At 46.1% G+C, this 72,089-nt stretch overlaps 1 protein-coding gene and 1 pseudogene across 1 annotated transcript; both read left to right on the top strand.

Annotated features, from left to right (window-relative positions):
* Positions 1-19,172: 19,172 nt before the first annotated feature.
* On the top strand, positions 19,173-19,240 carry LOC141568421 (U4 spliceosomal RNA; annotated as a pseudogene).
* A 25,725-nt stretch (positions 19,241-44,965) lies between these two features.
* ADRA1D (adrenoceptor alpha 1D) lies at positions 44,966-69,069 on the top strand. The gene is made up of 2 exons (XM_019733837.2): positions 44,966-47,177; positions 67,233-69,069. The coding sequence occupies exons 1-2, from the start codon at positions 46,061-46,063 to the stop codon at positions 67,832-67,834; spliced, it is 1,719 nt and encodes a 572-aa protein (XP_019589396.2). The 5' UTR covers positions 44,966-46,060; the 3' UTR covers positions 67,835-69,069.
* Positions 69,070-72,089: the final 3,020 nt, after the last annotated feature.

Genomic DNA, 72,089 nt, shown 5'->3' with positions numbered 1-72,089 from the left:
CCCCAGCCGTGATAGACATGTAGCATAGCAATAAATAAGCTTTTGTTGTTGGATTTTTTTGTTATTGAAGCATAAAGTATCTCATGTTAATTGAGGCACACCCTAACCCAAGACAATAGATTCCTACTTGCCACATATTTACCCCAATAACACAGCCACTCTTTTACTCTTTCTCAGACCAAAAAGGTAACTGTCTGTCCCATCCTGTCAATCTAATGAACAAGTAGCTTCCTCTCTGGATAAAAACCTGTGCTCAGTATTGAACCACGTAAGCTCTCAGTAATTAATTCTAGATATTCTAAATATTTTGAAGTTTTCCATTAAAAATCCTTGGATTCTTGTTTCACTCTACATTAGAATCACAACACAAGCAAAACAAACAAACAAAAAATGTACTAACTCACGTAACCAAAAGTACAGAGGTAGGGTAGCTCTTGTTCCATCTCTTGGAGACTCCACCAGCTTTGTCCTCCTCTGCGAGGGCTTTGTTCTCTGGCTCGCTTCTCAAGGTGGCAAAATGGCACCCTGCAGCAACAGGAAGAGTAGGCTTCTTTGTTCAAAATCTGGAGAACACAAAGAACCTTCCGTTTGACCATAAAAATCCTTCTCTTCAGCCTCATCAGAACGAGCTAGGGCATGTGTCCACTCCTGAACCAGTAACGATTGCCAGTAACAAGTGCTGGGTGCTTCACCCATCAACACTTATTGAGCATATCTCGAATGGGGGGCGTTATAAACCTGTGATTGCAGGAGCTTAAATCAGGCTTCTGCAAACATACAGCGGGTGCCAACAAAATGTATACACATTTTAAGAAAGGAAAACTGTATTAAAATTGTAATACTCAATATATACCGATGACAAAAGATGAATACAAGTCATGTTTGTGTTCTGCAATTACAAGAGGTGCTCAAAGTGGTTACCATCAGCGTCCGGACACTCTGATTGTGGCGAACTACTGCTTGAGCAACGTTGACCAAAGTGTCCACTTGTATACATTTTTTTGGCACTCCCAGTATATTGAAAGAGGTGGAATGGGCTTTCTCTAAGTGGTTAAGGCTACTCAGAATCACCCCACCCCCTTCCCATCTCCATATAAGGCTGGGGTGTGCTTTCTTTATTTCCCTGGATTGATTAGAGGTGGAGATACGATGTTGGTGTGCTGCCAGAAACTGGAAAGTGGAGTGGATATTGGGCAAACACCCAACAGTGCCTATTCTACTCCTTTTTCTAAAGAGATTTATTAAGAAGCACATTTTTTTTCCTCAAATTTGCTAACCAGCTCTTTTAGGTTAAAGCCAAACTCTCCTCCTTAATAGGGTGGTCACCCTTCACCGTCTACCACCCCCACTCCCACCAGCCAAGCCCTCCTTCCTTCCTTTCTGCCTTGTCCCTAAACAAGCTCCTCAGATCTCTACTTCCTTCAAGGGCTGGCCATGGTACCACCCTCAAGATCCAGAGCCCTTGCATTCTATTTCCAAAGCCAGTTCCTAATCTTAATAATTACTTCAAATGCAAAACTAATGCCCACTCATTATAAAAAATGTGAAATGACAGAACAGTTGAATGAATAAAAATAATTATCCACAGCCAATCAATATTTTTGGCCTATATCCTTCTAGTCTTACTTCTATGAATTTTTACGTAGTTGAGATCATGGGGCATATATAATTTTATGCCTTGATTTTTACTCTTAATATAATATTTATACAATATAGCATTTCACATTTTTTGCAAAATATTTACAAATATTTTATAGCTTAATGATAATCTATCTTCAAAGAGTCTATAGTTTATTTAACTTTTCCCTATCTGTTGATCATTTAAGTTGTTTCCAGTTTGTTGCTATTATGATACTGATAAACATTTTTATGCAAGAGTCTTTTTCATTACCGAATTGTCTCCTTGAAATAGATTACCAGATACAGGATCACTAAATCATTAGATATAAAAATTTCATAGCTTTTTCTACATATTATAAAAATGTTGCAAAAGAGGTTGCTCTGTTGACATTCCTGTTTGCAATTTATGACAAAGTTTGTTTTACTGCATGTATTAGTTTCCTAACGCTGCTGTAACAAATTACCACAAACTTGGGGACTTAAAACAACACTAATTTATTCTGTCATGGATCTGGAAGCAGGAAGTCCAAATCAGTTTCAGTGGGATAAAGTCAAGGTGTAACAGGGCTGGTTCCTTCTCGAAGCTCTAGGAGAAAATCCATCCATGTCTTTGCCTTTTCTAGCTTTTGGGGGCCACTTACATTCCTTGACTTGTGACCCCTTCCTCAAACCACTCCAATCTCTTGCGTCCATCATCACATCTCCAACTACTTTTCTGCAGACAAGTCTCTCTCTGCCTCCCTCTTATAAAGACATTTGTAATTACATTTAAAGCCCACCTGCATAATCCAGAATAATCTCAAAATTCTTAACTTAATCACATCTGCAACATCCCTTCTGCCCTGGAAGGTAACATTCAAAAGTTTCAGGGATTGGACAAGGATATCTTTAGAGGTTATTGTTCAGATTACTACACTACACTATTGCCAACATCAGGTGGTCCCGTTTGTCCTTTATTTTAGACTAATTTGATGGGTGGGACATGAAAATACCTACGACAAGTGAATTTTCACTTTATTATTTTGGCCATTTAAATTTCCTCTTTTATGACCTCTCTGCTCATTCAAGTGTCTATTGAAATATTAATATTATGCTTATCAAATTTAAAATGCTTTTTATATAGTAAGAACATCAACCCTTAGTTTATGGTGTGCAAATATTTTTCTCCCAGTGGATTTACTGGTATTTTAATGTCTGTGTGTTTTCAGAAGTTATTTTTTTTCTTTTATTTCTCTTCTGCAATTTATTTTTTAATGTACATAGAGTAAGATTTGCTCTGTTGGGGGTACAGGTCTATGAGTTTCAACAAATGCATAAAGTTAATAAAACTGTCCTGTCTCTTGATTGTGGTGATGTTTACACTCTTTCACAACTATTTTGATTTTTGTTTAATTATGATGGGATGGGAGCAGGAAGGACTACAGACAGAAATTGTAAATGTTTTCTAATAAAATTTGTAACTTTTATGATTTCTTCCAACTTTTTTAGCCTTATTTAAGTATTCCCCATCTAGAGATTATTTCATGCTTTTATAGTCTTTTTTATATTATATTTGGTTTTTTAATCCATTAAACTTTATTTTGGTGTACAGTAAGATGAGACTCTAAATTGATTTTTTGTTCCAAGTTGCTAAGCCATTGTCCCCGCACCGTTTACTGAATAATCCATTTCTTCCCTACTGTCCTGTAAATCCACCCCAGAGAAACATTTAGAAGTACAATTTCAGGAAGCCAGATAAACTCTTGCAGTTCTTGAAAAAAACTGAATTTTCTTGACCTAAAATACAAAAGAAATCTTTGCTAAGTTAAAGTATCTTTACTGTTAATTTTTAACATATCCTGGATTTCCATGCCAAAAATAAATTAGAAGTATTTGGTTTTTGAAGTCATCATTTTTTTTCCCCACACTATCATAGAGCTAAGTAAAAAGTGACAAGTTTAGCTAACCAACTAGTGGTTATCCATGGAATCTCAACTTCTTTATAAAAATTTTAAATTGATGATGGATGGATGGTATGTGTGTGCCTGTGTGCACATGTCTGTGCCTGTGTGCACGTGTGTGTATGTGTGTGTGTGTATGTATGTGTGTGTGTTGTTTGCTTAAGCCTTTGCTCCTCAGCATGTGGTCCCCCAACCACCAGCATCAGCCTCCACTGGAAGCTTTTAGAAAGTCAGGATCTCAGTTCCCACGCCAATTTACTGAATGGAAATGTGCATTTTAACAAGACACACATTAAAGTCTGAGAAGCACTGGCTTCATCATGGCTTTACAGCTTGACTTGGCTAAAACTCCCATTTTGATAAATTCTCTCTGCAAAGCAAGGTCTTTGCATCACAGCAGAGGAACAGAGACCCATCCAAGTGACTGTATTTGAGGGGACTGAGGGACATCAAGGCAGCTCTAGGGACGGAGGCGTTTGGTGCTCCTCTCAACGTGAGGAGTTGCCTGGACATCACTCTTGTTCTCCACCATTAATGCAACTCAGCCAGTTATTTAGTCTCTGCTTCTTTTTATCTTCTTATTTTTCCCTCTAATACATATTGGTTGGTTTGTTCCATAATTTCCTGGTAAAATTTCATAAAGAGATTGTCTGGTTGCCCTAATTATTTATCTCACTCTATTAAGAAGAACTTCATGCACAGGCGTTCTCATGGACAGCCTGTGTATTGTCTATCCTGGGGTCTGCTGTGGGCCCACCACCTGGATCACCACCTTTATCAGCAAGGGTGATACAATCTCACTTAGAAGGGCCCATGGGTGTGGAAGGGCTAAGTATTGTCACACATCTCTTGTCATACTTAGAAGATAGCACTGTGGTCCATCACAGCATGAGATCTAATTTCTGTCCTCAAGGATGGAACAGAATTTGTTTAAACCTCTCTTAAAAAGCACTTTCGTGTGTGATTGGTAGAGACTTGCCTGCACCTATGAGTAAGGAGTCATGGAGTACTCAGAAAACAGTGAATGTACCAGGTCAGACAATTAAGTTCACAAACTCATCCTAGAAAAAGTGCTATATACCTCATTGCTGAATATCACTATGGTCACCTTTGAAGTATTCCCCTTGGGAAGCTGTGCACCGACGCCAGCACATAGTCCACCCTTCAAAGCAATTTTGGAACTCTTTTTCTGGAATGGCCATCAGAGCTGTCGTCGTATTACCCTTGATGTCCTGAATGTCATCAAAATGTCTTCCTTTCAATATTTCCTTAACCTTCGGGTAAAGAAAGAAGTCATTGGAGGCCAGATCAGGTGAGTAGAGAGGGTGTTCCAATACAGTCATTTGTTTACTGGTAAAAACTCCCTCACAGACAGAGCCCAAGTCCCTGAGCTCTCCTGTCTTTGTCCCACAGGTTGATGTCTCAGCCACTCCAAGCTGCTTCCATGGCAAGGACACAAGAGGGAGCTTTCCAGATGGCTTGGGAGGGCAGAGCTGCTCCCACAGTCCAGTTTCCAAGGACTCATCTCGGGCCTGTCCTCTGTTCTCTCTATGCCGGCATTCAGGAGACATTTTGGGCCAAATAGGACAAAAGGATTAGTGGCAGTTTACTGAATATCTGTCAAGCTGAGGGAGAGATGGGAAGAGATCTAGTCGCCACCCTTGGAGAGCTCACCACCTGCTAAAAAGATCAAACCAACCCACAGTAAAGAGAAAAGCAATTATAGACAATCAGGGGCTTTTACTAAAGGGTAGTAAGAGAGGAGAGACCGTGCAGTCTGGCTGGAGTGTTTATCTTAACATTGCAATGCTCACAAGTAAACTGGCAAAGTCCAATCCACCAGCTGGTTCATTTGTTTTGTATATTCATTCATTCATTCATCATTTGACAAACATGTATTGAGCACTCAGTGTCATTTAATCTTCATGATAATGAGAGGCAAATACTATTGTTCCCATTTTACAGATAGGGAAAGTGAAACCCTGAGAGGAAAAATGACTTGCTCAAGGCCACACAGCTCACAAGTGATAGGGCTGAGATTCAGACTCAGGGTTGCTGGCTGATCCCCGAGCTCCCATTCTTCAGCCATTGACTCCTTATCCAGCAAGAAAGGAGAGTTCTCCTGGAAGGGAGTTGGGTAAGAAAGCTTGCTGTTGGAAAAAAAGAGGAGATACTTTCTCCATATAGGAATAAGAGCTAAAAGGGAGATTTAATTGTCTCCTGTGTAAGAATCTGGAAGGTGAAGTGCATTGGGATACTTATGAACGTCTTGAAGGCGAAGTAAAAATGGTGAGAACTTGCTTCTGAGCTCACCAGCGTGGGGAGGGTGCACATAAGCTCCTGCAGGCCTCCTTGTCAGCGTGGGAGGTGGGCAGAGGAAGCAGGCAGTCCAGCCTGCACAGGTGAGCATTGGCAAGGGTAAGAGTGAGAGGCTGCCCCCATACTATGCTGAGTTCAGCCCCTGAGCCATCCTGTAACACAACTCAGCCCAAGTGCCAGCAGGGTAAATGACAACCAGAACAAGACAAGGGCAGAAGAGTCAGAGGGCCACGGAAAGACCCATCTTAATACTGGGAATCCTCATCTTTCCCAGTATTATAAAGGCACCTCAGCCTGTTGCCCATATAGCCCAATACGTCTACGGAAGAAGGGAGAAGGGAGTTTGGAGCAGAAGCAATTTTATCCTGCGATTCCGGGTATTAGTTAAAGGTTAAAATATTACATTATGGTAAGTTCTAAAATGGGGTGGAAAAACAGCTCCCTTCCACCATTACTGAGTGGAGGGGGTTCACATAAGGAAAGAGCAGAGCGATTACGAACAAACCACATTTTCTCTGATAAACAAGTTGTGGCAGTATTTCGTAAATCTGCCACACATGCATGAGCACACACACATCTTGGAATCACATCTAATTCAGAGGTTGGGCTCTAAATTAAGGTGAAATCACATCCCATGTTTTCAAATATCCTTAAAAATCCCTTCAAAAGTCACCACCCTGGGGACCAGCCTAGTCAAACTCTGGAATAGAAAGCTGCTTCTAAAATTGAGCACCAGGATGAGAAGCGCACATCGTTAAAATTTGCACTCACCCTCAAGTGAGTGGACCCCAGGAGACACATGAGGACCTGAAAATCACTGAGGACCAGCAGAGCAACTGCTTCCATTTTGACAGTGAACACTCTCATGGAAGAAGAAAGAATTGACATCTCGGTCACGGGCTTCACGTCCTCCTACAAGATGAGCCCAGAGCTCCTGGGGCTTACACAGCAGCCCACAGGCTGAGAAGGAAGCACCCATTCAAGGAAGTTTCTGGAGTTTCTGCTCCTACAGACATTTATAAATAAGTTCAACAGCCATCTACCTGCTGTTGACCAATCTGCTGTCTGACCAAGAAGGTGTGACACAAGAGGTTCAGCGTACGTTCCTCTCAGCTCGCACAGAGCAGCTCACTTCCACCTCCCACGGGCCGATGCACCTATCGCCCTGCAGCATGGATCCGAGCTGTAGCCATTGCCTGCTCTTCCTCCTCTGGAACTAAGGTGCTGGAGCCCCATATTTGATATTTGGAAAGAAAGCTGAAATATGACTACTGTCTTCCACCAACATAAGAGGCATAACCTTCTCCCTTCATCTGTGTTTCATTCTCACACTGAAAAATCTTGCTATAGGAAGAGCCAATTGTTGAGGGCATCAAGGAACAGAAATCTGCTACTGATTAATCAGATTCTTCAATTCTCTCTGTAGGGATTCTGGAAGCAGGACAGGCTTCACTGGACTGAGTAAATCCCTGGGGCTCCGGCATAATTCAACCCAAAGAGAGATGTTGGATTATCATTAGTCTGGTAGGTCAGGGCTAAGGATTAATTTACATACTAAAGAGACATGTCCTCACTTGTGCCCCCAGGTCAAGCAATGGGTCTTAACATCATCACCATTATAATACTATTGTGTTGTTTTTGCAGATTAAGGTTTAGAAGGGGCCCTGGAAGCCCCACACTTCATCAAGGTTGAAATTCACTTATACATGCATTCATTCATTCATTCATTCATTCAACAAATACTCCACGTGTTGATCTCAAGAAGTTTATATGCTGCTAAGGAGAAACAAACAATAAACCAATTCTTTAAAAATTTATATGTATATGTATATACATATATATAATATTTGATTAATTTAAATTTATATGTAAATTCATATGTAAATTATATGTATTAACTTAATTAATTTAAATTTATATATGCATATATTATATCAAATGGATGAATAAAACAGAGCAAGGCACTAGAGAGTGCCAGTGGGGAGTGCTATTTTACATGAAGGGTCAAAGAAGGTCTCTCTGAGTAAGGGTCCCAAAAAAGTGAGGGGTGAGTCATGCTGAAATCTGAGGAAAAGCACTTCAGGTAGAGGGAATAGCAAGAGCAAAGGCCTTGAGGTGTGAGCTTCCTTGGCAGGTTCAAAAACAACAAGAGGGAGTGTGGCTGGATCAGAGTGAGCAAGGGGAAGAATTTCAGAAGCTAAGTTCAAAGTGGTGATGAAGGTCCACCATGGTCTTGCCTGTGAGGGGAAGGCTCTATATTTTACTCTGAATGCGATGAGGCACCTGTGGCAGGTTTTGAGCAAAGATGAGTTTATATACTGATATGACCTACAATTTTAGAAAGACAAATCTGCCTCCTGTGTGAAAAACAAGGTTGGCAATTGTGAGACCTGTTGGAAGACTATTTCACTAATCAAGATAAGAGACGACAGTGGCTTGAGCCAGGATGGTCACAGTGGAGAAAGTGAGAGATGCTGAGATTTGGGGTGTAATATGAGAGTTGAGGCACTAAGTTTTGCCACCATATTGGATTTGAAGGATGAGAGAAAGAGAGGGGTCAAAGAGAACTTCAAGGCGAAGCTAGACTTCAGTTTTTAAGGAGAAATTTTTATTTATTCAAATTTCCAAAGAGCCCTGGAGAAGGTTGGCCAGCCTGGCAGGCATTCCACCAGGAAGGAAGCAATCAGGACCAATCTTGAGCCAATGGCTTGGGGGCAGCACACAATATGAAGGGCCTATGGGAGGAAGTGGAGGTCAAGAAGGGGTGGCTTCAGCAATATGGGAGATAGTTGTGAGGTGAGTGATGTGATTACTTCCATAATTTTCCAAACCTTCCCTAAAACTGCCAAACTTTCGAAATGCTCTGTGTGATCAAATTTCTGTGGATATAGACTTTGAGCCCAATCTGTTGTTGGGAATTTAAAGAGATTGGTATGAAGTCTCTGGACTCTCAGAAGCCATAAAATTGGGGATTCCAGCCACATTCAGACAGATACCCCCAGAGCAGGCCCCTGCCTGCCAATTTAGTGTTCTAAGATATATTTATCCAAATGTTTTATCTGGGAATCTTATGTCCTCACCAAACTGGTAGGTCTCTTGAAGACAGAGGTGGCTTTACACTCTTTTAGACTCTCGGGGTCTTACACATGCTTTACACAGAGCTCTCAAATTGAACCTGGTTGGATTAGATTAATTTAGATTCCATATGTTCATGGAAATTTTAGCTCATAGTCCAATGCCTCCATTATTTTAGTTTGGAGTCTCCCAAAAGCAGAAGCTGAGACAAAATTTGACATGTAGGTGGTTTATTTGAAGTGTGATCTCAGGAAGCACCTGAGGGGGGAGGAAAAGTGAGACAGGGCAGGAAAGGCAGCCAACACAGAGAGTATTAGCGCACAGATTACCACAGTAAACAAGATGGACGTCGGGTCTGCTGAAGAACTCTTAGGGACTGTGTAGAACACACCTCAGAGTTGTCCTATATGAGGGAGAGGCACCTATCATTAGTTCAGAGGTAGTCCCAGGACTCCTAGTCCCTGGCATTCATGCTTGTAGCAGAATGCCTTAGGTGGGTAAGGGAACAGTGAGTGCCAAGGGGATGATAAGGGCGGGGCATCAAGAGCAACTGCTAAACTAATTTTTTTTCCTTTAGTTTTTTAAGTGATGAAGAAAAGGCTGGCTCACAAAATAATTGTGAGAAATAACTACATCATTTCTCTCTCTCTCTCTCTCTCTCTCTCTCTCTCTCTCTCTCTCTCTCTCTCTCTCTCCCCCTCACCCCCAGCCCCCTGCTCTCTCCTTAATGTTAGCTTCACTCTGAGCAGATCTTCATGCTTTCATGGGTCAGTGGCAACAAGGCCACTGGTGCAACTTTAGCCTTACATCATCTTACATCATCCTCACACCCAGAAATCCCAGAAGAAAAAGCTTTGCCTTCCCAAAAGCTTCAACAAAGGTCTCAGACAAACCTGAGTTATTTGTCCATGCCTGATAGGGGCCATGGAGATAAAAATAAGCTGGTTTGAAAGTCCAGAATTGTGTGCCCACCCCAGAGTCTTGGGAGTTGGAGTTAACTTCACAATAACAACATAGACAAGGTGAGAAATCAGAGGTCTATAAAAGGATAGAGATTTGCTCAAATTCACACAGCCCTTGTGTGCAGTCAATCAGAGAACAACAAACAACCCAACAGAAAAATAAGAAAATGTTTTCAACAAGGACGCCCTTAAATAAGAGACAATCTAATGGTGAAACACGTGAAAAGGTACCCAATCTTATTACTCATAAGGGAAATGAAAATTAAAATCCCCAATGGGGGGGGTGGAAAAGTGGAAGAGGATTAAGAATTACGAACTTTCAGTTTTAAAATAAGTCACAGGGATGTGATTACAGCATAAAGCATAGAATCAATAATATCATAACTTTGTACAGTGACAGATGGTTACTAGACTTATTGTGGGGACCATTTTATAAGGTATATAAATGTTGAATCCCTATGTTGTACACTTAAACTAATATAATGTTGTATGTCAACTATAACTAAAAATAAATTTAAAGAAATATATCACTACACAACCACCGGGATGGATAAGATGAAAAAGACAAAAAGTGCCAAGTATTAGCAAGACTGTGGAGCAATTAGAAATTTCATACATTGCTGGTAAGAGTGATGTTGATGAAAACATTTTGGGAAACTATTTTGTAGTATTTACAAATACTATAAAGATGCCTATCCTGTGGCCCAGCAAGCACACGCCTTGGTATATGAGCAATAAAAATATATCCATCAAGATATGCACAAGCATGTCATAGAAGTTTTATCCATAATAGCCAAAGACTGGAAAAAATTCACATTGTCCATCAAAAGAAGAATGAATAAATAAACTATGGTATGGTCATAAATGGAATACTATGCAGCCATGAAAAAGAATGACCTATTACTACATACAACATAGATAGATCTTACACATAATGTTGAGGCAAAACTGTCTGACATGAAAGAATATGCACTGAATGATTTCATTACATGAATTTTAAGGACGAAATTAATCTGTGCTATTAGAAGTCAGGACAGTGGTTACCCTTGAGAAGGTAGTGGCTGAGAAGAGAGTGCAGGGTAGCAGACTTTTGAAGAGCTAATCATATTTTGTTTCTCTAACCAGGTTCTGGTTACACGGGTGAGTTCATTTTATGAAAATTCTTCAAGAAGTACACTTTTGCCCATTTTTCTTTTTGGAATGTATGATATATTAATAATGAGATTTTTTAATTTAATGAAAGACAAAAATTATTCATCCCACTAATTGAAGAACTGAAATTAATGAAACTAAGGCCTTTATCTCCCAATCAGAAGGTTTACCACCAAACAAATTGCTCGGCACACCTTAAAAGAGTCCGCTTTAACCAGCCTCAACCAAAGCTAATGCTCCAGTGTTGTAGTCTATTGAAGAATGGAATCCCCACCTCACCAGGATGCGAAGGCAGCTTCCCAGTCTGGCCTGGATCATTCCTGTAAGCCCATTCTGCCCTCCCTGCTCTGGGTGGGAGGTGGCTGCCAGGATTCCAAGCCTCCCTTTTCACCAGCTCTTTCTCTTCTGGAATTTCCTTGAGCCAAATGTTCTTTGAGTCTTTGGCTGGTCTTGCTGAGCTCTTTCCAACTCCTGTTTAATTCCTTCAGTGGGTAAAAGTGTTTCAGATTCAGGATGAACAGATGGATGCACAAAAAATGAAATTCAGATAGTCATTAAGGCCCTTGTCCTCAGTGCCAAGGTTAGATTATAGAATCCCCTAGCTATAGGAAACTCCCTGCCCCATAGGAGACATGGGAGTCATATGCCCTCAGGGCTCCAGCCATGGGAGGGCTGCATTCAGGTACCCATTTTCTCTTTGCTGGTCTCCTAGAGGTGGTAGCACTTGTTTCTGGAATAATACTTGAACTTACAGGTTAGTCTAAAGAGGTGGGAAAATAAATCTGTGGCCAGAATGAGGTGTCCTCTGAAGCCAGGACTGGAAATCAGTCTGACACGGGGTCAGAGGTCTACCCATGAAAACCAACAAGTTTCCCTTGGTGGGAAGCAGATCAAATACACTGCGTCAGGACGAAGGTATGCAAATGCCATGACAAAATATACCCGAGTCGCCACTCTGACTCAGAACGAAAAAAGAAGATGTGGGTTTTGGCTGGTGGAAGTGGCACTTTCTCCCAATATCCAAACCACTTTATAATAATCTTTCAAATCGAGGCACGTCTTTCAGAAATACTCAGTGCCTAACAAGCTTCAGGGTCACTCCACGTTCATTGCAATCTCTCTCGTTTTTAGTCAAAGAGCTTACACTGGGAAACCCTCCTCCCCAGGCCCACCTGACCCTCCCCTTGTCTTCAGACCTACTACCAAGTCCAGCCCCTCAGGTCCACATGGCCCTTAACACTCACTGCCTCCTAGCCTGAGAGCACAATGAGCCCCAACAAACTCAGGATCCTCTAACATTCAGGGACCCAAAACTGGTTTATGTCAAGGTCGCCCACTTGGCTTGTGTTACCCCAGATGCATATTCATAGGAGAGTTGGGAATTGAAAAGGGAAGAGAAGGCAGCCAAAAACAGGGTACATTATCAAGCAAGCTACCAGTCTGAGCTATCGGTTAGTCCTGGTAAGAAATGCTGGGAGACCAGGTAGGACACCCTTCAGCATTATCTCAGATGAGAAGCTCTCAACTGTCCAGGGCTCTTTCCTTCTCAGTAGCTCTTGGGCACTTCTTGATTCCTCTGCACACAGGTCATACACACTCCCCAGCCAAAAAGGAAGCCCTCAGGCAGACAGGGTGCAGAGGTGAGTGCCGCAGGGATGTGGGCAGGGCACCGACAGCATCTGCCACAGTCCTCATGAACATGCCACCAGCACTCCAGTGTTCCCTGAGGACTGATTGAGAACCTACACAGAGCTGTGCCATAGGGAGAGAGTGGAGACTTGGGGCCCCACCTTGGGCAGACAAGGCTCACACATGCGGCAAGTTCCTAGATTCTATCAGATGGCCAGTGGCATTGGGCCTGACAAGTGACCCTTACAAACATGCACTATAGGGGACCAAGGATGGAAAGAAAATCCAACGGAGGTGTATTCACAACCAGGCCTTGAGTGATGCACAGGACCTGGACAGACAGCAGGAGAAAAATTGGGTGTAGGCACAGAAGGGGTGAGGTGTGAGCAAGGCCAAGGAGGTGGCTGAGCAGGCTGGGAGTTAGGGTACAGCTAGCTGCTATGTGTTGGGCTGGCAAGGCTGGTCGAAAACAATTTCATCCATCAGCCGAATGTGCATTAGCTCCCACTGCAGACATGGTGCAAAAAGCAGGGATGTGGGTTTGATTAATTATGCATTCTGTTATAGTTATTTATGGATTAGAGAGCAAACAATTATCAGGCAGTGCTGGACTGGCAGAGATTTGGGAAGTTAGATTGGATGAATAAGTGCTAGGGCGCAGGAGAGTAGCATGATGAGAGTTATTTAAATTTGTGATTGCGCCCCTCGTCAGAGGAAATAAAGTGTCGTCCAGTGCCTTTTTATTCCTGGCAGAGCATCTCTTTTCTTCCTCTAGTAAGCATCCACAGCTGGTTCCCCACAGCCCACCCCTGCGTCTCTACCTGAGAGCAGTCTCTGACCAGGGGAGGGCGCCCCTGAGCTCAGCTTAGGCTGGAAGTATCTAGTGAAGGCAGGAGCTGGTGGCAGTGCCCCAGCTTCCTCATCCCTCACGGGGACAGTCCTGAGGCCTGATGCACATATTCACTGAGAGACCCCCAGCAGGATGAAGGCCCAATTGCCCACCAGCCCATTAATGCACTCTTCATCGGTGTTTCTTCACTTCCCCATACCCCATAGCGACTCCTGGGATTTCCTCCCACATAAACCCTTTGGATCCAAATTGTTTTCTCAGGGTCAGGTTACTACGTGTAATGCATGAAGCTCAAATATGAGAACTGCCTGGGAGTAAAAACATTTAATACTCTCTCTTCCAGACCTGAGGAGACTGACCGGCAGGATTTAAGAACAAGTTAATGGGGGCTGAAGGCAGAGAACACTAAGAGGGATTGTCGAATATTTTCTTTCCTCTTTTTGACGCAGCAAGTGGTAAAAACAACTCACACCTATCGTAAATCACTGTGTTAAGGGAAGAGCATCTTAAAAAGAACCTGTCCTGGGCACCAAATCAGAGTGTTCACTGAGGCAGAGCACAAATTGCCAGATACACAGCGCCTGCCCCGTTTCTGTCTGTCCTCAGACTCCACCCTCTGCCCATCCCCATTTCTGCAGTCTCCTCAGTTTCCTCACACCCTGTCTGCATCCACACTCCTGTCTGCCCCACAGTCAGCCGACACCCACCACTCCCTCCCTGGGAATCCACACTCTATGGTTTCGTGAGAGAAGGTCTGGGAGTCAAGACATCCACGTCCAACCTGCTGCCACAAAACCATGAAAGGAAATCCAGTGCCCCATTCACAGCCCCATCCTTACCACTGCAACATCCCACACCCAGCGGCCAGCACCCTCTCTCTGGCCACCAGAGACTACTTTGCTGCCTGCAACACAGGCTGGCAGTATCAAAGAACCCTGGGATCAGTTCTCCACTGAGACTGTTGAGCTGTTGGATAAATAAGCAGCTCCCTCTCCCTCAGATGGGGACGACCCTGAGACATATGCTCTCCACTGACCCCAGGGTTCCCCAGGGGAACTGAGCCCCAGCTGCCCCCAGTGGTAACTGCATGGAAAATACTCCTGTGTGAGTTGACTTCCCTGTGTCACTTCCTGATCCCAAGCCAGTGTTTCCTGGGATCATCTTCCAAGTAAAGTACTTGCACTCACATCCTCCCCTGAGCACCTGCTTCTTGGCGAACCCAACCTAAGATAAGAGTGGTCAGGTCACCTCTCCTCTCAGAGTCTCTAGTCCAGGATAGTCTTCTGTCCTCCCAAATGAGGGTACACAAGACAAGATGAGGTTCATTCAACACTTGAACACAGTAGAATAATCCATTTTCATTTGATGATGATGATGAAAGGTAAAAAGCTCAATATGGGAACATTATAGCTATCGTTTCTCCAGTGGTTTTTGCATGTCAGGAATTTGTTCTTTTCACCTGAGCTGGGTGACCATTGGTGAGATGGGATTTATTATCCCAATTCCCAGGTGAGGAAATCCAGGTTCAGGGAGTTTTAGGAACTAGCTCAAGGTCACAAAGAAAGTGATGGAGCTGGGATTTGAATCCCATTTGACCCCAAATTCTTTCTATTCCCTATATAAAACTCTTTCTAAATAAAAAACCATCATCTTGATGTCCAATGTTGTAGGTTATATACTGAATTTGGAGGGGAATTACCTTTCCCTAATTTCTTGCCTTGCAAACTCCTATTTGTCTCCAACATTCAGCTCAGGCTTCAATGGATCATGGAAGAGCCACAACCCAAGGTTGGGTTAAAATGCGCAAGCCCCCACTGGACCCCACACACGTGCACCCAACCCTGCTGTGGTTCTCCTTTTGTTTAGCTAACTACCCCTCACCTCCCTGTCCTACTTGAAATCCTAAGCCGAGAGCAGAGCTTGCCTAAAACACAGGACATAGGGTCTCTCCCTCAGAAAGACTTCAGGAAATTTCCCAACTACATGTGCCAAAGACTTGGGACCCCTCGGGACACCACATAGCAAGAGGAATGACGATGATGATGATGATGCCAACAAACCAAGCACTGACTATCATGAGGACACAATGTATCTCTACACATGTCAGTAAAGAGGAAAAAATGAAAGCACCATTTAGCAAACATGCCCCTTAGCTTTTCTGGGCCTCCATGTCCTCTTCCGGTGTGAGTGACCTCCACAGCCTTCCACCTCTGACAAGGGGTGACATTAGGGATGTCCCAGTGCCTGCAGGCCATCTCAGGGAGATAAAGGAGTATAAGATCCTCTCCAGGGACTTACACTAGAATCGGGAAGGCAAGGCTCTCAGACAACAGTATGCCCAGTTGGTGCCTGATTAGCTCAGACTGGAGGAAGTCAGAAAGAAAAGAATGAGTCGGAGCCATCGCCTATCTTTCCTTGAGATAAGGATTCCTATGAATGTGGTTTATTAGCAATGTTCCCAGGTGAGGGCTGGGAAGACTGGTAGAAGGTGAGGAAGTGGGAGTAGGATGAGAAGAGAGCCAGGCAAGGGTATGATATCAACCAAAGTGCCAGGAGAGTAACTTTGGATCAATGCTGCAGGTTACATCCCAGAATCATCTGATCAGGGACAGGAGATTTGGGTTATTGACACCCCTAATAAGAGTGTAAGTTCCCAGCGTATTCTCTGTACACAAAGTGGATTTGAGCACAAGGAGCTTGGGAAATGTAGCTCTCCATGACCCAGAGCAGACCAGGGAGAAGGGTGTGAATTGGGTCTGCAAGCAAACCAATGACAGGCACACCTGGTGACTTAGGAGACTCAGTCTTAGAGTCATAATGCTTGAGGTCTGGTCCCCAATTTATATTTCATGTTTTTAAAAAGGTAATTCAGAATTAACCAATGAGTTCTCAGAATTTCCTAAAATTAGAATCTGATTAAGGGGGATCAAATATATGGTGATGGAAGGAGAACTGACTCTGGGTGGTGAACACACAATGGGATTTATAGATGATGTAATACAGAATTGTACACCTGAAATCTATATAATTTTACTAACAATTGTCACCCCAATAAATTTAAAAAAAAAAGAATCTGATTGAATGTGGTTATGAGGTTCCAAGGTAGATGCCACTCTGCAACTGCACGGCTGGCTCAGCCAGGTGGTGTGCTCCTGGGAACTTCCGGCTCTGGCTTTTCAGTTCTCTGAAGTCCGCAAGGCCTGGCTTCTGCCCACTAGAAAGGGGATAAGAATAAGGTGTTTCATATGGAGATAGGGGACGTGGCTGATTACTAGAGGGAAAAACAAGTTAGCCTGCCTCTAGGGTGGCATACAAGTGGGTCCTATAAAACCTTTTTAAGAAATTGTTAAAATGAAAGAAACACCTGGGTTTCCTCTGTGTGTTCTGGAACATCAATCACCTGGGACACAAAGCATCCTGGTGTCTCTGCACTGACAGCATTCTGGGGTAAGGAGAGCTGGGAGTGGGAGGTGGGGAGCCAGAGGAGCCTGGGCCACCCCAGGCCTGGTCTGAGTTTCTACAGTGATCTGGAAGGAGAGGTTTTGTCACCCGTCATGCTGGCTGCCCCTGGGAGGCCATGTCTGCCATGAATCATGGCATGGGTTTAGGTCCCACCTACCGAAGAGTTAGTTGTGGAGAGTGGCAGCAGGGCACAGGTGAGAGGCTGGGACTCCAGCATGTCTACAGGGTCTCTGATCTTTCCCTCTGCAGGGCCTCCCAACGGAAGCCTTCAAGCAAACAGGGACCCCTTTTGTTCACTTCTAAACCTTGCTCAACCCAAGGTTCTGGGCCACCTGTAGGGCTTTTCCCACCTCCCATCACCTGCAGACCCCATCCTCAGGCCTCAGAGGTCTGAAAGTAGCCAACCCTTTTGCTACACATCCTCAGTCGATCCTGTTCATTGACAGTTGGCCCAGAGCCTAAGCAGGTCTTTCCTCCTCTCTACCATTAAAATAGATGGCCCAGGACACCGTGAGCTAAACTCTGTTATGCTGGGGTCTTGATGTGTTCCTCCTTCCATCCTTCCCTGGAGAAATAAGACCTAAGCCAAGGAAATGATGTGTTGTTCATGGCAAGACTTTGAGCATATGACACCCAAGGGAAGAGATAGTTTGGGGTGAGGAAATCCCTCTGGAGTTATCAGTTATCAGGGCTGGTGGTTCTATAACTGGAAGAGTGTAGGAAGCACAGATCCCTTTTTAATCTTCCACAAGCTCTCCGGACATAGCACAGATGCTCCCCTGAGACCCAGACCCATCAGGCTGTGGCTGCTGAATCAGAGGACTCCGCAGTAGGGAGAGGCAGGATGGGGACCAGATGTCCAACATCTGTGCCAGCTGATGAACTAGTAACTAGTGTGAAATTCCCTTTCCTCGGTTCTTAGTGACTTTTTATTCAGATTAGAATCAAGTCAAGGCCAGTTGCAAGAATATTTCTTTATGATCCCAGTGCAGGCAAGTCTCTCTAAGTGAATAACCTCCCAAAAAATTACTACATTTGTGTTCTGCTTGAAAGCCAAGTGAATGTCTAAGTTCTGAACGCTTCTTCATTAAAGAAGAAAAAGGCACAGATAAGCTATACCTTGAATTATAAGCCATGACAGTGAGAGAACGCCTGAAATCAGGCAATGAGGCTCCGTGGACTAGTTTGAAATGGCTGATATCACTGTACAATATGTTACCATCAAAGGTACCAAGGTGGGGTGCATTCCTCAACCCTATCACCACCATCCATCCTGATGGAGTCTCCCTGTGCATTATTATCACCTTGGTGAGTTTCACCATCTTCTTCCCCTTCATAATGAGAAATGTCATCACCAATGACATCAATCATCTCCCCCGTTCCACTCAACATTGAAGTTTGGCTCAGTATCTTCTCCTCTGGGCAACTTTTCCAGCCCATCTTTTCAGGCACAGTTGGTTTTTCCCTCCTCAGTGCTCCAAAATGGCATGCTCCTGTGTGGTTTATTTGTGGGTCCATCTTCCCAATGGTCTGTGAGTTTCCCTAGCACTGAACTGATTTTCAATCTTTGTCTCCCTAGCATCTAGAAAATACCTAGAAGATAGCAGGTTTTCAAAATTCACTTACAAAATGAAAGACTGAGAAAATATTTCAGCAATATGGAGCTTATTTCTACCTTCAAATTCCACTTGCTCTGTCTACACGGTGCTAAGTGAATCCATCCATTTCTCCCTACCCTCCCTGCTACAGCTGCGGTCCTGGGACAAATGACAATGCTTATGTCCTCTCTTTTGTATCTTCCAACCCCCAGCAAGTGGCCACTTCAAGATGTGGTCTGTCTGAACAAGAAAGAGCAGCTATAGGAGGTATTTGAGAATAAACACCAACAAGGCTTAATAGCAGACTGGACATAGAAAATAGAAATGGGAGGGAAACCAGGTGACCAGAAGGCTGCAGCTGACACTGACAGGACAGTCAAAAGAAGACCTGAGGACAGGATGGGGGAAAAGGTGAGTTCAGTTGAGAACAAGTTGACTTTAGGAGGTCAGCAGTGTTCAGGTTTCCAACAGGTCCATGGAAATACACGATATTAACCCAAGAGAAGTGGTTTGCCCAGAGCTGGTCATGTATAATTTAGAGTCACCCACATTGAGATGAAAATTAAGCTTTGCACAGTCGCAGTATCGTAGCCAATGAGGTTTATCCGAGGCACGATTATTGCTAATTGAGATGAAAATTGAGGGCGTACAATACTATCCATTTGAGAATTCCAAGGACAAGAGAGTGGGCCAAGGAGAGCAAAGCACCATCATATACTGGAGGCAGAGTATTGGGGTGAGAACCCCAGGAACAAGTCAATATAACAGTGCCATATTAGAACTTAAAATAAAAGGAAAAATCAGGACTACTGATCCTATCTTTACTTAAAATTTTTATATTTTATTCATCATAGGTTTTTGTATTGATTTTCATTTTTTAAAAACATTTCATTAAAATCTTACTTATCTGAAGACATAAGAAAGAATATAACAGACCAGCCACGTCCTTCTTGAGAAAAGGAGACCTAAGGCAGTAAGTCCCATGGATAGAGCCCAAGCCCTGGGTCTCACCTGCCTGAACTCAAATCCCGTCTCTAACTTCTAAGTGTCTGATCTCAGGCTGGTCACTTCACTCTCTTAAACTTGGTGTCGTCACCTGAAAAATAACTCCCTTCTGGCAAAGTTGTCACAGTGCCTGCCCTACATAAGTGATTCCCAAAGATTTGTCCCTAGCCTGAGTACTTCCAGTGGTGAGGAGGAAAATGAGGAGGCTGGACAGAGGAGATGACAGAGTGAGGGGCTCAGGGAGGGGAGAGAGGCAGCACAGCCAGAAAACCAGGTTCCACCCTTTCCACAACTGGCAGATGGACAGAGACACACAAAATTGAGAAACTCCATCCGCTGTCCACATTTTATATATTGCATTCCACTCTATTTTTTAATATCTATGACTTTCTTTCCTTTCTGTGGGACATAGAGAATCAAAATTTTCACTCCCACAAGGTGGGAAAGGCCTTGTGCTAAGAAGAGCTGTAGCCTGACCGATATCTCTCCCATCTCTGTACTCTGGATGCAGCACCACAGTCCTTTTGATCAGTGCCCTGGAGGTGACAACCCACAGCTGCTCCTGCGTGGCTCCCAGAGGACTAGGGAGAGGCCAGGTGGGGGAGGGGGGCTCTGCCATCATTTCCTTCCCAACCATCACTTTTCAGAAGCCTGGAGCTCCCCAGCAGTTTTTCCCTGGTGGAAAATGTCCATGTTTGGTGTCTGCCTAAAGGAGAATCTCTATGGAAAGTTTGAGAAAGATTCCCTCTGGCTGGGGATGTGAAAAAAGCCTGTGCCTTTCCCATTTGGAAAAAAAGAAAAGAACATACTTGAGACGTGGTTATTTTTGTCTCAGATTTAGAAGGGGCTGACTTGAACAGTGGTCACTCAGCCTGCATTCCCATCGCTCTTTTGGTAAAAGTAGATGGAACAGGCCACACAGAGGTGATACCAACCCCAAAATGCTCATGTCTCTTCTCAAGAATTTGGGTGTGTTTTTTTTCTTTTTAATAGATATGGCCTACAAATAATACAGTACACAAATCTTAAGAATCTTATATATGCAGCTTGATGAATTTTTATAGATATATATAACCATGTAACTACCACCCAAATCAAGACAGAAAACATTTCCAGTACCCTGGGGCGCCTCCCTCGTGCCCCTTCCCAATCTGTCAGCTCCCAAATCTAACCAATTAGTGTTACCTAGTCTTAAATTCCTTATGAATGGAATCATACAGTATGTATGCTTGACATTTTGTTTCAGTCACTCAACATAACATCTGTGAGATTCATTCATGCAGTCACTTATTATATTAGTTTGCTAGGGCTGCCATAGCAAAATTCCTCAGACTGAGGGGCTTAAACATCAGAAATGTATTTTCTCACAATTCTGGAGGCTGGAGAGATCAAGGTATTGGCAGGGTTGGTTTTTTCTGAGGCTTCTCTCCTTGGCTTGTAGCTGGCTGTCTTCTCCCTAGGCTTTCACATGGTCTTCCCTCTGTGTGTGTCTCTGTATCCTAATTTCCTCTTCATATAAGAACACCAGTCATATTGAATTAAGGGCCCCCCAAATGACCTCATTTTAACTTAATTGCCTCTTCAAAGATCTTATCTCCAAAGAGTCACCTAAAGTACTGGGGGCTAGGACTTCAACATATGAATTTGGAGAGGGGGAGATAATTCAGCCCATAACACATATAATACTGGTTTGTTTGGTTTTATTTATTTATTTATTTATTTATTTATTTATTTATTTATTTATTATTGCCGAATTGTATTCCACTGTGTGACTCTACCATAATTTATTTATTCATTCTCTTATCAATAGATAATTTGGATTATTTCCAGTTTGGCACTAGTACAAACATTGCTGCTATCAGCATCTCTAGCACATGTCTTTCAGTGAACGTATGTGCTCATCTCCGGTGCATATACACCCAGGAGTGGAATTGCTGCATCATAAGCTGTGAGTATGTTGGTTTTAGTAGCTACTGCCTAACGTTTTCATAACGTCGTTGTACACTCCCACGAGCAACCTATGAGAGGTCTGGATGCTCCACACGTTTGCCAATACTAGTATTACCACTCCCTTGTATTTAGTCTCTCAAAGAATCTTCAAGATGGTTTCAAAGCAAGTCTGTCTGCAAAATCTATGCTCCTGGGAATTGTGGAGAGCAGATGCCATCCGTGGATAACTCCAGTTTCCTTTGGGCTGAGAGCTCTGATCTATCTCCACCCCACTAGAGTTCAGGAAATCCCTGTCTTGGAATTTTTAGCAGGACGTTTCCTCAGTTGGGACTAGCACAGCATGAGGAAGTGGGAGAGGCGTAAGGCCAGTAAGTAACTGACTGAGGGAGGAGAATTATGACAGGAAGCCAGGAGCAAGATGCAGTGAAAAGAGTTGTTTCAGGCCATGTGGGGAATGAGGCTATGTTTGTACCAGTCAGAGAGAGAGAGCTTAGAAAAGCCCCTGCAAGATTGTCTGATGTTTCCTTACTGATGGTTCTGGCCAGGCTTTTGTAAAAAAGAAATTCTCAGAGTCCCTCTCACTGGGGCTCCACTAGGACGCTTCTGGAAGAGCAGACCCTTCCAAGCAGAGTTATCACCCTGAAGGTAATGGATTCAGGACAGACCCTCCACTCTCCAGTTTCCTCCCCCACCCCACCTACCCTAGACCTTGAAATTCCCACAGAGCTTCATTTCCCTGGGCTACAACGCTGTCTTTCCTGGTGTCTTCAAACCTCCTGTCTAGATATAAGGGAAACAGGAAGATAATCATGACTTATCAAGATCCCCAAATGCAAGTCTGGCTCCTCAAAACCAGCAGCAAGGGGGACTGTTGAGAAAAACATAAAGCAAATTCTTATCTTATTCCTTAGACCAAATTGAAATCCACATGAAGTAAATTTTTAAGTGTAAAAAAGAAACCACGGAAGTATTAAAAGGAAAAAATTGGTTAATGTATTTATAACCCTGAAGTGCAAAGTCCTTTCTAAACAAAAAGAAGAAAAGAAAAAAAAAAACAGAAGCCATGAAAGAAATGATTGATACATACAACTACCTAAAAATTTAAAAATTTAAATCATTTGAGGGATAAAAAATACCATGAAGAATATGAAAGAAAGAAAGAAAGAAAGAAAGAAAGAAAGAAAGAAAGAAAGAAAGAAAGAAAGAAAGAAAGAAAGAAAGAAAGAAAACTGGGGGTAAAATTTGGAACATATTTTTCAAAGGGCTGATTTTCCAAAAAAAAAAAGAAATTTGTGCAAATCAGAAAGGGCCTAATAACCTCACAGAAAAAAATAGAGGAAAGTTTAAAAACAGGAGGTTACCAAAGAAGAAATGCAGATGTCCAATATACATAAGAAAAAATGCTTCACCTTAATTATAAATAAGTAAATGCAAATGAAAACAATACAATATCTTTTTTAAATGACTGTACTACCAGGAATGCAAACATTTAACAGGAGCGAGTAGATGGGAGTTTGGGAAAACAGGCATGCATGTACACTATTAGTGGGAGTGTGTATTGATGGACCCCTTCTGGAGGACAATTTGGCAGCACCACCAAATTTTACAACTCATATAGCATTTGATCCAGCAATTCCACTGTTAGCGAATTAACCTCCAGATATACAAACATAAGTGGCCAATACGTATGTTCAAGATGCTCATTACAGCTCTGCTTTGTAGAAGTGAAAAACTAGAAACAATCTAAATTTCAATCAATAGGGAAATGGGCAAATACATTGTAGTGTATGTATTGTAATAGAATACTCCATGCCTGTAAAAAGAAAAGAATTAGGCAGACCTAATGTGTAATGATATAAATAAGTCTCCAAGATATATTAAGTAAAGAATGCAATTCACTAAATAATGAGTGAGCCTTACATAAATAAAAACCTTGAAAGTATCACAGGAGTGTTTTTAGCTACAAATACTCAGAAACCTGAGTAACAGTGGCTTAAACAATAAACACATTTAATTATCTAATATACCGTATTTCCCCGAAAATAAGACCTAGCCAGACCATCATCTCTAATGCGTCTTTTGGAGCAAAAATTAATATAAGACCCTATATTATATTATATTATATTATATTATATTATATTATATTATATTATATTATATTATATTATATTATACCAGGTCTTATATTGTATTATATTATATAAGACCCAGTCTTATACTAAAATAATACCGGGTCTTATATTAATTTTTGCTCCAAAAGACGCATTAGAGCTGATGGTCTGGCTAGGTCTTATTTTCTGGGAAACACGGTAACAAGAAACCTCTTATCAAGGACCTGTGTTTCTGCTCCTCCATCGCAGGCTGTTTGATCTCTCATTGTCCCTTTCTGTTACAAGATGGCTGCCTCTGCTTTAGGCACCACATGCACATTAAAGGCAAGGAGAAGGTAGATTTAATGCCATGGTATGTGCTCCTCATGCCTGTCTCTTATAATCATTGGTCAGAACTGTGTCACATGACCCCCTCTACCATCCAGTTGCAAGGTTTCTGGGAAAGTCAGTATCTAGCAAAAAAGGAACATATTACCATGATTGGCTTAGTTAACCGTGATTTGTATTCAGAGGCTGAGCACATTGCCACCCTAAACAAACTCCTCAATAGGAATTATCTGGATGACGATCCATATTATATTAGAATAACAATCAATTATTTTAAGCATAATTGTAAAAATGTTTTAAATGAATAGGTGAATAAACTATCAAACAGGCTAGAGGTATGCCCATCTAGTTGGCTTTATTGAGAGCTAAGGATAGATGATAACCCATATGTTAGTGACCCCAGGTGGGAACAATTCAGAGGCTCTGCCATGAGAGAAGATGAAACAGCAATTCTCAGAAGGGCACAGTGTTTGTTTTAAGCTCCCAGACCATCCCAAAGGGCTACTATAGGACCCAAAATTTACCAATAGCCTGATCTTTTTTGAGGACATAGGTTGGATCCATGTCTCCTTCAAGGTGCTAGGGGTAACCCCCAGGAACCAAGTTGTTGCCTTGTCTAAGATGCTGAGTGACTCAACAAGTGACTTCTACTTAGCCCAAGATACTGACTAGCGTCCCCTGCTGGAGAAAGCAGTGATCTCACAAAATGCTCGAATCAGAGCAGGATCTGGGTCCCTGCAAAGCTCTCACTTTCTAGCAAATCTCTTCATCTTAATGGTACTCAATTCCTTCATTTGTTAAATGGGGCAATTGGATCGATCTATAATCTCAAAGGCCCCATCCAGGTCCGTAAGGCAATAGTTCTAAACAAACGTTCTCCCTCCACCACAGCCTCGATGAAATTCACTCTCAGAGATTGGGTCCAACACATTTAGACTCAAATCCCAGCTCCCCACTTACAAGCTCTGACCTTGTGCAAGTTATTTAACCCCTCTGAATTCATTTACTGATGTAAACAGAAAAAGTAATACTTCAATGGTGAGGTTTTCTACCTGGTTTCTACTCCAGCTCAACCTACTCTGTCTGGGATCCCAAGTGGCCTCCATGTTACCAAACCCAGTGGGCACTCTTACCTGTTTGCAACATCTGACAGTGTCCCTTACATCTTCCTCTCCTCCTTGAAGCTTTCTTCTTTCTCCCCTTCTTTGTCTCTAACCTTTCCTGGCATTCTCCCCTAACCCCAGTCACTGCTTTCTCATTCTCCCTTATGGCATCTTCTGTCACCCTTTAAACGCCGATATTTTTAAACACATAAAAAGATGCTCAACCCCACTCATAATACAAGGAATTCAAATTAAAACAATGAGAGATCATTTTTCACCCATCAGAGCAACAAAACATGAAGAGTTTGGCAGTAGTCTGTGGGCAGTGATGTAGGAAAACAGGCATTCTTGTGCATTGTAGAAGTGTAATTAGTAAAAAAAAAAAACCTTTAGAGGGGAATTTGACACAATCAAAATGCTAAATATATGAAAGGATTTAACCCAGCAATTCCATTTATAGGAATTCGTACTAGAGATAAAACTACCAGACATATATCTAATACCCATTCTCTCCTTTACAACAGAATCTGATTTTATTGGCAGAGCAATGAGCTAAACTAAAAGACATTTCCCAGCCTCCCTTGAGATAGGGATGGTTGCTTGACACAAGTCTGACCAATGAGATGTAAGCAAGAAAATTTTGGGAAGGTTTCCAAGGAAATCCCCTTAAAAGAATAACAGATTCAGCTAATGGTACCCTGCTCCCCTTTGTTGTCTTCCCTCCCGCCTCCTGCCTGGAATGTGGATGTGGTGGCTGGATCTGGAGCAGCCATCTTGTAAGCATAAAACAAAAGGACATGAAGATCTTGCCTTGATATCATTGAGTCACTAAACTAATGCCAGCATTTGCCTACCCCAAATTTCTTATGACAAAAAATAAATCTCTATATGGTTTGAATCTCTGTTGTTTGAGTTTTCTCTTACATACAGCCAAACTTAATCCCTAAATGGTGTTTGTATGTACAAAGATATTTTTGCAGTATTGCTTATATAACAAAAGCCTGGGAACATACTGAATTCCCACTGATAAGGAGCTGGTTAATTAAATTATGGGATATGCATGTGATGGAATATTATGCAGCTGTATAAAAGAATGAGGGAGTTTTTTTAGTACTAATAAGGAATAGTCACCAATATATTTAGCTACGTTTTCAAAGGAAGATGTAGAAAAGTAAACAAAATGTGCTAACATTTATATACAATTGCTTTATAGGCTTAGAACATTTCCAGAATATATAGGAGACTGGTATGCCTCAGGGGCTGGGGCCTGGGTTGCTAGGGATCAGGAGTAAGGGGGGCTCGCCATTCATCATATACCCTCATATTGTTTGAATGGTCACCATGTGCATATTTTATCTTCCCAAAACGTCAATTAGAGTTGTACTACTGCATCAAAGAGAGACAGAGAGGGAGAGAAAGAGAGAGAAGAGGGAAAGCCAGTGATTTCTATGACATTCTTTTCCCTTTGTTCTTTTCACTGAATGACCCCAACCTATGGACTCAACTGCCACATATGTTAATGGGCCCAAGCTTGAATATTCAGTTGAGCTAATAAATGCCATACTTATCTATCTGACCGTCCCCTGGACATAGAAGTCCCACAGGCACCCAAATTCAGCACGCCCAAACCTGCAACCCTGGTCCTCCACCTGTGGTCTCAGTAAAGTGCTCCAGCCTTCATCTAGAGATGCCTACTCAGTGGCATTGCCATCTGTGAGAAGAGGAACTGCTCCAAGTCAGGCTTTCTACCCTCTGTCTCAAACTTCCCCCTCTCCCATCTGGCTTCCGTGGTCTCCCTAGAGATCCTGCACTAATCAGACCTTCCAAGAAAATAACCAGATGCCCAAACCCCCATTAGAGGCAGCTTCCTTGCTCCTCTGTAGCAGGCACCACTCTCATCACTTCTTGTTCACTGTCTTCCCACTGAGACTGGAATTCCTATGGGAAGAGGGACCACTTCTGTGTTTTTCTGTGTTAAATCCATTGTTTTGATAGTAGGATCTGATAGTAGGGGTCACATACCAACTGCACAAGCTAAAAGATGTGGCCATTGTCTCATATCCAGTCATGTCCCATCCATTCAACTTCCCCCACTAGCTCCAAAACTGTTCACTTCTCTCTTTCTCCGAAGCCACTGTCCTAATGTAGGACGCATCGCTTCTCCCGGAAATCATAGCCACCGTCCTCAACAGGACTTCCTAAGTCCAGGTTGGCCCCTTGGACACTGACGTCAGAATGGAATATGTCAAATGGTCATCATGTCATGTCACCCACCAAACAAATAATAATAACAAATAAATGATCGCAGAGCCTCACTGTTGTGTGCAGACCCTTTTATAGCCCCAGGACCTCCAAAAGGCCCTCCCACCCTTGCCACACACTTCTGAACCTGTCTCAAAGCTTTGGAATCAGTCACAAAGAACCATTTATATTTCCTCGAAAATGTTAATGCTTCAAATCTCGGTCTGCACACACATTCCTGCTACATGGAACACTGCCACCATTTCCCAACACCACCTTTTTATTTTCCTTTTAGTTATATCCTTGAAACTTAGCTCAAAGATGACCTCCTCCAGGAAGCCATCCATGACACCCAGCCTGACAGAGGTGAGTGTCCCCCCTCCAGACTGAGTTCTTGGAGGAAGGGGTCACATCTCATTTGATTTATATCCCTCATGTCTATTAAAGTGTCTAATACATGGAAGGCTCTCAGTAAATGTTTGTTGAATGACTGAACGAATGAACGAATGAATGGGTTTTCGCTGGAATAAAGTAAGCCATGTGTAAATTACTCAATACCATACCAGGTACCTAACTACCCAACAAAGTAACGTTCATTTCTTCCTTCCACTCTCCTGTCACTCAATTTTCCCTGGTCTTTGGAGCCTGTGTGTACAAGTGGGGTGCCCTTGACAGGAAGGATGCATATGCTGCTGGTGCCTGGCCCCACCTGCTCCTAAAGGACATCCCCTTCTCACCTTTCTTGCTCAGTGATCCTGAGGGTCCCCAGAGAGTCTTACAAACCAACTCATCTCCTATCTTCACCAAATCACATCTGCCATGTGTTTCCTCTTTTGCCCTAGCCCCACCTCCAGGACCCACAGAGCCAGTCTCCCAGGCTCACAGGACAGTGCATAGGACTCTGCCCAGAGCGCTGTCTCAATGCTCCTTCGCTAATGCTCACAGCCCCTCAGACTCAGCCCGTGAGGGGAACCCCAGACCACACTGCCCTGTCCATCCTGTCTTCCCTGCTCCCCCACCTAGGCCCCTTCCTCCCACATCCTCTGTGGGGCTTCCTTACAGCCCATGGCCTTCCCAGCAGGGGCAGCCCATAAGCTCTAGGTAGCCCCTTTCCCTCCTTCTTCTCCTGGACTCCAGGCGTAGCCCAGACTTCTCTGAGTCAATTTCTGCCCTTCGGGCCTGGCATTGGTTCCCAGGACTCTAACTGTGCAGCTGGGAGCTGGATCCCCACAGCCGCCAAGAGGCCAGACTAGACCTAGTTTATTCCTATCACTGCTTCCCTCTAAATCTGAACCATGATGAAGGGGGTGGGGGGAGGTGCGGGGAAGAAAAAAAGAAAAAGAAAAACAGAGAGAGAGAGAGAGAGGAAAACCATAGGAACAGGATGTCCTTTTCTGTTGCCTCTCCAATTCTGTCAGGGGCTTAGTCCATAAGAGTCTTTAATTGGTCAAACTATGTGTTTTTCACTGAAAGAAAATGTCACACATGAAATATGATTCACATTTGGCACAGCAGGCAAGAGGAGAGGGACCTTGCCTTTGTCAGGCCCTTCGAAAGGAAATTGGGTTGGGGTGGGAAGGGGAGGGCCCAGAACCCCCATGATCCCCAGGAGAATAAGGACATATCCCCAGGGACACCCTAGAGGCTATGCCTTGTGTCAGGCCACAGTGGCCAGTACCACCTGCCCTCACTTTCCAGCTGGGCAACCAGTGCTGACTTCACACCAGCCTCCTGTACCCTGAATATGCAGGGGATGGGGAGCCTGCAGCGTGAGAGCATGGGGGCCACAAGCTGAGGAGACCAGGAGGGAATTTCCATTCCCCAAGCAGAGAGGCAGTGCAAGCTGCAGGGACAGGAGCAGCAACTTCTGTTCTGCCCACACCCGCTCCCTTCTCCCATCTCACTCCACACTCAACAGCACCCCATTTAGATCGAGTCTGAAGTCCCTCCAAACAGGGAAGAGGCTCCCTGTCTACTGGGAGACAAGAGGTAGAGACAAGATTTGTCGAAAAGACAAAAAGTAGTCAATTCAGTGCACATCACAAACTCAGGACCCACTCCCTCTGGTACATTTCAGGAGCTCCCAGATGAACTCACCACCTCACCCAAACCTGCCCCAACTGAGGTGTGGAGCTGTACCATGAGAACTTCATTTCACTGAGCTGAGGTCTAAACCCCCCCCACACACACACACACACCCGGGGAACGGGCATGTCAGTTCCCTGCAAGGTTTTGGTAAGAAGAATAGGGTGTGATCACGAGGGCACGAAATCCAATGTGTGTGGATGATGACAGTGATAGAAGGAGAGGAGAAGGAGGGCAGGAAGGTGTGTGGAGAAAGGTGGAGGAAAGAAAGCTCCAGAGAAGTAGAAAGGAAAAGATTGGAGCCACAGCCCAATCAGCCCAACTTCCCAGTAGGTCACAGAGGCCCAGGAACAGGGTGGACCAGAGCAGTCAAGAAAGCCTCCCTGGAGGAGGCAGGATTTGAGCAGTCCTCTAAGGGAATCTCAACGGAAAGCAAACATCTCAGGCTGACATCCAGGGCCAAAGCAAGAGGAAGCACTGTCTGAAAAAGGCTCCAGTAAAAATGAATGCATTTCACCTGAGAAGAGCAAGGCCCGGGACGGTGTTCTTTGGCAATCAGTTTCTTATATCCATGAGCAAAGAGCTGGATCCCAGGGAGGGGAGGTGGGGGTGAGGAGGATGGAAATAATGGGCCAGGGGGAGGGAGAAGCCAGCAAGATGAAGCCAGAGCAAGTGAGCTGGCGGAGGCGGGGAGAAGGAGAAATGTGCCCAGAGGCCAATGGGAGCTGTTGGAAAGGTTGGCATGGCAGAACAGGAAGCCAGAAGGGACCCTGAAGACCATGTGTACCCGCCTCACGGCTGTGCCAGCCACCAGACCTAAGAGATGAGCAAATGAAGTGTCCTGCAGTCTTTTTAACGTGCCTGGAGTCATAGGGCCCCTGCAAGTCCTGTGATTACCTCTGATCTCATCAAGGTCTCAGTCTCAGGTTGGCATCAAATGCCCTGATGTTGGCTTTCTTCTTCAGAACCTGATATCCTGAACCCTAACTGGCCCTACTGAAACAAATGTTCTCAAGGATCTCTGCCCCAACCTCTTGCCATGGAGGCCCCACCAGACATCTTGCTCTTTCTCTCTCTCTCACCCCCCCAACAATGTGGAAAAAGCCCCAAACAAGGAGTCCAGTTCTGATCAGGGCTGAAGAAACGCCGGCACCCACCTCTGGGCCTCTATGTCCTCCATAAGAAAAACGGGAGCCATCACACCAGCCCTACCTATGTCACTTGGCGCTTTAGGATGGAACGAGGTAAATGCACAAGAAAGCTCTTTGGAAACTTTCAAATGTTGCGAAGGTTTATTATGATTATTATTCATGTCTGATTTTGCCGCCTCTTTGGAGCCCCAGCTCAAGTTTGTGCCTACACGATGCCAAAACAACCAGTCAAATCCATCAAAAAGTCACTCAATTGAGTGGGAAAAAATGTAGGCGGCTCTGTTCATGCTATCAAAAAGTAAAGCCACCAGCATATCACTGGTGTTTTTGAAAATGTGCAGTGGGTTTTCTCAGCACTGTTTTTGAGTTTTTCTAGGGTTTTCACCTCCTATTAACCAAAAAAAATGACTATGGAAAAAAATCAAGCCCCTCAGCTGTTTCCCAGGACTGGATATGGCCTCAAGATACTGGGCTTAGGGGAGGGAGGGGAGACAGAAATTCTTGCAGGGAAGAGCCATCTTGACCCCCTCATTCACAGCAGGTCTTAGGCCAGTGGGTTATTTTCTGTTGACAAGGCCACTTTCTCCAGCTGAGAAGCAATTTTAGAAGGTCCTCACATGGGTTAGGGAGAAAGAAGGAGCTACCTGGACAGTTAGTCAAACCAGCAAAAGCGGAAGGAACCCTGGTCCTGACCACAAGGTCTGGCACCCAGGAGATAAAGACCAGGGAAGGAGGGCTTGGCATCTGGGAGGAGAGAAGATTCTAAGATAAGAACATGTTTTTAAACATCACTGTCCCAAGAGGGTTGTTTCAGAATGGCAAGTAGCTCAAGCCATTTCATTTTGCTCCCTGTGAGCAATCCCACTAGCGTTTTGCTGCGGGGAAAGATGAAATCTCCTTTTCAAGAGGAGGCTTGGCTATTATCCACGTGAGTTTTATTCACGCAGGCCTCTCCAGCACACCATTCTCATCAGGAGGTATCTGCCTCTAAAGTGAACTTTCTGAATGGAAATAGAGAAGATGTCTGAGTGAAAACCAAGTGGTATCCTGAATTTAATTCTATCAGTTAACAAGTTTTCCCTGAGCTGCCATGCATTCCCAATCCTTTACAAGAGGTGGGAGGGAGGTGGGGGAGGGGAAGAGGAAGGGGAAAGTGGAAGAGCAGCAAGTATGAGAAGGGCTGAACAAGGTCCATGCCATAGGGAGGTAGGAGTTCAGAGTCAAGAATGGGCTGGAACTGTCCCCACAGACAAAATAGATCTTCAGATAATATTTGCAATGAGATTTGGGGAAACATTAAATTGTCTCTATCCAAATATATATCTCGATGATTATTAGCATACTGTTTGAAATGAGACTCAAAAGATGATTAATGTAGTAGATGTTGTCAGTGCTCCACCTGTCTCCCCTTAGGACCACCTGTTTCACACCTTCCACCTGCCAGCACCTACCACTCTTTTTCTTGGAAGTTCCCTTGAGCTGCTGGAGCTCTCCCTGCATGAGTAGAGGGCAGCCGACAGTAACAAAGAATTAACACCCACCCCAGCAGCCACGCCAATGGCTGATAGGAATGTGTGTATAGATACCTCAACTCACCTCCCTCACCCCACCCATGGGAGACCTGAGTTTCCTGTTCTTCCACAGTCTCTCAGAGCTCCCAGAGGGAGTAAGCCCCAGTTGCCCACAGTGGCTTGATAATTCACCTTTACTGGCTGCCTTCCCTAATCTATCTCCCTTTCCTACTCCTCAACCAGTGATTCCTGCGCTCATATCCCAAACAAACTACTTGCACTTGAATCTTTGTCTCAGGGTCTACTTCTTGGAGAACTCTAATTGCAATTCTACATATATTTCTATCATCCTTTCCAGTTTAATTTCATATATTTTACCCTATTTAATTTTCCAGCAGCCTAAGGAAGTAGGAATTGTGCTCATTTTTCAGATGATGGAATAGATACCCTGAAAATTAAGGTAACCAGCTGACGCTCACATATCAAGTGACTGACATACCCTGGGTTGTGTCTAATGTTCTATTTGCTAACTCTTGGTCTGATACTCTCTCCACCACACTGCCTCGGTCTTACCTTTGTCTAAATAAACTCTGCTCTATAATGTGGCCCGAACGTCCATGTTGGCAGTGTCCTGACAGGAGGGGTGTATGAAATGATACATTTCCTAAGACTGCATACCTAAGCTATAAATAATGTATTCCCACTACCTTTGCATATGAACAACAGCTCAATGATGCCAAAAATTGTTGGGTTGCAATCTTAGAACTTTGCTGCTATAAAACTGAAAACAACAAAGGAACAAGACAAACGAATGAAGAAACAAAAACTCATAGACACAGACAATAGTTTAGTGGTTACCAGAGGGTAAGGGGGGTGGGGAAGTGGTAGATGAGGGTAAAAGGGATCAAATATATGATGATGGAAGGAGAACTGACTGGGTGGTGAGCACACATTGTGATATATAGATGCTGTATTACAGAATTGTACACCTGAAACCTGTGTAAGTTTACTAACAATTGTCACCCCAATAAACTTTTTAAGGAAAGAACTCCGCTGCTAAATAATTCCCAAAGTAGTGGAAATTATCTGTGACTATTAATAGAGGCATAACATTTATTATTGAGAAATAATGGGTAAACAAAGACAAACTTTTCTGTTTTGTTTTTTTACTAAACTAATGGGCTTTATAAATTCAAAAAGAAGTAGGTAGTCTATAGCACTTTGCAAGCATGCATCTATCTTTCAGAGCATATCCATCACAGACTCCCAAGGCAATGATAGACATAACATCCACTTAAGATGTGCTGCTATAACATTTACCCCACTTTCTTTATCAGGGAGAAATCTGAGTCCAGACTGAATTACTTTTCTCGGTATACCCAAAATATGAAATTTTCACCAGGCTATGTTGAAATATCCAGTTCTCACTCAGACTGAGACAATGTAGACACATCAGTTCACCTCACGTGCACGTCTTTGGGATGAGGGAGGAAACCGGAATACCTGGAGAAAACGCACAGAGGTGGGAGAACATGCACACTCCACACCATCAGTGGCCCCAGCCAGGAATCAATTTTTTTCTCATCAACATTATAACAAAATGACTTTGAATGAAACGACATTATTCGAGGACCTGCTATACAAGATAGTGTGTATAACTTACTACCTTTGTATAAGACAAAGTATAAGAAAGGAAAGAAAGTGTGTGTGTGTGTGTGTGTGTGTGTCCAAAAGGAATTACTAGTTCGGGCTGCTATAATGAAAATACCATAGAATGTATGGTATTACAATCCATAATCCTTAAGTTTGCTAATCAACTGACCTTAAAACAAGAAAAGTATCGTTTTAAAACAACAGGTATTTATTTCGTGCAGTTTTGAAGGCTGGAAAGTTTAAGATCAAGGTACCAGCAGAGCCAGCCTCTGGTGAGAGGCCACTCCTGGCCTGTAGACAGCTGCCTTCCTGCTGTATCCTCACATGGCTGAGAGAGAGGGAGGAAGCAAGCTCTTTCATGTCTCGTCTGATAAGAGCCTTATCCCACCAAGGAGGCCCTACCTCATAAATGAATTACCTCCCAAAGACCCTATCTCCAAATACCATCACATTGGAGATAAGGGTTTCAATATATGAATTTTGGGGTAACCAAACATTCAGTCCATAGCAGAAGGTAAGCCAAAAAACTAATTTTTAAAATGAGTAATAATAAGGGGAAAGAGAGAACTTGGAAGATGGAATGGAATTTTGGAATCATGTAAATGTCTCATGTAATTTTTTTAAATAAGGAAAAAAAGGGGGGAAAGCATCTCTAAAGTAAAAAAATATGCTGAAACACATGAACCAACTGTATACAAAGTTGGTAGAATAACTATACAGTGGATAATTATTTCAAATGACTTAGAAAAAATATTTTGACTGGGCATCCCTCGTGAGTTATAGCCTAAGGACAAAACGAACCACAAAGAAATCTTAAACTGTGTACAGTAGTCTTATTATTAGCAATAAAGTTGGTGTATTTTTTTCCTATTGCTGCTATAACAAATACCCATAAATTTAGTGGATTGAAACAATGCAGATTTATAATCTTATACTTCTGCAGGTCAAAAGCCTGAAATGGGTCTCACTGGGTTAAAATGCAGGTGTCAGCAGGGTTGTATTCTGAAGGCTCTAGAACAGATCTGTTTTCTTGCATTTTTCCAGCTTCCAGACACTGCCCATATTCTTTGGCTTATAGGCCCCTCCCATCTTCAAAGCCAGCAATGGCCAGCCTAATCTTTCTGCCACCACTGTGGTTCTGACTCTTCTGCCTGCCTCATCTCCATGTAAGACCCTCGTGATTACATTGGACCCACTTGGATAACGCAGGATATTCTCCTTGCCCAGGACTGAGCAGTCGAGAAGTTCCAGGTGCTCACTGGGCGCCTCCAATGGGACAGGAGTGGGGCAATTCTGTTTCTTGATCTGGATGATGGTTACACAGGTGAGTTTACTTTACGATAATTCAGCAAACTATTTACCTATGATTTGTGCATTTTTCTCTACATATGTCATAACTTTAATAAGAAGTTTACTTGATAATATTTTATTGCGTGGAATATTTGGAATTAAACACAGATACCTTTCTGCATCTCTCTGTGACCCCCAGTTCCCTCCCTAGTTGCAACTCATGTCCTTAATCCTGATTCTGTATGCTCTAAGCTCACCAGCCTTCATTTGGTGTCATGATTTTCCTGGCCTGAGATTTTTCTATATGCTTTTCTTTTGCCTTAGGTGAATTTGTCTGCTCCTCATGAATCTGGTATTTCTAAAAATCCGTTGAAATACCACCCTTGCAGAGAGGCATGCCCTCACTAACCCACCTAAATTGCCCTGTCCCCTCCATGATCCTGTCACAGTGTGTGTTCTTCATTACACTAGATTCATTGCAGTTTTGTCTTTATTATCTGTCTCCCATGATAGACTATAAGATCCATGACAGTCAAGACCATATCGTACTCAACATTTTATCCCCAGTCCCCAGTAAAGTGATTGATAAATAATGTGCATCTGTAATATATATTTGTGGAATGAATGAAGCGATAATGTGGCTTTTCAGTCACTGTGGCCAGACAGTGAGGTTTTATTGACAGAATCTTGTGTCCCCCTAGATAAGCAATAACCGGAGACTTTTAATTATAGTTACTCCTAAAGCCAACCTTTTAAACAGAAGGAAATGCATTCAATAGCACAATGAAAGGAACAAAGCCCCTATCCTTCCTGCCATCTCCTCATCCCTACCAGCCTCACCCCTACCAGGATATCTGTGGCATCATGGCATCTTGATTCCTAACACGATGGCACAGGGGCAGTCCTGGCTTGTCAGAGGATGTGACTGTCAAAGCATCTTTACGTGCAGGTGAGATGACGCTTTTCTCACACGGCAGGGAGAAATGGCAGGCTATCATTTTGCCCTGGTCCCCTATTATCAAAGCCATACCACTTCCTCCCAACCTTAGAATATACCTAAAAGTACTTCCTGCAAGGTACCAGGTGCATCTGGGAAAGGTCTCTTAATGCCAAAGGAGGTATTAGGAAAGTAGGAAATCCTTAAATCCAAGCCACTAGGGGATGGGGCCTGCATCACTGAATCAGCCCCTTACACTCAGATAGAAGCTTCTGGCTAACCCCCTTCCTTGCCCTGCCCTGCCCACAGCCCAACCCCTCAACTGAGTAAACCCCAATTCTGCACTATCCAACTGAGTACATTCCTCCACAACCTGACCCTCACTTTACCCACAGCCTGACCCCTCAGCCTGGCCCCAGATGGACCCCTTAATCCCAGGCACAAATAGTCTTGCCCCTGAATGTACATGTTATTTCCTTAGCCAACTATGACCTTTCTGGGTCAAGACACCAATAAGAACTCAGAGACCAAATACACAAACATAGAATGGCCACATCGTATATGACAATAGAACTGTGATCCACAGAATGTAATCAATAATGTTGTAAAGATTTTGTAGGGTATCCGATGGACACTTGTCTCATTAGGGAGACCACCTCAGGGGTGATGTAGATGCCTGATCACTGCACTGTACACCTGAAGCTGAAGCTGAACAATAACGAATGTCAACTACAATTTTACATATATATTTACAACAAGTGAAGTTCAGCATTAGGAATAGAGACAGTGGAAATGTAATGGTTATATGCGATGTCAGAGGCGTAGTAGATTGGGGGAGGAGGGTTATCACTGTGTGAGGGACATAAACGATAAATGTCTAACTATTACACTGTTTTGTACACCTGAATCTAATAAAAAAATAATAATAATAATAAATAAAATAAAATAAAACCATATTCCTATTCCTGAAAAAAACAAAAAACTGTGACCCACAATCTAGCAACCAGTCCAGGAAGCCAAACCCCTGCAGCACTCAACCCAGAATAGTCAGGAATTGGTCAATGACTTCCAACTTCCTTATTTTTCATACCTGCTTCTAACTAAGGACCAACCAGAAAAAGGCACATATGCTCCCCAAACCCCAGGCATGTTTCCTCCCCATTATCTTTCCAACTGCTCCCCCTCCAAATCCCAGTTGACTCAAACCTCCTCTTCCTCTGTCCAGTCCCTATTTTCTCCCAATGACTCCTAAGATCTTTAAATGCCAGTTGCCTCTAAAGCTACATCGCTTTCATGAGCCAGACATGCAGACGACTATAAAATTTAAATCTTGGACCAGAGCTGAATTAGTAACTATAATTAAGGATTTCCCTAAACCCAGACAAGACCAGCAACTATTCATAGAAGAATGTAGAATTCTTTTGAGTTTATATGATCCAGGGTTACCTGACATATATCAATTTGATATGTGCTGCTCAGAACCTCAGATGACAAATCCCAGATGACAAAAGCTGATTGAACTGACCTGGATTTCTCTTTCCACAATAAACCCGAAGGTCAAAAACAGACTCATAAAGTAGAGCAAAATTTCCTAAAAGCCATACGTAAAACAGTTCTAACAAAAATCTGCTGGACCATAATTCGATCCTGCAAAAGAAGAAAAGCTAAGCTATGGTGCCCTGCTGTTTGGCCAAACACTAGCCTAGATGCTGCTGTGAGTGTGTTTTGTAGATGTGATTACTATCTACAGTTAGTTGACCTTCGATAAAGGAGATTACCCTGGATAACGTAGGTGGGCTTCATGCAATCAATTGAAAGCCTGAGGAACACGCACACACACAAACTGAGGTTTCCCAGAAAGAAGGAATTCTGCTTCAAGACTATAACATAAAAATCCTGCCCAAGTTTTCTGCTTGCTGGCCTGCCTTATAGATTTCGGATTCAAGACTGCAACTTCTATTTTTACCTGAATTTCCAGCCTGTCCTCTAGATTTTGGACTTGCCACCCCCACAATTGAGCGAGCCATTTTCTTAAAACTTAAGTTTAAAACTAGATATAGACATACATTCACGTGTATACACACACACATATCTATTGGTTCTATTTATCTGGGCAACCTGACTGTTACAGCCCTGCAGATCGAAAAACTAGATGACTCACTTCCCAGCTGAACACCTTTATCAACGAGGACAATTCAATTGTAGATTTGTAAACAGAAGGCACACTGATGAAAGATCATCCCATTTTACAAAAGGAAAACCAGACAAAGAAAAGTCTTTCAGTTTAGATCAATGAGGGTGCTCCAAGGAAGGAAAAAGCACTCAATAACCTGCCTTACTCGTAAACTTCTAAGGTAAGTTAACTATATATAAATACAGATGGTTACCCTCATCAATTTCTGGTAGATATGGGTGCTACTATTTCTACAATACGCCCTGCTTTGTTCAACTTCTTCCTCAGAGTAAACACACCACATGGGTGGCAGGTATTTCAAATAGATCACAGAATTTTCCTATCTCCCAGCTCATAACAGTAACCGTTGGGCCCTTGACTGAAATTTTTTCCTTCCTGCTCGTTGATATCACCCCTGCAAATGTAATACAAAAAGACTTACTCTGCAAATGTACAGTAGTCCTCTTTTAGCCACAGTTTTAGTTACCCGTGGTCAACTGTGGTCCAAAAATATTAAATGAAAAGTTCCAGAAATAAACAATTCATAAGTTTTAAATTGGGTGCCATTCTGAGAAGCGTGATGAAATCTCTCGGGTCCCGCTCTCTCCCGCCTAGGACATGACTCATCCCTTTGTCCAGTGTCTGCACACTGTTGACACGCCTGCCTGTTAGTCACTCAAGAGCCAGCTTGGTTATCAGATCAACAGTCTTGGCATCACATCGCTCGTCTTCAAGTTAACCTACATTTTACTTAATAATTGTCCCAAAGTACAAGAGTTGTGATCCTAGCAATTCGGATATACCAAAGAGAAGCCATAAAGTGCTTCCTTTAAGTGAAAAGGTAAAAGTTCTCAATTTAACGAGGAAAGGGGAGAAAAACACATGCTGAGGTTGCTAAAATCTATTGTAAGGAAAGAATGAATCTTCTATTTGTGAAATTGTGGAGAAGGACCAAGAAAATTTTGCCAGTTTTGCTGTCACACCTCAAACTATAAAGTTATGGCCACAACGCGTGATAAGTTCTTAGTTAAGATGCAAAGTTAAATATGTAGATGGAAACCGTGAACAGAAAACATGTTCTGATTGGCAACGTTTTGCGCCACAAAGCATTGAGCCTTTATGAAGACGTCAGCAAGGGATCCCCTGAAACAGGTGACACCAAGGCATTTACTGCAAGTAAAAGATAGCTACTCAGATTCAGGAATAGGTTTAGACTGAAAAACATAAAAATTACTGGAGAGGCTGTGTCTACCGCTGAAGAAGCTGCTGCCACATTTCCAGCAGAATTGAAGAGTTGCTTAGGGTATGTACTTTCCACAGTTTCAGGCATCCACTGGGGGTCTTGGGACTCTCCTCTGTGGATAAGGGGCAGTGGGGGTGGGGGGGAAACTACTGTAACTCAAATAGCCACCAGAGGGACTATTTCTTGAGGTTCCAAAGGACTTCTCTAGTTATGATCAAGTTATGTCTGCTGTGGATCTACCTTTACCTTCTCCAATATATTTGAAGCACACACCAGAAAAAGGTCTTGACACCGTTTGTGACATTCTAAAGGACATGCTGTGGCAGATCACTGTGCCAACCACTCAATCTCCACCAAGTTGTATTAGTTTCATGTTGGTGCTGTAACAAATGAATGCAAACTAGTTGTTTAAAACAACAGAAGTTTATTCTCTCACAGTTCTGAGGCTTGAAGTTCAAAATTCAAGGTGTCGGCAGGGCCACATTCCCTCCAAAGTCTTTAGGGGAGAATCCATTCCTTGCCTCTTCCAGCATCTGGTGGCTGCTGGCAATCCTTGGCATTCCTTGGCTTGCAGTCACATCACTCCAATCTCTGCCTGTCTTCACATCGTTTTCTCCTCTGTGTGTCTGTGTCTCATCTCCCTCTGGCTCACTCTTACAGGATACTTGTCTTTGGATTTAGGGTCCACCTGGGTAATCCAGGATGATCTCCTCAGCTTTAGATCCTTAATTACATCTGCCAAGACTCTTTTTTGTAAATAATGTAACTAACATGCACAGGTTCCAGGGATTAGGATGTGGACATATATATTGGGGGGCCACCATTCAACACACTATACAAGCTTATGATCCCAACTAAACCACCAAAGAATAGGTCTCTGGAGGGATTCAAAGAGGCCATCATAAAATACCAACATTTAGCCTCTGGTTTTATAAAGAGAAAATGGGAAAAAAAAATATGGTTGTAACCTTTATTCAAATAATCTCTGACACTCTCAAGGTGGCCAGTTGGGGAAACCAGGTGATTTCAAATGGATGTCAGCTGAGTGAGTCATCAGTGCTCCCCTGCTATGGATATACAAACCCAGAGCAGCCCTCTCCCCAAATCAGAACTTGTGCTGGGTCCTGCAGTGTCCAATGACCACCTGCCTTCAAAAGCCTGAGGCCCTGGACAGCAGCCCAAGCCAAGAACTCTAGGCATGTGTTGGGCACATTCTGAACCTCCTATTCCCTCTTTGGGATCAGGGGCACCTACGACTCTAACCCAGCTCCCTGCCAGTGCCCGTCAGAAGAGAGAAAGTTACCCACTCCTGCCCTAGACAGACCAGGCTCCCTGGAATGTGTGAAAGCCATCCCTAGTCACCTCTTGCAAGCAGCTGGCACTCTGGGACAGACATCTACTCTAACCTTCAGTAACACTCAGAGATACAGAGTCCCGTCGTGCTTTCATTCATTTCTTCATTTGTTGATTCATACTGTCATCCATTGATTCAACAAACATTCACTGAGCAACTTCAAGAGGCTAGCACTGCACTAACTGCTGAGCAAAAAAACACAAATATGTTACAGTCATTGAAAAGCCCAACAAGGTCACTACCTCCAGGTATCACAGGTAAAGAATGAAATTGCACAACACTACAGAGGAATAAGTCAAAGATAAGGGGACCCAGAGGAGGAGGTAAATGGGATTTCTGCAGACACTTAATCCCATGTGGGACAGAGTTATCACTATTTTACAAATGGAGGATCAGAGAGATTAAATGATGGACCCACAATGGAGAAAGGAAGGGAGAATTGGTAGCATCTCAAGTACAAGGCTTGGAGAACACTAAAGTGGGGAGGCCAGCCTCACCTCCTAATTTTTTTCCTGAAATACTTGGGATTTTTTGTTTTCTCCATCTTTCTATTCCTCCAAGGAATTATCATCAAAGGAAATCCTCCTTTCTTCACTGTCTTCTCCAGAGATTGAATCTGGGCCCAGAAGAAAGGAAATGGAAAATGGCTTCGGGCCATCTCGTTTGTGAGCTGGAAGGCTGATATCCTAGCAGGAGCTGTCTCAGCTTCCCTAATTGGGATTGGAGTCATGCAACTCTGCCCAGCCTCTCGAGTTGATTATTGGCCCCTTCCCCTGAGTTGACTGGCTTATTTTAATTGTGTGTTAGGAAATCTCCTTCATAAGCATTTGCTGCTCTATTTAGGGGTCAGAGAATTTATCAGATTAGCAAAGATTATCCCTAGAACTTTCTCATCTTTCTTTTCATTACCACAGAATATCCCTATGGAACATCTTCCCCACTTGTCCCAATTCCTCATCTCACATTGGGTAATCAGATCTCGGGGGCTAGTGGAGATAGTAACCTTGTATGTCACCTCCACTAGGATGTAAAAGAATTTGTGATGTAATGAAAAACACTGGTTCTTGGAGTTAGAAGACCCAGATAAGTGTGGAATTTCAGGCACTACTAAAGGAAGGTGAGAGAGTCCCATTGACACTCGGTGGATTCTACTAGAGAGGGATTGCTTACTCTCCATGAAGCATAAAGCAGTCTCTGCTGCCCACTTTAATTCTCCTTTTTCATTCCCTGAGCCAAGTGAGTTGAAATTGTCATTGTCACCAGCTCACCCCAAATGGCATTCCCAGCTCTAACCAATTTTTAGTGAGCTATGCTGGAATTGTGAATGTTGGGCCTGGTCTGGAAGGAACAACCACATGAAGTGTCCACTGAGCCTGGATAGAGTGTTAGCCAACGATTCAGAGCAGCCAATCTATCTGCTGTTTTCACAATCCATCCATTGAGCATTACCTAACTAATGCCTAAATCGAATATTCCTGGGACTCTTGCTGTCCTGCAGCATAGCCATCAAATCAGTGGCCATGAAATCCACTCCCTTTTCCTCGGCACTTGGGTGAACCACACTTCCCCCTTGCATCTAAAGGGGGGGGTGGCATAGGCTTGGACACAGGTGTTGTGTTTGTCTCCTAAAATGCCTACGTAATCCTCCACATTTCTCCTTTGTTTTTTGGGCCACTGGACGTAGACAATCTAGAGGAGGTCTCCAGGGCCCTAGGAGAGAGTAGAGCCACACATTAGAAGGAGCCTGGATCCCTGAGTTGCCCCATGGTTGTCCATGAGAGCTTCCCAGCCAGATACTTTCACATTGGATGTTAAGTAAATGAGAAACAAAGTTTCACTGTGCTAAGCCACTGAAATATGGGGGTGTTTATTACATAACCATACCATAACTAATTTGTGCCCCATTCTGAGTTTTCCACCCTGGTGGGTCTTCCAACTTTGTCCAATGTCGTGCTTCCCAGCTTATTTCCTCTGAAGAAAAAAAAATAAAGAAACAAAAGAATATCTCCACGAGCAGAGGCAAACACAGCTGCAAACCAAACAACTACCCAAGGGTCCCCAGAGCAATGGGCTGCTCGCCAGGTTCTGAGTAGGAATATCATTCCATTGGTTCCCATTCCCAGCCTCTACCATTTCTAGTGTTATGCGAAATATAATCACTAACTTCTAACTCCATTAATTTTAAGCAAAACTTAGCATAAATAATCAAATCGTAACTGGCCTGAAGTCCTCTCCAGTCTCTTTGATATAGGGATGGGGCTGGGAGGATGGATTATGAAGTACCTCTTTCCTGCAGAAAAAAAAAAAAAGTCCATTCCCCACATACACCCTAACCAGTGACCACTGAGAGGTGGCCAGCCCTGAGTAATAAATTCTACAGTCCTGAGGATGGGAGAGGGTAGAGCTGAGCCCTCACCCCTTCACCCAGTGCCCCTGCTGACCACAATATGCATCTAGAGTGAATGACATAATTAGGGAGATCAGGTAGGCTTAGGCTGTTGGTCAGTCAGGGTTATGGGTCAGGTTGTAGCCCGCGGTAGGGCCAGGTCATGGTAAGCTTAGATAGGCTGGGCCACAGATCTTTTTGCAGCTGAAGAGTAGAATGGAAGTCCATGGTGTTCATAGGGACCAATCCAAGGAAGTGGCAACTTCAGCCATGTCTGCCAATGACACGCATAATTTCATACCCTTTCAGGTTCCACCGCTATTCTCAGGTGGGGAGGTACTGGAAAAGAGTTTGGATTTGAATTTTCTTTGAAGATTTAATTAAAGAGAGTCTCTAGGACCCAGATATCAAACACAGAGAAAACTTTTGTTCATAGCAATGGAAAAGTTCTCCTAACTCTTCGGGGTAGCACTTCTTCATTTGACTGTGAGCCTCAGGATGGCAGGGACTTTGCTTTATTCAACATCATATCCCCAGTGCCAGGGACAGTTCCTAGCATATAGCTGGTGCTTAGTTAACTTGTGTTGAATGAATAATAAAGGTTGCCCAGGTTGGTGGGCTGGAAAGGAACTGGGGGTTAACTGGATCCTCCCTGCAAACAGGATGTCAGGAACTCCTTCATCAGCATTCTCTCCTCTGCAGCATTCTGACTCTGAAAATGACAACCACCTGCTCCATCCTCACCAGAGAGTAGGTCCAAACTTCCTCAAACCCCTCATGATCTCCTGTAGGGTTCTCAAGCCTCCTTTTTAGGGGCCAGAGTCCAGGTTTATCAGCCTAGGAGTTACCTTCTCAATTGTAGGATGAACCTTTCCTTTTTTCTTTACTCTCACTCTAATGGGGGTCTCAGGAGGGAGTGGAGGTAAACACAGGTGCTTAGTTTTCCATCTTAAATAGAAGCCATGCCACTGGATCTTCCAAGGACCAGTGGGGTCTCTAGGGCTCACCTTGCTTTTATTTCATCCCTCTATGGTGAATTACCAAAGACCCAAGTGAAATATGGAAGATGTAATGAGCAAGCTTGGGAAGGGCCTTGGAAGAACTATTTCTGAGCTATGACTATAACAGCTTTGGCTTTCTGGACTGGGGGAAGGAATATGGGGGGTGGTTACCCATCTCTCAACATTTCTCCCATTTTCTGCTTTTTCTCCAAAGCACCTTGTCATCTGGAACTCACAGACATCCTACCCCTGTGTTATCCTCAGCCAGTGGGTACCGAGGCCATGAGTTCTCCACCTACTCCCAGACACCTCTCCAAACAGACTCTCATCTCCCTGGAATGGCATAGGGCTTCTTCATCCTGCACATACACAGTGGTGCTATCATCCCTGCAATTCCCACTCTCCCTGCCACCCAGAGTGTCCAGCACAGTGCTGGACCACATGACAGCAGCCTGGTTAGTATTTTTATTTTGGTCAAATGAATGATCTCTTTTTGTCTCTACCAGGTCCTACCTAGTCAGCAAAAGATTTCTCAAATCCTCCCCTCCGTCTGGCTCCACCGTTGGTACCAGCTCCATACCCTTTCTGCCCTCTGTTCTCTCTGTTTAAATCTTGCCCTGCCAAGTCCCACTCAGCTAACAACCATTGGCATTGCTCTGGGCCTTAACCTTGACACCATTAAATAGACATTATTCTTATCCTCATTTTACAGATGAGGAACTGAGGCACAAAGAAGTCAAACAGCTGATACAGGGTGGAGCCTAGATTTGGAGCCAGACTGTCTGCCCCACCCCTTAACCATGCAGCCAAGCAGAGGCCTTTCCCAACGTTCAGCACTTAAACTCGCCCTCCCCAGAACGAAGCTACTTATTTAGTGTGGCGTGGAAGTTTTATTTAGCCTCCGATATGGAGTAAAGTAACAGTGCAGAAGTTGGTATATGCAAACTGACATGTTGTGGGCAGGAACTGTCACCATTTATCTTGTTCCTTCGTCCATCCCAAGCGAGCACAAGCATCTGATCTCCTCAGCGGCTCTCTCCACGCCACCGCACTGGACAGAGGTGTTTGAGACCCTCTCCTGGCCAGTGGCCTGAGAAAAGGAGGGAGGTGCGGCAGATTCATCCTTACAGTCCCAGGAGGCGACCCGCCGCGGCACTGCGCGATCCAGCCAGCAGTCTGCAGATCCCAGGCGCTTGCTGCTCTCTGGCGGCCGGAGCCGGGAGCCCGGGGACCCGGGAATCGCGCCTTCTACGCTCCGAGCACCCAAGGGCACCAGCAAGTGACCGAGAGGCTGGGGAAAGGGCGGGAGGAAGGGGGACGCAGCTAAGGGGGAAAGGGGCGGGGGCGGAGGAGGGAGCGCGGAGCGGACCGCGAGGAGAGGGGACGAGCGTGGGCACCCGCGGAGAAGCGGGGGTGACTGCCGCCCGGCCCGAGAGCGAGCCAGCGCCGCAGACCCTGCGGACCCCGCAACGCCCGCTTGCTGGGCGCGCACAGCCCCTTCTCTCCGCGAGTGCGGCGTCTCCACCCCGCAACCCCTGGCGCCGGCCTCCCCCTCCTCCTTCAGGACGCTGCCCCTCCTCCGTCCCGCCCCACGCGCCGAGTTGCGAGCACCGCAGTGGCCGCTGCCTGCACCGCCCCGGCCGGGAGCCGCCGCTTCGCCCGCTCGCCTCGGCACGCTCCGAGAGCGGCGCCCGTCGCCGGTCCGGCTCTTCGGTCAGACTCAGCGCCGTCTTCGAGGTGCCCCAGCTGTCGTCCTCGCCGCCCCGCTTGGCTCGCGGGCACCAGCGCTCCGCGTCACGGTAACTTGGGCAAGACCCCGACGGGACCGGCACGCGGGGCTGAACTGGAGCTCCGCGGCTATGCCTGGTGCCCCACTCCCTGACAATCGTTTGTCCTGCGCCGGGGCCCGGCACCCGACGGCCGAGCGTTGAGATGACTTTCCGCGATCTACTGAGCGTCAGTTTCGAGGGACCCTGCCGGGACAGCGGCGCCGCGGGCTCTAGCGCGGGCAGCGGCGGGGGCGGCGCGGGCGGCGCGGCCGCCTCGGAGGGCCCGGCGGTGGGTGGCGTGCCAGGGGCCGCGGGCGGCGGCGGCGGCGGCGTGGTGGGCGCCGGCAGTGGCGAGGACAACCGGAGCTCCACCGGGGAGCCGGGGGCCGCGGGAGCGGGCGGCGAGGTGAACGGCACGGCGGCCGTCGGGGGGTTAGTGGTGAGCGCGCAGAGCGTAGGCGTGGGCGTCTTCCTGGCAGCCTTCATCCTTATGGCGGTGGCCGGCAACCTGCTTGTCATCCTCTCTGTGGCCTGCAACCGCCACCTGCAGACGGTCACCAACTATTTCATCGTAAACCTGGCCGTGGCCGACCTGCTGCTCAGCACCACGGTGCTGCCCTTCTCGGCCACCATGGAGGTTCTGGGCTTCTGGGCCTTCGGCCGGGCTTTCTGCGACGTGTGGGCAGCCGTGGACGTTCTGTGCTGCACCGCCTCCATCCTCAGCCTCTGCACCATCTCCGTGGACCGGTACGTGGGCGTGCGCCACTCACTCAAGTACCCCTCCATCATGACAGAGCGCAAGGCAGCTGCCATCCTGGCGCTGCTGTGGGTCGTCGCCCTTGTGGTGTCCGTGGGGCCGCTGCTGGGCTGGAAGGAGCCGGTGCCCCCTGATGAGCGCTTCTGCAGCATCACCGAGGAGGCAGGCTACGCGGTCTTCTCCTCCGTGTGCTCCTTCTACCTGCCCATGGCCATCATTGTGGTCATGTACTGCCGCGTGTACGTGGTAGCGCGCAGCACCACGCGCAGCCTCGAAGCGGGCGTCAAGCGTGAGCGGGGCAAGGCCTCCGAGGTGGTGCTGCGTATCCACTGTCGCGGTGCCACTTCGGGCACAGATGGGGCGCACGGGGGCATGCGCAGCGCCAAGGGCCACACCTTCCGCAGTTCACTGTCCGTGCGCCTTCTCAAGTTCTCCCGCGAGAAGAAGGCGGCCAAGACTTTGGCTATCGTCGTGGGCGTCTTCGTGCTCTGCTGGTTCCCTTTCTTCTTTGTCCTGCCACTCGGTGAGTGACCCCTCTCCCACAAGTCCCTTTTCTTTTTCCCTCTGCCTGTAGCTGTGCCTTCCTAGCACGTGGACTTGGATTGCCCTCCCAGGTGAAGGGTGACTCTCCACCTGAACACGGAAGGTGGGCTTAGCAACCTCTTTGGTCTCTTAGGCAGGTGCGTGCACTTTGTGGGGGACAAACAAGAGGCTCTTCGCTCTTGCAGGATTTGTTTTACAGGCTTCTAACTTCTGTCCTTCCCTCCAACCCATTGCCATTACAAGCCCTGGGCTTGTTTTATGCTCCTGACCCCTCTAAATATAAAGGTCCATAGAAATCTGTGGAGGCATTTGTCCACAGTATGTGGTCAGCAGTGTATGTGTATATCTACATATTAACCATCACCACGACCCCAACCCCAGATGTACATGCCAACCCCCAGAGGTGGTACACAGAGTGGATGGGCCTACATTCGTCCATGGGCCGCAAGCCCTGGCCAACATGTACATCAGCAGACACCAGAACCCACCTTCTTTCTCCCAGCACTTCCCAGTTTGGAAGCTGGCCCCATTCAGAGACCCTCCCCAGCTGGTATCTGTGAATACCCTGGGCTGTCACTTTTGTAATCTCCTCTTGGAGTGGGAGGGAAGGGTCTATGTGAGGGTGAGAAGGAAAGGGAAAGGAGCAGATTACCAAGTGGAAAGTTAATATTGTCATTTCTTACGTTTACTGAGCCCTTGAGCACTTCCAGAGAACTCTCCTAGTTCTTCCACAAGGGTCCCTGCAGTCCTCAGAGGCCAGCAGCCGTTCTCAGGGGTTTCCCCCACCACCCCCAGCCCCACACCTGAGGCTCCTCCTGGAAGCCTTGGGGCTGGTCAGCACAGGGATGAAAAGGGGCACAGCATTTCTGGGAATGGATTTGCCCTGAGTCACTTCTCCTATGGCTGTAATGTTAGCAAGCCCAAACTGGGGCCTCCCTGCCTTTCCCAGGTCTGCTCCTTCCACACTCTGCAGCTGAGTCAGGAAGAGACAATGGCCTCCCTCCTGCTCCTCTGCAGGCCTTCTCCACAGAGCAGCTATAGTGACCTTTATACATTATAAATTAGAGTGTCGCTCTCTACAAAACCCCTCAATGCTTTCCCACTGCCCTGGGAACAAAATCCAAACTCTACACCATAGCCTGTGAGAGGATGACCTTCAAATTTATTATTGTCCAAACCAAAATGAGACACTAGGAATATTTACAATGGAACCGTAGGCGTGAACCAGGACAGTGGGGGCAAACCCAGACATGTGATACCCCTCCTGTAAGGAGGGGCCTGAGGGGCTGCCTGCCCTCCAGCCTCATGGCTTAGCTGCCAAGCCTTGTGCTCACTGTGTGCTGTGGCCCCTCTGACCCTCCTCCACTTCCTTATCCACTCCTAGAGCGGATGCCCTTGCATTTGCTCTTCCCTCTGTCCGTCCTGTTCTCCCCAGCCCCTCCTGGCTAACCCCCATCCTTTAGGTCTCAGTATAAATGTCCCCTCTTTAGAGAGGCTTTCCCAGATGCCTCAGTCTCAGTGTGTCCTTCTCTGCATTTTCTCCCTAGGGACACAGCCTCTCTTCCTTTACCAGCTCCTTAGCTGTAATCACATCTGTGTGTTGTTTGGTTTGGTATCTGACTTCCCCCACTGGCCCAGAAGCTCTGCAGGGGTAGCACTGTGCTGTCTGTGCCGTCACTGAATCCACAGCCCCCAGCATAGTACCTGGCTTATGAGGAGGAATAGACCACAACAGTACGGACCACAGGCTCTGGCACCAGATAGCTGGGTTCAAATCCCAGCTCCACCCTTTACTAGCGGTGTAACTTCTGGCAAATCCCAGAACTTTCCTGTGTCTCTGTTTCCTCATCTGTGAAATAAGAACGGTGGTGATGGTTATAATGCCAACCTATTGGGGTGTGGTGAAACTTCAGTGAGATATCATGTGTGACTTTAACTGTGGCAGGTGGTGAATGAATAAATCACCAACTTGAAAATCACCCAGCCAGAGGCTGTTGTGGGAGGAATGGAGGCAGTAGAGGGAAGGATGGAGGACATGGGGGGAGGCAAATAGGCGGGCAGGAGAAGCCCTCCTTTAGAAACCCACCCACCCAGTATTTAGAGCCCCCAAGTCCACCACCAGGCTCCTTGCCCTGCCATCCAACCCCTACTCCAGGCTTGTTCAGCTGTGCCCCGTCCCAGGTGCCCTCATCTTCTCTCTGCCCCCTATAGGGAATGAGCAATTTGTGTGTAGAATGCCACCTTCCTTTATGGTATTTTAATTTCTTTTAAAATTTCTAGTTACAGAATAATGCACAGATAAGGAGAAAATAATATAGCAAATGCTCACGTACCCATAATCATCCATATTAAATAGATGCTCACATTTTGCCATATTTGCCTCGGATCCCTTCCTCTCTCTTCAAAGAAATAGAACACAGCCACAACTAAGTTTCCTGCTTTTATCCTTTCCTTTTTTGCTGCCTCCTTCCCCAGAAACAAATCTGGTGTTTATCACTCCTCCACATATGTTTATACTCTAACCACAAGCATCTGTACCACTAATAATATAAAGTATTGTTTTGTGTGTCTTTAGAATTTATGTAAATCCCTCCATACCTTGTGTGTCAGTCTTCAGTTTGCCTTTTTCACCCAATGCTGTGTGTCTGAGATTTATCCCTGCTGGTTCATTTTACAGCAGTGTAGTATTCTGTTTGAGAGTGTTCCACAGCGTGTTGATGCAGTCTCCTGCTGACTCTTCCTAATTTCTCAGTTACAATCAACACTGCAAAAGGCTACTGTTTTCTGCGGTCAAGATCACATGTCCCCCTCTTCCACGAACTCATCCCTAAATTTCCATGGCCTTTGCCCTAGCTGGCACACATTGGTCTTTCTCAATTCCTCCATCTTGCTGCTCCTCACACCTGACATGGGGACCGAGGGACATCCTCCCGTACTGTCAGCTTAGGTTCTGTGACTTTGCTGCCTCCCTGACCACCCCACATTTAGTTAGGTGCTCCTTCATTCTCCCCAAACACTTTGCATGTACCTTTATGTACTGTGCACTGTAATTGCCAATATTCTTACACATACCATTAAGTGTGAGAGCAGAGTAAACTGTACATATATAGGCATAGAGGAACGGAGGCATTTGCAGGTTGCCTTTGGCTTGGGAGACCTGGAATATAGAGTCTGAGAAGAGGGGTCACAAGATGAGGCAAGATGTCATCAATGAATGAATAAATAGTGGTGTATTCATTGACTGGACTGCTATACAGCTAGGAAAAAAAACAAACTTGATGCCCACAGCAACGTGGATGAGTTTCATGGACACTCTGCTGGGCAAAATAAGCCAGATCTTAAATTAAAATCTTGCATATATTATGTGATTCTGTGTATATGTGGGGGGGGGGGTATTAACTGGAAGAGAGTGCAAAGAAACCTTCTGAAGGGCTAGGAATGTTCTATATGTTGATGTGGCCAGTGACTACTTTGGTGTATGCATGTGTAAAGTCATCAATCTGTACTCTTAAGATGTATGCACTTTATAAACTTGACTTTTAGTATCTTAATGAAGAGAGAGAAAGCAGGAGAAAGCTGTGATCCATGTTGAGGAATTGGTATCCAGACTGGAAAGCACACTTTGGCAGCTGGCTGGGAGGATTGATTCAGCGTGTGTGTCTGAGAATGTTGGCCAAATGTCAAAGAACCCATCTCCACAGGCTCCCTGAGGTCGTGCAGGGGTCTCATGTAAGGGTCTGCAGATGCAGGGGGACAGACAGGGTGCTTCAGGCCCTCAGTAATGGCAATTCTGTCCCCTGGTCCAAAAGCCTGAAGAAGGGGTTGGCATTACATTTCCTGTCTGTGCCTTTGTGGCACCTGGCGCATAGTAGGTGCTCAGTCAATGTGTGTAGAAGGAGGGAGTGGTAGAACCCATGGCCTCTTCACATCCTGCCATGCCAAGGGTCTGGGTGGCAAAGTACAGTCCTCTTTATTTTTTTCATTTTTTTCATTTTTTTTTATTGTGGTAAGAATACTAACATGAGATCTACTAACAAATTTTTAAGTGTACAATACAATATTGTCAACTATAGGCACAATGTTGAATAAGATCTCTAGCACTTATGCGTTTTCTTTAAGTGAAACTTTATGCCTGTTGATTAGCAACTCCGCACTTGCCCTGCCCCCGTTCCCTCTTAGACTATATGGATTCAACTACAAGCATACCTCGTTTTGTTGCACTTTGCTTTATTGGTGCTTCACAGATACTGCGTTTTGTGTTTTTGTTTCTTTGTTTGTTTGTTTGTTTTTACAAATTGAAGGCAAGACCCTCCACCGGCAAAAACATTATGACTTGCTTTATTGCAATACTCGCTTTATTGCGGTGGTCTGGAACCAAATCCTCAACATCTGCAAGGAATGCCTGTATTATATTTTAGATAACTCATATAGGTGGAATCATGCAGTCCTTCGGTGACTGGCTTATTTCATTTAGCATAAGAGCCTTCTATGTAAAGCTAAGTATCCTTATTAGTGATGTATTGGGGGTGGCCCCCCTTTTATGTGAACTAAAAACTTTTTAAAACATAAAAACTAACACTTATTGAGTGGTTACTATGATTAAGCAAAGAGCTAGGGTTGGGATTTCTTTTATCATGGGTAGTTTCAAACACATACATAAGTAGTGAGAGCAGTATGATGACCCCTGGTACCCGTGAGCCAACGGCAACAAGTATCAATCCAAGGTTAATCTTGGTACATCCCATGCCCCACCCACTTTTCCACCACTGCAGATTAATTTGAAGAAAATCCAGACAGCTTATCAGTTCATCTGTAAATTCTTTAATATATATTTCTGGAAGATAAGAACTTTTTAAAAAATAACCACAACCCATTATAATGCATTAAAATAATTGTTTAATGTCATCAAATATCAACCTAGTCTTCAAATGTTGCCTATTGCCTCTTAAATTTTCAGTTGGTTCGTTTGAATCAGAATCCGAAAAAGGTGAACACATTGCTTGTGGTTGATTTGCCTCCTGGGTCTCTTTAATCGATAAGATCCTTCTCCCCCTCCCTTTTTCCTTTCAATTTATTTTGTGAAGAAGCCAGACTGTTTGCCCCAAGGAGTAGCCCATGGTCGGTAATTTTCATCCCCGTAGTGCCATTTAATATATCCCTCTGTTCCCTGTACTTCCTGTAAACTGGCTTGATCAGATTCAGGTTCAGTGTTTGGGCAAAAATTATCTTTTGTGATGTGAAGGGGTTCAGGTGCCATCAGCCTGATCGTCCATTATAAAGTGTCCCATCAGCCTTTCACCTGCTGGTTTTAGCAGCCAGTAGCCATGGCCTGGACTCATTACCTCACTAGGACTAAAATGGTGACATCCAAATTCTGTCATTCCTTCTACATTTGTTTGCTAAAATTCTAAAAAGAATTTGCCACTAGCTGTTTGGTTGCTTGAAATAGAGTGTATGGAAAAAGCAGGAGAGCTATTCAGTGCTCCCCTTTATCGGAAGAGTCAATTCTCCAACATTCTTTTCAAAGGGGATCAATAGGATTTTTTATTACCATGACAAAGGGATTTTTAAATCTGTCACATACTACAGACATCACTGTTTTGGGGTTGGCCAACGGGCGCCCTTTCAAGTTGGCTCCTGAGACCTTTGGCACAACCCAAGGCATCTTAACCACTTCCTCACTTTCTGATCTGATGAGGTATTTCAATTTCAAGTTCAGCTTGTACTTTGTGTCTGTGTTGGGGGCAGGGGGGGGGCGGTGCTAGACCTGGAAGCAGCCATTTCTCTAAACAGCTGTGGTCTCTTTTAGTGGAAAATGATCATTTAAAGACCACGATCTGAGCTCTTGGCTGTTCATTGGTATTGGACCGGTCACTGACTTAGTGGACAGAGCTAGGAAATACTTTCTTTTTATTTTTTGTACAAGAAAAACACACCACTGATGGGGGTGAACTTCTGTTCTTAGGCACAGATCCCTCCTCTGAGGGTCTTGTCCTCTGCCCAACTCCTGCTGATATGTGAGTCCCAAACATCCAATAAACTGCTAGTCATTCTGCATCATTCCTTAAAGACGTGGATATTGGGGTCACATGCTTTCTCTTCCTCTCTCATCCTTACTCTGGCATCGGTGTGAATCCACTGAGGCTGACCCATGCTGGCACCCTGACCTGGATACTACAGTGACTTCCCCCTCATCCTTTCCTCCCAGGGCCATACCCTAGCCCCCATACCCACTTTGATCTAACTCCCCCCAAATCCTCAATGAATCTCTGCCACCTGAGTTTATCTGCTCATTGGCTTCCATTACACCTGCTCATTGAGCCCAACCTTGACCAAGCCTTCACCTCCCTGCCCTCACCTTGCCCTCTGGTTAGTTAGCCCTCCCTTCCCAGCTACTACCATGATCCATCACTTTACCCTCTCTTGCCATCTTGAATTCCCTCACCTTCACCTGCTTCTGTGAGTCCCAAAACCTGAATTCATACATTCCTTCATGTGGAGTGGAATGCAGTGTCGCTGGTAAATGTTTAACAATTGGCTCTGGAGTGGGGACTCATTTATAGCACCTGCCCATTCCCATGGTGTAAATAGTTCCACTGGATCAACTCTAAGCTACCGAGGAAACATCAGCCTGTTTGCAAAATTCCTGAAAATTAAACAATCTGCTCTGTGAGCCATTGCAAACCAGTGTTTAGCTGAGCACTTGCTAAAGAAAATCATACTTTCCATAATCAGCCTTCCTCCTCAGGGCAGTCTCGGGGTGACCCAGAAGTCCTGTATGTTCCCTGTTGGCTCTGAGTCTCTCTCAATACCTTTTCTTCCTAAGGGATCTCACTCCATCAGCCCTCCCTGTCTTCTACCTCTCCTCTGTCCATACGCACAGCATGTGGATGTGGCCTGAGCGTCCCATAAAAATGATTTGTCTTCAACCTTGTGGCCCTTCCCCACCTTCTCACGAGGATAATCTTCCCTCCTTTTTACTTTGCAAGAATATTCTTTACTTGCTTTCTTATCATAACTTACTTTTTAAAAAAAATATTCCAATATTAATCTTAATCCTAAATTTCAGAGCTGAGATTTGAATTCCAGCACTCTGGTTCCAGATTTCTTGTGTCTTCCTGTCAGGGTCAGAGGTCAGTCTGGGGTCAGGATTCAGGTCAGTTGGCAGCCATGTGTTGTTGTTTTTAACAATTCTTTTATTTTTAAATTTTCAGTTACAGTTGACATACAATATTGTATTAGTTTCAGGTATACAACATCGTGATTAGATATCTGTATAATTTACGAAGTGATTACCCCAGTAAGTCTGGTACCCATCTGACACCAGGCATAGCTATTACAGTATTATTGACTATTTTCCCTATGCTGTACTTTACATCCCCATGACTACATTGTAACAACCAATTTGTACTTCTTAATCCCTTCCCCTTTTTCACCCAACTCCCCAATCCCCCTCCCATCTGGCAACCATCAAAATGTTCTCTGTATCTATGAGTTTGTTTCTGTTTTGTTTGTTCATTTATTTTGTTTTTCAGATCCCACATATAAGTGAAACCATATGGTATTTGTCTTTCTCTGTCTGACTAATTTTCCTTAGCATAATACCCTCTAGGTCCATCCAGCATGTTGCAGATGGCAAGATTTCATTCTTTTTTATGGCCAAGTACTATTCCATAGTATATATGCACCACATATATACACTTAGGTGTATATGCACCACATATATACACTTAGGTGGACACTTAGTTTGCTTCCATATCTTGGCGATTGTAAATAATGCTGCAATGAACATAGGGTTTTAGAATTAGTATTTTGGGTTTCTTTGCATTAATACCTAGAAATGGAATTGCTGGGTCCTTCTTTATCTTTTGTTATAGCCTTTGCTTTAAAGTCTGTTTTGTCCGATATAAGTATTGCTACCACAGTTTTGTTTTTGTCATTTCCATTTGCATGAAATGTCTTTTTTCCATCCTTTTACTTTCAGTTGGTGTGTGTCTTTCAATCTGAAGTGGATCTCTGGTAGGCAGCATATATATGGGTCTTGTTTTCTTATCCATTCAGCCACCCTATATCTTTTGATTGGAACATTTAATCCATTTACGTTTAAAGTAATTATTGATAGGTATGTAGTTATTGTCATTTTATTATTCGTATTTTGACCTTTTTTTCTTCTTCTTCTTAAAGAAGTTCCTTTAACATTTCTTGTAATACTAGTTTGGTGGTGATGAACTCCTTTAGCTTTTTCTTATCTAGGAAGCTCTTCATCTGTCCTTCAATTCTAAATCATAGCTTTGCTGGGTAGACTAATCTGGGGTATGATCGAAAAATATGATGAATGTTTAAATTTTAAAAATTTTATTACAGTAAAGGACATTATAATTAATCCCCCTCAAAACACTCCCTCTCACTTCAGATACACTTATCCCATCATTCTTGCCACTTTCTAAAGCAGTTCTAGAAGTCCTTTTTCATGAGTGTCTTTAGTTGCACTGTCATGGCTGCCTCGATGTCCTGAATTGATTGAAAACATTTACCTTTCATGGTCATTTTGACTTTGGGGAAGATCCAGAAGTCACACGGTGCCAGATCCAGTGAATAAGGTGGATGAGGACACACCATAATGTTTTTATTTGACAGAAATTGCCATATACCAAAAGCGATGTGTGAGACGGAGCGTTGTCATGATGGAGGATGATTTAAGGCACACTTTAAAACACATCTTCTCTCAATCTTAACTCACACCCAACTGACTGCACCGAACAAGCTGAAACTTGTCACACCCTGTTACTAAGGCCACTTCCCATATTGAAGATCCCTGCCTTTCCGTTGGATGGCACTCGGCAACAGCACTCACCATATGTTTTGATCACAACGAAAAGACTCCATGTCACATATCACTTCTGGTATGGCAATTTATGTCAAATAAAAACATTATGGTGTGTCGTCATCCACCTTATTCACTGGATCTGGCACCAAATGACTTCTGGCTCTTCCCCAAAGTCAAAACGATTCAGGACATCGAGGCAGCCACGACAGAGCGACTAAAGAGACTCATGAAAGAGGACTTCCAGAACTGCTTCAGAAAGTGGCAAGAACAATGGGATAAGTGTGTTTGAAGTGAGGGGGAGTATTTTGAGGGGGATTAGTGGCAATGTGCCTTTTACTGTAATACTTTTTTTTTAATTTAAACATTCACTGTATTTTTTTATCACACCTTTGTATTTTTCATTTCTGACTGGTTCATTTTTATGTTTTCTATCTCCATTTTTATTTTTCCTGTCTCTTTGAAGTTTCCTCTGAGATCATCTATTCTCCCCTTAGTTTCACTGGGCATCCTGACTACCAGTGTTTTGAACTCTATACCTGGTAGATTGCTTGTCGCCATTTTAGTTTAGTTCTTTTTCTAGAATTTTGTTCTTTCATTTGGGGCATGTTTCTTTGTCTCCTGATTTTGGCTGCTTCTCTGTGTTTGTTTCTATGTATTAGGTAGATCTGCTACATCTCCCAATCTTCTCAGGGTGGCCTTATGTAGTAGGTGTCCTGTGGGGCCCAGTGGCACAGACTCCCTGATCACCTGAGCCAGGTGCTCCAGGTGTGTTCCTTGTGTGGGTTGTGTGTGCCCTCTTGTAGTTAAGTCTTGATTTCTGTTGGCACATCAATGGGCAGGATTACTCTCAGGCTGGTTGTGAAGACTGACTGTGACTACCATGGAGGAGCTGTTACACAAGGGCTGACCCTGTGGAGCAGGATTCACTTTAGTGGGGCTTTGGCACCTGCCGAGTCCACCCTTTGGGTGTGTCATTTGTGGAGGTGGTTGGGTGGTGCTCTGGTGTGGTCTGAAGCTGGCCTCTGGGTGTGTTGCTTCTGGAGCCTCTTGGGAGGGCTGTAGTGAAGGTCAAGATCAGCCGCTGCCTGTGCCCTGCCCAGGGCCACTTGGTATAAGCTACAAAGTGATCTGCAGATGGTTGCTGCTTCTTCTGGGCTTGGAAGTAACTGGGAGAGACTAAGCTGTGAACTGAGGCTGGCTGTCACTAGTGCCGGACTTGGGGCCGCTTAGCAAGAGGCCAAATGCTGCCTGTTTGGGGTTTGTGAACCTTTGAGAGATTTTAGGAAATTCCACAGCACGAGCCAAGGCAGGCCATTTGTCTGTAACAACCACTGGAAGCAGCTTGGGTGCGCCCAAAAGTTGGGCTGGGCAGGGTCTCAGGGAATCACTAGAGCAGGGCTAACAGTGTTAGCAAGGTTTATGGAGTCTCAGATATGATGCTTACCTATGCCTGCAGGCTGGATGAGGGGAGGGTCGACAAAGGAACAATGGCTTTTTCCAGCATTTTTGTCTGGAAGAAAGCTGCCCCTCCAGCCCTCACTCTGCAGCCAGACAATTCAGGTCCTCCCTGTATGTCCCTGCCACTTTTCAAGCAACTGCCGCAGTGCTGAGTCCATCTGAGAGTAAGTTTGTGCATGAGCCTTTTAAGAGGAATGCCTGGAACTCCAGCAGCCCTTGGCATCACCCAGACAGAACCCCCTCAGCCACAATTCCTGCTGGTTTTCACAGCCAGAAGTTATGGGGACTTCATTTCCTGGCACTGGTGGTCCAGGCTAGGAAGACCAGTGGGGAGCTGGGACCCCTCGCTCCTCAGAGGGACCTCTGCAGCAGAGATAGCCCTTCCAATTGTTAACCACCACATGTGAGTGTGGGACCAGCTTATTCCACATCTCTGCCCCTCCTACCAATTTTGATGTGTCTTCCTATATATATCCTTAGTACCAGATCTGGTGAATAAGGTGGATGAGGACACACCGTAATGTTTCATTTGACAGAAATTGCTGTACTACAAGCAATGTGTGACACAGAGTGTTGTCATGATGTTATAAGACTTCTTTTCAGCTAGACTTCAGGCAATTCTCAATGATGGTTGTTCTGCAGTTTAGCTATAATTTTGATATGATCATGAGAGGAGGCAAGCATAGCATTTACCACTCCAACATCTTGACCAAAAGTCGGCAGCCATGTTTTAAGCTTTAAATCTCACTGAATACCTCAGGCCCTGCACTCATCATCCAGGCTCAGTTTCATGTTCCCTTATGCCCCAGATCCTGGCCATGATGGGATCCTGAGCATTGCCATTGGACAGGACCACTTCTTGTGTGCTTTGATCCTCTCACAGACCCCAGAAGACCCCCAGAGCTCTTGATCCCACCCCTCAAAGGGAAGTCTCTGTGTTTCTGAGCTCATCTCTGGCCCCACCTGAGCCCTGCCTCGCCCTGTTTCATGAGCTATATGCCGACCGAAAAAGGTCTCCTGTGAATGTCGAAGGATTTGCCTGCCGTTACTTTGCTGGTGGTGACCCAGAAGAACAGGGTCCTAGACCCCTAGAGCTGGCATTGGGGCCTCATGAGCAATGCTCAGTGCTGGGACTCCCATACAGAGTGACCACTGCCTAAGGACCTTCTCTTTTCTAGCATAAGCACTGATATATCTGTGAGCCATTTGTCGGTGTGGCCCCAGAGCTGAGAGGCTCAAGCTCGGATCAGGGTCCAGTTCAGCTGAGCACAAGGGCCATTTGGCAAGGACTTCAGCCTTGGGCACTAAGAGTTTGGGTTGTAGCCACTCCAACGCCACAAATGAAGAAATAATAAGAAGTGACAACAAAGCGTAGAAAGAAGGGGGACAAAGAAGAAAGGTGGAAAAAGAGAGCAGGGAGAAGGGGAGAGAAAAGAGTTGAAGGAAATGGTTGGGGCCCGGTGTAGGACTTGGGGCAGGTCTATGACTCATCTCTCTACCAGGCAGCCTCTGTGGCTCTAGGAGCTGCATCTCACCCCCCACTAGTGATGGAGTGAGTGGGAAAAGGGGAAGGCTGGGGTACAGCCTGATATTTCATGGTTGGCTGCAAGTTATGAGCAAGGCTGGCTGTGAATTCTGACATTCTGCCAAGAAAAAACAAGTTCCCTTCTGTTGAGGCCAAAAGAGTGCTGTTAATCACACAATCCACCCCTTGGCTTCAGAGCTGTCACTCCTCAACAAGGCTTGGTCAGATTGGTCACCGCCAGCTATAACTGGCATCTCAGCAGGAAATCCTGGGCCTGGTCATTTTTGTTCCTTAGGAGAGAAGCCTGACCTGTGATGTTCAGCTGCAAATACCACCCCCATAACCTCACAGGCTGATGCCTGAGTTTCCCCAACAATGTGTAGGTTAGACTGGCCCATACCAGAGATTGGGCTCACCTGTTGATACAGAAGAGGCTCAGCCTCTTCTGATCAGTGGCTATCCACCTCCCAGACATTAGGTTAGACTCCTAACAGAGGCGCCTCAATACAGGGAATGGGGGAAGGCAGGTGGGAGCAAGCTTGATAGGGACACACATGAAAGGAAAAGGTCAAGGAGCAGAGAGAAGCAAGCAATAGTTGTGTGTGCAGCTATCTCCTTCCTGTGTCCTCACCACCTCTCATCAGCAAGTACATGTGGCCACTGCCCTGCTCCAACCTGCCTGCTGAGTGGGGAGAAGTGGACGCTGACGTACACACTTGTGCCCTGCCTTTCTCAGCAATGGGCAGAAGAGTTGACACAGCAACAAAGGCATAATCCCTAGATTATGGGGACTGAGCAAAGCAAGACACGTCCACACAAAGAGTGACTTGGGTCAGGTCCCTAGATGCAGCCTGAGATGGGAGTTCTTATGCAAGTGATGGACGGAGGGAGGCTCTCAGGAGGCACCTTTGTGGGAGCGAGGGAAGGGGGATGGGGCAGGGGAAGAGCTAACCCAGGATGTGGTCTCAAAGTCTGGCCTCAGCCTGGCCCCACCTGGAGCCCTGCAGCAAGACCGGCACACAGAATTGCACTAAATGGCGGCAAAGGGGCTGGCCTTTTCTATCCCCTTATCCGTCTGTTATTGGCTGTGAGCTGCCCTTGGTGGGGAGGTGTTATCTCCCATTCAAAGCAGCTCCCCTTGGCCGAGGGCAGTTCTCCATAGAAAGGGCAACTATGAGCCTTAGCAGCCAATACTCACAGCAGCTGGGGGCTGGGGGCACCAACAGCATTGACTTCAAACTTGAAAGGTAACTCTTGAGCAAAGACTTGGAGGGGAAGGAGATGGCCAGGCAGCTCTGGGGCTCCTCCCAGGAAGTGGGGGTCTGTTTGCCACTCTCCCCTGAGATGCAGCTCCCACAAGCAGGCAACAACCCAGCCCTCTTGGGTGTTCTGGATAGACCTGTATACACAGGAACTGAACCAGACGTGGCAAGGCCCACAGGGCACCCTTGAGGCCACACAGAAGGGCAACGAATGCCACCTAGCCTGGTGCAGGCAGAATTAAGAGGTGCTCAAGGCCACACACTCCATAAACTACTACCACTTCCCCAGATGCCCAGGGGAGTGGGGTTCATCACAGAAATGCTCCTGGAGATGGTGGTTCCAGACCTGAGTCTGAAGAAGGGGACAAACTTGCTGTGGGGCAAGGGGGTGGGGGGGGGGGGCGGGAAGGCATCTTCCTGGCCTGGCCAGTGTGCAAAAGTGCAGAGGTGGGGATGGGTATACTGCTTGGGGGAATGCTACTGGAGGGATAAAGCACATGTGTATGGCTGCTGGCCACCAGGATCCCTGGAATATCAGGGAAAGTTCTGTCTTTATCTTTACATTATGCTGCAGGAAAATCAAGTGCTTTAGGACTAGACTAACTTAAGTTCAAATCCTGACCCTGTCACTTGCCCTCTGGAGATAACTAGAATCTTTCTGCGAAGTGGGATGCCAGTGCCATGAGAATTAAATGAGAAGTGCTCACAGAGCTCAACATGGAGCCTAGTAGGTACTAAACACTCAGAAACCATTAGCTCCCATTTCCCTCCTCCTCACTTTAGAGGCCACCTACCCAGACACCATTTATTCATTCATTCAATGGATGTTTTACAGTCCCTGCTCTGGGTCAGGCACTTGTGTTAGAGGCTGGGATGAAATAACAATTAATCCCATTCCTGCCTTCAAGAGACCTAGAGTCTAGTAGAGTAGATAGAGCAATCATACATTTTATTAAAGTGGAAGCACTCATGAAAGGGTACCTAATCCAGCTTGGTGGGGGAGGATGCCTGACCCGAGGCTGGAGGGGTGGGTGGGAGGAAGCAGAAAGCACCGTGGGAGTGCTAAGAGCCAAATAGAAAGGAGGACGGAGCCCAGCTCCTGTGGGAAGACCTGCTTGTGGCTTTGTGTGGCTGAATTTGGAAGGAGGCATGACAAAGATAGCACTGGGTCCTGAAAAGCTTTGAACGCCGCACAAGAAAGTTTGGGCTTATTCCTTGGAGCCACTGGAAGCCATTCATGGTTTTCAGAGGGGAAAGGAGAGAAACCAATTTTCTGATAAAAGCATCCAGCATCTGTGTGCAGAGTGGAGAGGACAGGGGACCACTGGGGGCTGTCACAGCCATACAAACAAAATGAGATGCCAGACTGAGCAAAGGCTTCAGGAACAAGGTGAAGGGAGGGACCTTGCTAGAGAGAAAGTCAAATTCACTGGATGTGGTGACAAGTTGGACATGTAGGTAGAGAAGGACTCATTCAGCAAACTCAACAAATGCTGAGTGCCTGCTGTATGCTCAGTGTGCTCATGAGGTTATGTGAGCGATGGGAGGGCAGCGCCAAGCAAAACAGACGCAAGTCCTGCCCCATGGACTGCAGGGAGAAAGATGATGGACACAGTGAAGAATAACTCAAATAGTACAGGAGAAAGTGGTAAGTGCTGTGAAGAACAGTAGAGCCAGGTGAGGGGGATGCGGAACACGGGATGGGGGCACATTGCGATTTTAAGTGGGAACCGGGAGAGCTCATTTTAATTACAAGAGTCTTCTTATAAGGGCACTCCTGTATTTATGTAGCATCGAGGGTGTGAGGAAGAAGCCACAAAGGAAATTGACACAGAGTCAAAAATCCAAGAGAGTGGCACCGTAGAAGCCACAGTGAGGTGACAGATACCCAAGATGGACAAGTGCAGTGTCCATAGGTTGGGGGCCCAGGTGGGATGGGCTACAGGACAAAGCAGTGGAGTGAAAAGCAGATAGGGAAACAGAGACAGCAGGTGTGGATGAAAAGGACGAAGAGAATGAGGGCGCAGCCGGGATAGAGGCAAGCTCCCGGGTTCCACAGTGCAAATAGGCATGCTGACCTTGAGTGGCAGGACAGACTCTTTTCTTACCGTGCAGAAAGAGAGGTGAGGAAGGTTGGAGCAAGTCCCTAACTTCTTTGGCTTCCGTTTTCTCCGTGAAACAGGAAGTGAGGTCAACTGCTCTGGAAAAGGTGAAGGGGAGGCTGCAGGGCTTGTAGAGAGGGATCCAGGCTCAAAGGAGCCAGTGCAGGAATAGGGGAGAGCAGGCTGAAGGTGGACAGTGAGATTGCTGGAAACAGAGGACACTGAGCTGAGGTCAGGGATCCCAGACGTGTTCAGGGAGTGGGTGGATCTGGCTGGAGAAGTACAACCCAAATCCAGAAGGATGCAGATGTAGGAGGGTTGAGAATGGCTGAGGTGGGAGTGAGTAGGAGTTTTCAGCCAAGCTGAGAAGGAGGCAAACAGGAAATGATGGGAGGAAACAAAGGGACTGACAGAAGATCAAAGTACAGATGAGACAGAGAGAGGAGGGGAGGCTGCAGTCAGCGGTGGAAATTGGGTTCTTAGTAAAGAAATGAAATGCTCAGATGTATGTTTTAAAAGAATCCCCCAGCTGCTGTGTAGAGAACAAGGTTTGGGGGCACAGGAGCAGTCGCCCACTTGAAAGGATACTGCAGGTAGATGACGATGGTAGCTGGGACCACCGTGGTAATGGGGTGGTGCAAAGAGGGGAGATTCTGGGACCAACAGAAGTTGGTGATGATGAGATGCAGGGCGTGGTAGAATGAGAGGGGTCAGAATTTATCACGCACCGACAATGTGCCAAGCATGGTGTGGAAAGCCAACTTTTAAGGATAAGATAGACATGAAACCAATAGTTACCTGCAGTGTTCTTGGCACATAGAAGTAAGTAGATGTGCTGGGGGGAGGGGAGTACAACTAACTCTGCTGGAGGGGATGGTGTGAGGAAGGCTTCCAGGAGGAGGTGCCACTGGAGCTGGCACTACTAAATGGAGGAAAAAGGAAAGGCGCCCAGAACGGATCATGTGCAAAAGCCTAAAGGCAAGACTGGGGAGCCTGCTGTGGCCAGAGGGCAGCAAGAAGTCAGTGACCATTTAGCTGATTCACATGAAGACAGAAGTAGGGCTACAGAGGGAAGTAGGCGCCACAAGAGAGAGTGAAGGGTGATGCTGAGTGCCTGGGTGGAGAGGTCAGAGGCTGAGGGAGGGCTTCCCATGACAGCCTCTGGTTCCAATGACAGCTGCCAAGATGAGTTAGCACAGCTGGGCTTCATACCTGCAAGAAAGGCTGTGGGCAATATGGGGAGTGGGAGAGGGAGCCAGCTCTGGGCAGAAAAGGGGGTGCCGGGAACTGAGAGAGAGTGGCTTTGTCTCAGAGCCCCAGCTGCCCATTGAGGCTTTCCTGTATCTGGGCTACACAGGCTGACAAAGGTGTGTGCTGGGCAGCTGGAGAGGGTTGAGGAGGCAAGGCAACTGGTCAGCTGGAGTAGCCATAGCTCAGTGGCTGGGGGAGGAGAAAACTAGGAGTGGCTGAGATGGACCTTGTCCACTGATGCCCCCACAGCAGGGCAGCATTGCAGGGACAGTGTCCGTGAGCCAAGTGCCCATCGTCAGGGGTCTCAGGGCAGTTCTGCACCTCATGACATGCAAAGGGAGGGAAGTGCGCACCTGCAACCCCCGCCCCCAGACATCCTTGCAAGAGGCTATGGGGCAATGAGAGAATGTTGTGGGGTGGGGGACGTGGGGCTGCAGGGAGAGAGAAGCAGCGTGCAGAGAGATGCAGAGGAAGACTGCAACACTCTGAAAGAGCCAGGTGTGAGGCTTAGAACTGCCATCTATGAAAGAAACAGGCAACGTCTCTTGGGAGCTGCTGCTTGGAAGCTGGAGCCCAAGTCACAAACATCTGTATTCTCCAGGCAAGATGTCTGAGCAGTGGGCAGAGAGCAAATGGAACAAAGTTGTGGCAGATGCTGTTGGTGCCTCCCCCACCTCCCTTACTGTACTAGTGGGCTAGCTTCCACCCCAGCACCTGCCTTTGTCACTTTGCCCAAGGGGCTTTCTCTGCCCACCAAAAGCCTCCTTGTCTACCCATGCAGCAGGCAGGAGGTGTGGAAAATTAATGACTGATGGGAGTGGGTGTATGGATATCCCACGTGCCTCACCCACTAAGGGGCGGATTACTCTGAGGTTCCTGTTCTCCACTGTCTCCCAGAGCTCCCCAGCAGGGGATTAAACTCGGGTTACCCACAGTGGTGACAACTCCATAACACACCTTTTATTGGCTTCCTTCTCTTCCCTGTCTTTTTTCCACTGCACTACTGGTGTTTCATTTAACTCCCAAATTAACAACTTGTACTTGAATCTTTGTCTCAGGGTCTGCTTCTGGGAGAGCCCAAAGTAAGACAGAACATCAGTAGGACACAGCAGGAAAATTGGGGGTCTGAAAAGCTGTTTGAATCCCAGCTCCTTTGTGTGTAAGGAATTCCCAGCTGGCAGCAGGCTTCCAAATAGGTTGGCTGAGCATAAATTAGAATATTAATGTTTACAACAAGGCCCAGACCATACAATGTGCCATGTCGCCCACTAATCTGAATCAAAACCATGCTGATAACAGTGCCCTTTGGCCGGCTTCAGGCTCGTCGCTGAAAGCATAGTCCACTGATTTGTCATTTGGGCTAAATATAAAAAACTGTGGCCTGAGTCAGAAAGTTATTTTCAGCACTCCGTCTTACTTTGCAGCCGTTGAGGGATGCTGTTCAGAAGGCCTCCATCCTGGAGGCTGAGGTCAACCCTGGTGGCCCCCACATTCCAGGGACAACTGCCCAACTTCTTTCTCAGGGATATCATCTCCTCAACACACCCTAACTGATGACCAGCCTCCCCCAAACCCACCATGTCTCTGCTTCTGTTTCTGGCCACTCTCCAGAGGTGGGTCCCTTCCAGGTCTGAGGTCTCCTCTCTCAAAAGCCACAGAAATAGGGAGAGGAGAAGTGAATAGACAGCAGTATTTATTAAGAACCTGTTAAGTGCTAGACCCTGAAATTTATGAATCTTCACAAAATCCCTGCCAGAGAAATATTATTAACTGACTCTGGGTGATGAACACACAATGGGATTTATAGATGATGTAATACAGAATTGTACACCTGAAATCTTTTTATTTTTACTAACAATTGTCACCCAATAAATTTAATTTAAAAAATTATTTAAAAAAAAAAAAAAAGAAATATTATTGTCTGTATTTCACAGAAAGGTGAGACGTAGATGACCGGCAAAATAACTTGTTCAGGGCTGTGTGACCAAGGTTTGAAAGGCTTGTGCCACACAATGTTGCATGACCTTCCTTTTCCTCCATGGTGTCTCTTAGCACCAGGAATTCTCTATATAGGGGGAGATGGGTGATATGCAGGGTTCCACAGGTCAAAAAGGAAAGCATGGTTCCTCTGCCCCCTCAGTAGGGGACCCCATTCTTATTTCTTAGGGGGCAAGGGAAGAGCAGGTCCCATGTTTTGCCAAGGACCCCAGCCCCTGACCTGCTCAGCCTCTCGGGCACTTGCAGCTTCTGCCCAGCATGGGACACTCCTGCCACCTACCCTCTACCCCTGCTGCTGGCTGAGGATGAATGGGGCTGAGATGACCTCCGCTTCTTAAATCATGCCTTTGCATTTTGTCAGGTGCTTTTGGAGACATGTTCATGGTGGAAATGGCAGGGGAAAGGTTTGTGGGGAGGAAGGTCTTCCTGGCACAGCTCAGATCCCAGTGCCCCCACCCCTTCCTGCCTGGCACTTCTCCCTAAAGCCATCCCAGAAGCCTTCCCTGACCACTTCCACTGAGACATCCCCACTGTCCTGCATTCCGACAGCCATGGACATTGTGTTTATTGAGGCTTCATTCTAGGCCCTATCTCTCTCCTGCTTAAAAATATCCTTGGCTCCTAAGTGCCACAGACTAAAAGGCGAACTTCCCAGAATTTATGGCCCTTCACCATCTGTCCCAGTGAAATTTTCTGAGCGTATCTTATACGACACTCCCAGGTCCCAGACTTGTGATCCTCACCCATCTGTCCCTTCCACTCCGACCACCCTCTCCCCCTCATTCTGGCTGGCTCCTGTCCATCCTCTGAGACCCCTGGAAGCTCCCCACCCCACCTGTGTTCCCATGATACTCGATCCACATTGCTAGCAAGGGAGCAGGGCTGTTGGATGTGAGCCCAGTGCAATGCTTGGCAGGGGCAAGCCTTTCTCAACATTGAATTCAGGGGTCTTCATCCCTTTTTGTACTGGGGACTACTTAGGATCCCTTCTCAGTGTCATCCTTTCAAAGGCACGAAATAAAATACAAAACAAAGGACTGCAACAGACATCTATTTCATTGAAACTCTGTCAAAATATTTTTAGATGAAATTTGATTTAGTAATAAATGTGCTTCTAAGTTAAGGCATGAAATAAGATCTAGTGGTGCGTTCTAAGGACCATCATCTCTGAACAGTGAGGAGCATAGACAATGCTTTTGCAACATCTGCAACTGAATGTGATAGACAGCTATCTACAGGACCTGCTATATTAGGTTGAACCTTAGGAAACTGCTAATGTTGCACCAGTTTTGAGCTACAAAAATGATGGTTTCATATAGTTTTGCCTAATTCTACTCTGCTTTGTTGCCTACACTCATCATTGAGGGACATGATCAATTTCAGGTAGATGTAAGTAAAACTGAAGATGACTATTTTTCCCCCATCCAAGTTCATGGACACCAGCAAATTATATCAGGGACCCCTTGAGGACAGACATCTTGACAGCCCCAAGTTGATAACTCAGCCAGGGCCCCTGGAGAGCGGGGAGGGTCCCCGCTTTGCACCCAGGCGCTGCCTGGGCCTCCTCCTCCTCCCAGAGCATCTAATCCACGTAGGTCTTTTCTTCCTGCAGGCTCCCTGTTCCCGCAGCTGAAGCCCTCGGAGGGTGTCTTCAAGGTGATCTTCTGGCTGGGCTACTTCAACAGCTGCGTTAACCCACTCATCTACCCCTGCTCCAGCCGCGAGTTCAAGCGTGCCTTCCTCCGCCTCCTGCGCTGCCAGTGCAGGCGTCGCCGGCGCCGCCGCCCTCTCTGGCGCGTCTATGGCCACCACTGGCGGGCCTCGACTGGAGGCCCTCGCCTCGACTGCGCCCCCGGCCCGGGCGCTGCGCCCCCCGGTGCCCCGCTGGTCCTCACCGCGCCCTCGGCCCCAGGCTCCCCAGACACACCCGAGTCGCAAGTTCCCGTCGCCGGCCGCCGAAAGCCACCTTGCGCCTTTCGCGAGTGGAGGCTGCTGGGGCCCTTCCGGAGACCCACCACCCAGCTGCGTGCCAAGGTCTCCAGCCTGTCGCACAAGATCCGCGCCGGGAGCGCGCAGCGCGCAGAAGCCGCGTGCGCCCTGCGCTCGGAGGTGGAGGCTGTGTCCCTAGGCGTCCCCCACGAAGTGGTCGAGGGCGCCACCTGCCAGGCCTACGAGCTGGCGGACTATGGCAACCTCCGGGAGACTGATATTTAAGGACCCCCGAGCTAGGCCGGGATGTGGCTGGAGGAGGGGTATACAATGGGATGCGGGTGAGGACGTGGAAGGGAGGCTGGCTTTGTTCAAGAGGCCGGTGCGGATCAGGGACTCGAAACTGATTAGGACAACTGCTCGCTGGCAGCCCCGAGGAACTGAAGCGGGACTGGCGCCCTGAAAGGATGGAAAGTTCTGGGGCCCCCTCTTGGACACAGATGCCGGGAGCTCCTCCTTTCTGAGGGAGGGGCTGCAGACTCCGTGGGGCCATTTGCTCACAATCCCTGTTTAAGAAACACTGCCCCATCCTTTCCCTGAAGCCTGGGTAGACAGCCCCAAGTATGGCCAAGGCAGGCCTGCCCCTCCTCTCGGGGAGGAAGGGGCATAGAGGCACTGCATGGCTGCCTCCCTAGCAAAAAGCCATTGGGACTAAGGCTTCTCAATGAACATAATCGCTCCCTACTGCCAACTGGAGGAACCCAGAGGGCCTGCCACGGCCACCCATAAGCTTTGGTGGCAGATTGGATGACCCTCCTACAAGCCTGTTGTATTTATCCTTGGCCCACTCCCCGGTACAGATGGTCCTCCGTGCACACCCCATCACCTGGCCCTGCCTTCATTACGTCCCCCAGGGGCCTTACTGTTTACACTCTGTACATAGCTCATTGTGCCTGTGCCTGTCACCTCTTGCTGGGATCCAGAGCCATCAAATGGGGAGAGCTTTATTTGTCATTTTGAGACGTATTTATTGGTAAGAGTACTTCTATTTTGTCCAAACTGTGCAAACTGTCCCTCTTTAGCTTATAACCCATAAAGAACTACTTTTTTTTTTTTCTAAAATCCTTCAAGTACTAAAGGCCCACAACAGGATAGAAGGGGTATGTGTTCACCATTCTAGTTTCAACGTAACTATCTTTTTAACTGATGGCTGCTGTCCTTTGGGATTTTCAGCATGACCAAAGGACTTGGGGGAGGGAGGGTTGTTGGCTTTTAAAATGCACATGATTAGTCTTGGGAACCAAAGAGGAATCATAAGCACAAATTTTCACTTTGTCAGTCTCCCCAGATGTATCTGTAATTGCTCTGATGGCCTCAGTGAGGAAGGCAGCCATCAGTTAAATGGGTGAAACATGACAAGAAAAAGTATACAAGCCCGAGTAGACAGATGTACATGGTGAGGGAGAGAAGACCTACCTAGGAACCATGTTTGTTAGATTTGAATAAAATGACCAACACTTCCTAGTCCCTGGAGGTTACAGGTAGTTCAGTCTTCAGCTGTATAGTATCAATCACAGACATCCAACCAGCGTGAGAGAGGTAACTGTGGCCCAGAAGCAGGACCCTCAGAAGCAGGGCTGATTAGACAAAACTGTGAGGTGTTTGGAGTGGGGGTGTTCCAAAACCGGAAGGTCCAGCTGCTGGAGCCAACATGGGCCAGTGTTTCAAGCCAAAATTTTCATCCTGTACTAGGAGTCTGTTTAAAAGGTCACTACAATTTCAGACCCCTTATCCCAATTTTACAGGGTAAAAAGGCAGCCCATGTCGGGGCTCAGGAACTGCCATTTCACATGTGAGTCTTTAACAGGTCCTGGGCTTCTGGCCTGGCATCCCCCCAGGGAACAGGAAGGGCAGTTTAAGGCAGGTGTGGAAACATGTTGCACACCCCAAAGAGGACCCCACTTTGCAGCACACTGTCCACCCTAAAGCTGGGGACACTAGGGGACAGCCTGTGGTCTCACAGGGATTAGTGAGGGGGCAGACCCCCATGTCAGAGGATTAAACATTGGGTTCCTGAGAAGGGGTTCAACAGCAGGGGAGGGTCCCTGAGCAGGGTGAATGTTGGTTCCCACATGCCAGGACAGTTGAACCCACAGGAGGTCAACAATAGGGGCAAGGGAGCAAGGGAGTCTTCATCAGGAGGATTTTAGGGGGGCCTCCCTGCCCTGTATAACAGCGGGTGTGGAGGCAGGCAGTGCTGGCAGCTTGCCCAATACTGTCTCTAGGCGCAGTGATCAGTCATCAAAACATGTCTGCTGTTCAAGCCTCAGTCCCTGTCTCCTGGCACAGGGGCCCTCTGCACACAGCTGCCTCCTCCTGTACCCCCCATACCAGGTGTAAAGCCTTCAGGAGATGGATGAGGGCTGCAGAGTCCCCAGAGAGGCCATGCCACGGCCAAGGCATCCAGGGACCTGGTTCTAATCAATAAAGCACTGAGCTGCTGACCTTGGTCTCAGGACATGCCAAGAAGTCATAGAGTGGCCAAGAGGAATGGAAGGAGTAGTAGCAGCCCTTCTGGGCTTGCAAGTGATTTGGGGGAATTTGGAAGAAGTGCATTCACTGCACCATTTCCTGGGTCCTCGGGTTTCCCAGCCCCCCAGCCTGGCCTACTGATCTCATTAAAGACTGTCCCTGAAGTGCATATAAAAATGGGGCTGTTGTCTCTAGGAAGCATCTATGAAACGTCAAGGTGATTGGGGGAATAGGGAAGACTCTCCCCCAGCGCCCATCAAAATGGGAGTAGGAGTTCCTTTGCACAATCCTCAAGAAATGGGGTGAGGCCTAAAGGAGGTTGTTAGTGGGAAGAGGATGGTCCTGTGAGATGTGACAGGGACAAAAGCAAGCTTCCAAATTCATTGGCATTTGCCCAATTGCCACCCCGCCCCACCCCCCATCCTTAGAAAGCTTCATTCCTGCTTCCTACCCAAAACCTCCAGCTCTAGTCCACGCTCCCTCTCAAGCCGGGCTCTTGCCACCCATCTTGCCTTGCTTCCCACACTCTTTTCGGGACCTCTGTCCCCAGCATCCTACAGGGCTGGTTTTGCAAGTCACCTGGGACATTACATTTCCCCAATCTCCTCCCCTCTGTCTCTGCCGCAGTCCACACTGGTGGCCACTCCTGCTTCCTGAAATGTTCCTCTCCCTGCCCGAGCCACACCCCTGGGATCTCTTCTGGTCCCCTGACCACACATTTTCTCCTGACTCCTGCGCAAGCGCCTCTCTCTGTCCTTAAATGTCCCCCAGGGTTTTCTTTTTCCTTTTCTCAACTCTCCACACAATCTCATCCACTCCAAATCATCTCAGTCTCGTACATAAATGGCTCCCAAGTGCCTGTCTAGCTCCAAATGTGTATTCATTATCCCCCTGGGTGACCCCCAGCACTGCAAATACAAGCCCAATCACCTGCAGAGCCATCTCCTCTACTTCATGTGGAAATGACAAGGCCACTGATGCTGAGGCTTCAGGCTCCCTGAGGCCCTGAGCTGTACATCCGCTCCATACTCCATCATCTTCCCAAGACCCCCTTCCTCGATCCCCTGCCCAGAGCAAAGCCCTGAACGTCCCTCAGCATCCCTGGTAGCTCACACCAAGGTCACCTTCACTTATTCAAGTCCACTGATAGGACCCATATCTGTGTCCACCAGGTGGAGAGGGCTCTCTGTCCCCAGGACTGCTCAGGACTGGACATGCATATTCATTAAATACTGGATCTGTGGATCCAGGGATCTCTCCCTGGGACACTACCCCAGTGCCCCCCTGGTAGCTGGCTCAACAACACCATCATTGTGAGACCATCACCCCAGCTGGTCCCACCAGTCCTCAAGGGGCTAGAGGCTCCATGCTCCCCCCAGCCAGAGAGCCAGCTGTGCCCTGGACTTCAGCAGGGACACCTGCTCCACATGTCCTCCAGCCCAGCAAACCCTCCCACCTGGAGCCCTAACCCTTGCAGGTCCTTCCTCACCGCCACTGCTCCAGATGCTGATAGGTCCTGAGGAAACGTTCGGGACCTCCGTGGTCATCCCCTCAGTGACCTGTCAGAGCTCAGACTCCTTAGTGCCCTCCTGACCCTGTTTCTATTCCCATCCTATTACACCCCCAGGGGGTTACATGTTCATGGTCTACTTGGAAAGAATTTTCTTTCTTTTTTTTTCCTTCTTGTAACTCCAGCGAAGCACAAAACCAGATGCTTGTAAAGGCTAAACCGGTCCCGCAGCCTCTCTGCTTGGAATAGTTCTCTGGCCATCTTGGTGGGCCCAGGTGGTGCTGGAGGTGAGGCCTTTGGAAAGACACTCATTCTCCTGTCCATACAGGCTGTCATTTTTCTCCTCGCCACCCCCCCCCTTCCCCTCCCCTTAGCAGGAACAGGGAAATCAAAGGGAATTCTGAACAGGATCCCAGCCTACATTCTCAAATTGGTCTTGTCTGGGGCTCTGGGGGAGAATGAAGTGGAAATTACAGGAAGAATTTGGAATCCAGAATA

Source organism: Rhinolophus sinicus, linkage group LG13, assembly GCF_036562045.2.
Source record: "Rhinolophus sinicus isolate RSC01 linkage group LG13, ASM3656204v1, whole genome shotgun sequence".
In the NCBI taxonomy this organism is placed as follows: Eukaryota; Metazoa; Chordata; class Mammalia; order Chiroptera; family Rhinolophidae; genus Rhinolophus; species Rhinolophus sinicus.
The sequence above is the reverse complement of the archived record's forward strand: the minus strand, read 5'-3'. Positions and strand labels throughout refer to the sequence as shown.

Bases quoted from the DNA above. Each gene is read 5' to 3' on its own strand.
- ADRA1D (XM_019733837.2), top strand. From the start codon at position 46,061: ATGACTTTCCGCGATCTACTGAGCGTCAGTTTCGAGGGACCCTGCCGG. The intron at 47,178-67,232 runs GTGAGTGACCCC...TTCTTCCTGCAG, and splicing joins CTTCTTTGTCCTGCCACTCG to GCTCCCTGTTCCCGCAGCTG.